Source organism: Cryptomeria japonica, chromosome 8 (assembly GCF_030272615.1).
Source record: "Cryptomeria japonica chromosome 8, Sugi_1.0, whole genome shotgun sequence".
In the NCBI taxonomy this organism is placed as follows: domain Eukaryota; kingdom Viridiplantae; phylum Streptophyta; class Pinopsida; order Cupressales; family Cupressaceae; genus Cryptomeria; species Cryptomeria japonica.
Genome location: NC_081412.1, coordinates 687825915 through 687898003, shown reverse-complemented (window position 1 = coordinate 687898003; position 72089 = coordinate 687825915). Strand labels below are relative to the sequence as shown.

General features: G+C 37.0%; 1 protein-coding gene across 2 annotated transcripts; it reads left to right on the top strand.

The window, feature by feature from the left end:
• Window positions 1–23941: 23941 nt before the first annotated feature.
• Window positions 23942–56642, top strand: LOC131053765 (uncharacterized). 2 transcript variants are annotated; one of them, XM_057988407.1, is made up of 4 exons: window positions 23942–24118; window positions 51132–51207; window positions 55181–55260; window positions 56293–56642. In XM_057988407.1, exons 1-4 carry the CDS (start codon window positions 24093–24095, stop codon window positions 56378–56380), a joined length of 270 nt encoding a protein of 89 aa, XP_057844390.1. In that variant the 5' UTR covers window positions 23942–24092; the 3' UTR covers window positions 56381–56642. The 2 variants fall into 2 exon arrangements, with proteins under 2 accessions (XP_057844390.1, XP_057844389.1); XM_057988406.2 differs by lacking the exon at window positions 51132–51207 and having other exon boundaries at window positions 23945–24118.
• The last annotated feature ends 15447 nt before the right edge of the window (window positions 56643–72089 follow it).

Below are 72089 nucleotides of genomic sequence, written 5' to 3'. Positions count from 1 at the left end.
TAAGAGTTATGGAAAAGATGATAGAAGACAAGACAAGAGAGTGTTTAGAGGAACTTTCTTTAAGTGCGGAGGAGAAGGACACCATGCTTTTGAATGTAGGAAGGTAGAGAACACCGAAAGAGAAACATTGGTAAATGAAGACCCTAACGGATCAACTAATAAACCGGAAGATGGAGAATTGTTGATGATGAGGAGATCTTTGTGTCATACCAAAGATGATGAAGAGCCCTCACGGATGAGAAATTTGTTCAAGACTAGATGTAAGGTATCTAGTAAGTGTTGTAAAGTTATAATTGATACTAGTAGCTCAGATAATATTGTTTTGGAGGAGATGGTGAATAAGCTAAATTTGGAAAGGTTGAAGCACCCTAAGCCTTATCAAATAGCATGGATTCAGGGTGATCATAAGACATTAGTAAGTGAACAATGTTTGGTGAAATTGAATATTGTATCTTATCATAGTGAAGTTTTATATGATATTATGTCTATGGATATTTGTCATATTTTGTTGGGAAGAGCTTAGAAGTATGATAGAAAAGCAATACATGATGGGAAGAAGAACATATGCACTATTGTTGCAAATGGGATGAAGTATACCTTGTTGCCTTGGAGGAGCCTTTAAAGAATGAAGTTTTTACCAGTGCTAGAATCTGTTTGGTGGATGGAAGGAAATTTCTGGATGGGATGAGACATCAGAATGTATGTTTTTATTTTTTTCCTAAGAAAACTGACAATCTGGAGCATGAAGAAGAAGAACTAAAAGAGATAAAGGAGTTGCTAACAGAATATGGAGACATCATTTCAGACAATGTACCCGATGGATTACCACATGTGAGAAGTATTAGTCATTGCATGGATCTGATTCTTGAAGCTAGTTTTCCTAATAAATAAGCACACTAGATGACACCGGCAGAGAATGAGGAGCTAAACAGACAAGTATGGGAGTAGTTGAGAAAAGGGTTGATCAGAGAACATTTCATTCCTTGTGCAGTTCCAGTAGTGTTAGCACCTAAGAAGAATGGAGAATGGAGGATGTGTACTGATTCCAGAGCAATAAACAAGATCACAGTGAAGTACCAATTTCCTTTGCCTAGAATGGATGACATAAGGGACTGTTTGAGTGGAGCCAGATACTACACAAATATAGACTTGAAGAGTGGATATCACCAGATCAAAATCAGAGAAGGAGATGAGTGGAAGACAACATTCAAGACAAATGAAGGACTATATGAATGGTTGGTGATTCCTTTTGGATTGACTAATGCACCAAGTACTTTCATGAGGTTGATGAATGGGGTATTGAATAAATTCCTGGGTAAATTTGTTATTGTGTATTTGGATGACATTTTGATTTTCAGTAAAACAAAGGAGGAACATATGTTGCATTTGAGACAAGTTTTGCAAAGGTTGAGAGAACATAAGTTGTTGATAAACATTAAGAAGTGTAGTTTCATGAAGGAAGAGTTAGTTTATTTGGGATTTGTGATATCTATGGATGGACTGAAGATGGATCCTAAAAAAGTAAGATCAATAGTTGAATGGCCTTCATCAAAAATCATTGGAGGGGTAAGATCATTACATGGATTAGCTAGTTTCTACTAGAAGTTTATCAGAAATTTCGTCAGTTTTTAGCCCTATGATAGAAGCGGTGAGAGGAGATAGGAAGGATTTCAAGTGGAAAACTGGAGCAAATAAAAGTTTTGAAATTTTGAAGCTGAAGGTGATTGAGAAACCTATGTTGTCTTTACCATATTTTAGCAAAATATTTCAAGTGGACTATGATGTAAGTGGAAATGCAATTGGAGAAATGTTAAGTCAAGAAGGAAGACCAGTAGCATATTTCAGTGAGAAGTTGAATGATGCAAGGAGGAGATATTTTATGTATGATCAGGAATTTTATGCCATAATTCAAGCCTTGAAGAAGTGGAGACATTACTTGTTTCCTAAGGATTTTGTGTTGTATACCGATCATTAAGCTTTGCAGTATTTGAACAATCAGAGTAAGTTGAATCAGAGACATATGAGATGAGTAGAGTTCTTGCAAAGTTATACATTTGTGTTGAAGCATAGAAGTGGAAAAAGGAGGAATTTACTAATAGAGATGAGAGTGAAAGTATTAGGATTTGAGAAGATGAAGAGCTTCTATGATATGATGACCTGGATTTTGTAGAACCTTGGAAATCTTATAAGGAACCGGTTACGGTAGATACAAGTAAGTGGTTGGACTATTTCATTAAAGATGAGATATTGTTTAAAGGAGTTTAGTTGTGTATACCTAGAAGTTCTATGAGAGAAAGTCCGATAAAGGAGAAGCATAGTGGAGGATTAGCCAGACACTTTGGAGTTGATAAGACAGTGGCATTGATAAGTGAGAATTAATTTTGGCCTCATATTCATAAGGATGCCAAGAAATTTGTGCATAGATGTAGGATTTGTCAACTTGCAAAAGGTAGTAGTCAGAATGTGGGATTGTATAAGCCTTTGACAGTTCTAGAGAGACCTTGGGAGGACATAAGAATAGATTGTATACTTGGATTTCCTAAGACACAGAGAGGAAATGATTCTATATTTGTGGTGGTGGATAGACTCTCACAGATGGTGCATTTCATACCTTGTAAAAAGACAACAGATGCAGTACATGTTGCAGACCTATTTATCAAGGAAGTGGTGAGATTACATGGATTACCTAAGAGCATAGTTTCAGATAGAGACACTATGTTTGTTGGTTATTTTTGGAGGACACTTGGGAAGAAGATGAAGACAAATTTGAAGTTTAGATCTAATTTTCACCCATGGACTGATGGACAAACAAAGGTAGTGAATAGGAGCTTTGGAAATTTGTTGAGATGCTTAGTAGGAGAGAAAACCAGAAGTTGGTTCTAGTTGGAACTTATAACAAGTTAAATATAAGGAGTTTGTACCTTGTAAGATCTTGTAAGTTTGGACCAATATTTTGATGTAGAAAATTCGGTTAAGGGAAAAACCATAGTGGGAACCTACCCACAATAAGATGATACTCTGCAGTAGTATGTGAAAATATTACAATGGGGAATGCACATGCATTCAAGCACACTGCCTAGAGCTCACTTCTCAAAAGATAATGACCTAGAAGGCTACAACCCTCAGGGAAGTCTCACTAACTTACAACAATATTTAGACTACAATTCAGAAGAAATGAACTGAAATAATAGTATCTCCAAATGTTTGATTACAATTCCGGTTAAGCATAATTGTCTGTTCTGCAACACCAATCTCTGCTCAATGCACTACACCAAAAGATGAATCCTTGTTCGCACATACACCACTCTTTGATAATTCAAACACAACCTTGATACCTAAATTGCATGACTATATCACCTATTTATACAATTCATCAACCTTGATGACAAGGTCGGCTAAACCCTTAACTCACAATTACAAAATTACATCACACGATACAAAGATCGACCACCAGACCAATATAATGATACACATGACATAACATGGACCTAATTCAAATTCCCAAATGCTCACCACCACCAAAAATCACACCAAGATCAACCGCAACACGCTACACCACCAAAAATACCGCATAACATGAAGAAGATCACTAGTTCCGTAAGATTACCAAAAACTCGCACAACGATCAATGTGGAACATCAGGACAAATAGGACACAATTAAGAAACACCAACAAGAATGTTAGAATCATTAGTAACAATTGCACCAACACCACTTATCAAATCTTAATCGATCAACATCTGAACCTCAAGAATACTCAAACAACAACAACAACTGTCATGAAGAAAGATAACTTGTGGAGCACCAAATCACGAACCATCTAAAATGAAGATACACAAGACCATCCTAAAATCTAAACTCAATATTTGATCACACCAGAATATACCGGAGGAAAAACTGAACTCTGCAAAGCACTGATCAGAAAAACACACTGCAAAACTACGTCATCTAGTATGGTCAATTAAGCTTCCCGGATCACCAAAACCAATACAGAAGAATATAGTGATACAAGAAATAATTCATACACCAAACCATAAAACCAATAAGCCAATATACAATCACCAGAGTAGGAATATGTTGACTTCAATGACAACAACATATCCTAGCAGCAGCAATGTCCAACAATCTCCCCTCTTGGCAACATATGAATGTGAAAAAAATCAATGCAAAGAAAGAAACATCTCCAGCAAAACTCTCCCTAAGATCGAGTAGGTAAAACAGTTTTTCACATGCATCTCTCCCCCTTTGACAACAATGCCAAAGATCTCAAAATAGATAACCAAACTCTCTCTCTCCCTTAGAATATGAAACATGAATCTCAGGAATCTCTCCCCCTAAAACATAGACTACTCCACCAAAGGAGCAACACCAACCCATCAATTCGGATAAAGAGATAAGATTGTGAAGTCCACTGGATTGATGCAACTCAATGCATCTAGTTCTCATTAGGAGGGGTGGATACCCTTAACTTGTATCTCAAGTAAAAAAATGTATCTATAGGAAAAGGCTTAGTGAAAATATCAGCAATCTATTCCTTTGTAGATACATACTCCAATTTCACTTCCCCTTCACTGACTTTTCCCTCAAGTAATGATATTTTATTGACACATGCTCAGTCTTTGAATGCTACACTAGATTCTTTGACATGTTAATAGCACTAGAATCATCATAGTATATAATATTAGGCTCATCATAGATAACTTTGATATCTTTCAACATTTTCTTCATCCAAACTACCTAAGTGCAACTACCAGCAACAACAATGTACTCAACTTCAGAAGTAGTTAAGGATATTGAATCTTGTTTCTTACTAGCCCATGAAACCAATTTCTTACCCAAAAAGAATGCAGCATCAATGTAAGCACATAGCATGAAATCATCATTCTTTGGATACCACAAACCATAATCCACAGTCCCCTTCAAGTATCTGAATATTCTCTTAACAACAGTGACATGACTCTCTTTTGGATCAGCTTGATATCTAGTAGCCAAGCACACAACATGCATAATATCTGACCTAGTCTGAGTAAGATATAGTAGTGCACCAATCATAGGCCTATACAAACTCTGATTAGCTTTCAGAGAATCATCATTCTTAGACAATTTGCAACCAGTCACCATAGGAGTTCCAACTGCTTTGGAGTCATCTAACCCAAATTTCTTCAAAAATTCCTTCATATATTTAGTTTGAGATATAAAAATACCTTTTCTAGTCTGTGAAATATGCAATCATAAGAAAAATTTCATCTCTCCTATCATAGACATCTCAAATTATTTCTACATATCACCGACAAACTTCATGCTCAAGTCATCATCACCTCCAAATATAATATCATCAACAAATACTTCAACAATCAAGATATTATCATTTTCAATATTAAAATACAGATTACTATCAGTAGTCCCTTTATTAAATCCCAATTTTAGCAAATACTTGTCCAATCTAGCATACCAGGCTCTAGGGGCTTGTTTCAATCCATAAAGAGATTTTATTCTAGAGATAAGAACAAATTCATCCCTTGAAGAGTTTGATGGTAGTGTGGTAAGATTCAGTAATAACTCACCCTGCATGGTAAAAGGTAAAGGATCTATTTCACTGAATGGTAAGAGTAATGCAGATGATGTTTATTTGGTTGAAGGTTTAAAACATAACTTGCTGAGTGTTGGACAACTAAATGATAAAGGATATCACCTTGAGTTTAAAAAAGGAATGTGCAAGATCATGGAATGTAATGGAGATTTGATAGCTACTGGTAAACAAACTAGAGGTAACCTTTTTCATCTAAATGCTAATGTGAATAGTTGTTTGATGGCTAAAATTGAAGATAGTTGGTTGTGGCACAAAAGGTTTTGTCATGTCAACTTTAATAATTTGATAAAGGTCAACAAATCAAGTATGGTGAGAGGTATGCCACAACTTGTTAAACCGGATAATGTGTTATGCAAAGATTGTCAGATGGGTAAGATGACTTCACCATCTTTTAAGAGTAAATCTTTTTCTTCAGAGCATATTCTTGATTTAGTGCATACTGATCTATGTGGTCCTGTGAGGACTAGAAGTTTTTATGGTGATAAGTATTTTATGATTTTCACTGATGATTTTTCAAGGATGATGTGGGTAACTTTCTTGAAGGAGAAATCAGAGGCATTCAACAAATTCAAGATCTTTAAAGCCCTAGTTGAAAAGGAAACCGACTAGAATCTGAAGTGCTTAAGATCTGACCGAGGTGGAGAATTTACTTCTGATGAGTTTACTAGGTATTATGAAGAACATGGAATAAAGAGACAAATGTTAGCACCTAGGACTCCACGACAGAATGGCATTGCGGAGAGGAGAAACAGAACAATAGTGGAAGCTGCTAGAACAATGTTGATACAAGGAAATGTTCCAAAAATATTTTGGAGAGAAGCAGTTAGCACTGTTGTTTATACTTTGAACCAGGTTTTTGTGAAGAAAGGTAATTTTAAAACACCTTATGAACTTTGGCATGGTAAGACTCCTAATGTCAGCTACTTTAAAGTTTTTGGTAGTAGATGTTTATTAAGAGAGATGATTTTTCTAGAAAGTTTGATGTGAAGAGTGATGAAGGGATATTTATTGGATATTCTACCAAGAGTAAAGAATTCAAATGTTATAATAAAAGGACAAAGAAAATAGTTGAGAGTGTGAATTTTAAAATTGATGAATTTTCTAACAAACTTGATGAGTCTAGCAGATCTGGGCTTGCTAATGATAAAGAAAAACTTGTGTATATTGAATCAGAAGTGCAAAAGGAAGATGAGCATAACAATGCAGAAATAGGAGCTCAATTAGTAAGCGAAGAAGAAGATGATTAACATGAAGCAAAAAGCATTGCACCAGAAATGGTAATCCCAAGATATGTAAGGCTAAATCATTCAGAAGACCAGATTATAGGTGACAAGAATGTTGGTGTGCAAACAAGAAGAAAAAACAGAGAGAATTCTTGTCTGATTTCAACTATTGAGCCGAAGACTGTTAGAGAAGCTTTGAATAATGAAGATTGGTTGAATGCAATGAATGAAGAACTTGACCAGATTGAGAAGAAAAATACATGGTCTCTTGTTCCTAGACTGGAAGACAAAAATGTTATTGGGACAAAATGGGTATTTAGAAACAAACTTAATGAGGATGGTGAAGTTGTTAGAAACAAGGTGAGGTTGGTTTGCAAAGGGTACATTACACAAGAAGAAGGTGAAGAATATGGTGAAACCTTTGCACTGGTGGCGAGACTTGAAGGTGTTAGAATGTTGCTTACCTTTGCTGCTTTTAAAGGATTTAAGGTATATCAGATGGACATTAAATCAAATTTTCTGAATGGTATCTTGAAGAAGAAGTATATATAGAACAACCAGATGGTTTTGCATTGATTGAAGATGAAAATATGGTTTACAAACTACACAAGGCATTATATGGATTGAAGCAAGCTCCCAGAGCATGGTTTGAAAGATTGCATGCACATTTGATCAAGATAGGATTCCAGAGAACCAGTGAAGACAGTAACATATATTTGAAGACCGATGGAGACAAAATGTTACTTGTTGAAGTTTTTGTAGATGATATAATATTTAGTGGAAATGATGACATGTGTATGTCTTTTGCAGATAAAATGAAGAAAGAATTTGAGATGTCTCTTATTGGTGAGATAAAATTCTTTATTGGTTTACAGGTTCACCAACTCGAGAATGGAATATTTATCTGTCAGACTAAGTATGTAAAAGAAGTCTTGAAATTTTTTTGGCATGGAATATTGTAAACCGGTTGGTACTCTGATGGTGACAGGTTGTAAATTGTCAAAACAAGATGATTCACCATATGTGGATGAGAAAGAATACATGTCTATGATTGGAAAGTTGAATTATGTTGTTCACAGTAGACCGAACATTGCACATGTTGTTGGATTGGTTGCAAGATTTCAAAAAGATCCTAAGGAGACACACATGGTAGCGGTAAAAAGGATATTCGAGTATTTGAAAGGAACGATTAGTTATGGTTTGTGGTATCCTTACAATGATAATTTTTCTTTGAAAATTTTCACAGATTCAGACTGGGCTGGAAATGTTGATGACCGAAAAAGCACAATTGGTGGAGATTTCTTTTTAGGAGAAAGATTGGTGTCTTGGATAAGCAAGAAACAAACTTGTATTTCACAATCTACAACTAAAGAAGAATATGTGGCAACATCAATGAATTGTACTCAGGCTATATGGATGAGACATATTTTGGAAGGTTTTAAGGAAGACATGTCTGAACTGGTGACTATTTATTGTGATAACACTAGTGCTATTAATATTTCAAAAAATCATGTATTACATGCAAGAACAAAGAAAATTGAGTTGAAGTATTAGTTTCTAAGGGAAAGAGTACAAGAGAAGAAATTAAAAATGGAGTCTGTGTCTAGCAAAGAGCAGTTAGCAGATATATTCACTAAACCTTTGCCTAAGACAACCTTTGAATATCTTAGAGGTAGATTAGGGGTTGTACCCCTGCACAAGATCAACTAAGATGTTGGTGATGCATCAATTCAGTGAATTCATTAAATATCTTTCAGTTTTGGATTGATGTGATGTGGGATACTCCTCAAGGGGAGCAACTACGATGAGATAAATAGAGATGGCAACATCAGAGGTATTTGCACCTTTGGCATTGTTGTCAAAGGGGGAGAAGAACTAGTTGAGAAGAAGAAGAACTAGATAATCGGTAGAAGAAATACAAAGGAGAGGAGAGAAAGTACAAAACAAATCAGTTCAATTCAACATGATGAGGTTTTTCAGTGTTGTCATCAATGCCAAAGGGGGAGAATATTCACATATTGGCATAACAGTTGATGATATTGATGAACCGGTATAAGGATTGTTGGTGATGATATAGTTCATATTTTGTTTGATGACTTGATGATCAATTTGTGTTTTCATTGATGGCAACTATGGTTACATTGTTCTACCATGTTATCTAAGTCATCTATGATTGACCAAAAATCTATGGAATGGATTTGATAGTTAACTGGCAAATAGGACTTTAACCAGCAAATGTGAAACTGTGTTATGCTTAAGTAATTGGATCTTGAGATTGATAAGGAATTTGGTGTTGCGGTTTGGAATATATGTTTGTAAAATTGTAATGAGGCTATGACCGGAAACACATCATGTTTTGACTATCAGAAGTCATGTTTATGATTGACTATTTTTTTTTTGTAGGGTTTTAGTAGGGTTTAAGAACTGATATTCAAATCTTATAACCGATAATGATTTTGATTTCGGCAGTGCATTACATTATGTTTGTAAGATGGTGATGGTGTGGTTGAATCTGCGTGAAGTGATAAGATGTTGTTTTGGCAAGATCAAAGAGCGAATTTCTTGGGAATCAATGAAGTGCTTAGTAGAATGAGCTAAGGGTTTGAAACTGTATCAGATCGATGTGCAATGATCATTCAACGACTGTAATTGATTGTAATGATCCATATGATGATTTTTAATGATTAATAAAGATTCGTGATGATCTATGATGTAAATCTTAGTATGAGGTTAGGGTTTTGTAATCGACTAAGTTGTAAAGTCTATTTAGGGTAAGTTTGTGATGGTTTACTGTGTCGGTGATCAAAGGAAGAGTGTGTGGTTGAACTAGTGTGTGTGTCTGCAAGAGAGAAGTAGATTGGAGCAAGAAAGGATTTGTACAAGCAAGCAGAGAGTGCTATTTTTAGATCATACATTTGTTGTTCCCTAACAGTTGTAGCAGACTCAAAATCCCTTAACCGGGTAGGTCCTGACAGGCCCGATTGTATAAATCCCTTCATCGGGTGACTCATTAGCTTGGGTTCTAAATCATTTCACAAGGTTACTCCTAACAGAGTAAATATCCTAGCAGAGCTAAGGTAAATCCCTTAATCGGGGGGCTCCTAACAGGGTCTGCTCCTAATCGGGCATAATTGTAAGCTCCTAACTGGGATAGGCTCCTAACAGGGTGCATTCCGAAAGAGTGCAAAAATCTTGTGGGTACCAATTCCCACTGTGGTTTTTCCCATTTTGGTTTCCACGTGAAAATCCTAGTGTTCATGTGTTGATTGATTTCTTATGTGTTGAGTTGATATCTTTCTATTACATGCATGTTGATGAACACTTAGAAGAATAGTTTGATAAATCTGATCAGCAGTAGGATTTCAGTTATTACTGGTATTGTTTATGAGTTGTTTTGAAAGAATTTTTTGTTGATTGTTAAAGTTTTAAAGTTTATTGTTATTATTGATTCACCCCCCCTCAATAATAACTGGATCCTCACAAATAACATAGGTACTGGTCCATCTTCTTTAATAGCAATAAATACAACTTCATCTCCTTCTAGTTCTTCATCTATAACACCTTCATCAACATCATAATAGCAGTTCTTTTGATTCCTATACTTTTGGTTAGACTTGTAAGGCTTATCATACTTCTCATATCTATCATTTATGTCATGCTTATAAAATTTATCATACCTGTCATATTTAGCCATTCTCTCCGAACACCTAGAAGCAAAATCTCTTACCTTATTGCAAGAGAAACATTTCAAGGGAAATTTTCCATCATACTTACCGACTCCTTTAGGCAATCTCTGAGCAATCAATGCTTCAAGCTCATCTAGTTCTCTTTCTTGCTCTTCCATCTCTCTCCTTTCTCTTTCATATCTGGATATTCTGCACTCTTCAGGTTCATACTTCTATTTACCGAATATAGATGCTCTAAATGTTGTCTCAGACTTTCCATAGACTTTCCATGGGATCCACCAAATTCTCTTAGCTCAAAAGCAACAATCTTTCCAACCAGCATATCTTGTCATTGTAGTCACACTCCGGATCTCATCAATAGAAGCTACCTTATGTTTGTAAGAAGGAGCGAAAGATCTCAACACCTTAGCAACAATTTCATCTTCTTCAAGGGTTCCACTGACACATCTTATACCCAGGACAAGATCATTCACCTTAGCCATAAAGGTATTTATGTTCTCATCTTCTTCCATCTTCACAATCTCATATTTCCCTTTCAAACTCTGCAACTTAGCAACTTTGACTTGTTTATCTCCTTCATACAGGATCTCAAGCTTCTCCCATATCTCATGTGTGGTTTGAAGTCCCATTACATTTGTCATTTCCGAATCAGTCAGGGAACTCAACAATGCTTCCTTCACTCTAATATTATGTTCAGCTTCCTTGATCTCATCAACAGTAACTGGTCCATTCGAAGGAGCAGGATAGGCATTCTTTGTAATCTTCCAGTAATCTTCTCCAAGACATCTCAAGTGCACTTCCATATAGCATAGTTACTACCATCAAATCTCAGACTCTCCTTCTTAAATATAACACCTCCAGTTCCAGTTGTCATCCTAAATCTCCTTAAGCGGTTAAGCTTCTTCTAGAGGATCTATCTCTGATACCAATTATTAGCAGCAAAAATGGAGGAAAACTGAGAGGGGAGGGGGGGGGGGGGTGAATTAGTTTTCACCGGATCTACAACCTTAACCACAACAACAAATCTGAAAAACTGCAGCAATTATAAAGATAAGCAAATTGACAGCACAACACCAAGATTTTAACGTGGAAAACCTGATTAAGGGAAAAACCATGGTGGGAACCTACCCAAAATAATATGATACTATGCAGTAGTGTGTGAAAATATTACAATGGGGAATGCACATGCATTCAAGCACACTGCCTAGAGCTCACTTCTCAAAAGATAATGGTCTGGAAGCTAGAACCCTTAGGGAAGTCTCACTGACTTACAATAATATTCATACTACAATCTGGAAGAAATGAATTGAAAGAATAGCATCTCCAAATGCCTAATTACAGTTCCGATTAAGCACAATTGTCTTCTCTGCAACACCAATCTCTGCTCAATGCACTACACCAAAAGATTAATCCTTGTTCGCACATACACCACTCTTTGATAATGCAGACACAACCTTGATACCTAAGTTACATGACTATATCACCTATTTATACAATTCATCAACCTTGATGACAAGGTCGACTAAACCCTTAACTCACAATTACAAAATTACATCACACGATACAAAGATCGACCACCAGACCAATATAATGATACACATGACATAACATGGACCTAATTCAAATTCCAAAATGCTCACCACGACCATAAATCATGCCAAGATCAATCGCAACACGCTACACCACCAAAAAACCGCATAACACAAATAACATCACCGGTTTAGCAAGATCAATAAAAACTCGCACAACGATCAATGTGGATCATCAAGTCAAATAGGATACAATTAGGAAACACGAGCAAGCACATTAGAATCATCAGTAACAACTGCACCAGCACCACTTATCAAATCTTCATCGATCAACATTTGAACCTCAAGAATACTCAAACAACAACAATTGTCATGAAAAAAGATAACTCGCAGAGCACCAAATCACGAACCATCTAAAATGAAGATGCACAAGACCATCCCAAACAATATCCCAAAATCTCAACTCAAGATCTGATCACACCAGAATATACCAGAGGAAATACTAAACTTTTCAAAGCATTGATCAGAAAAACACACTGCAAAACTAGATCATCTGATATGATCATCAATTAAGCTTCTCGGATCACCAAAACCAATATAGAAGAATATAGTGATACAATATATAATCCATACACCAAACCATAAACCCAATAAACCAACCTACAATCACCGGAGCAGGAATATGTTGACATCAATGACAACAACATATCCTAGCAGTAGCAATGTCCAACACCTCAATGGATACAAGATCAGATTGAAGAGATTTTGGATAGCGGAATTGGGTGTAGCACTCGAAGTAACAAGTACAAAGAGTATCTTGTGAAGTGGAAAAACAAACCATTTGAAGATTCATCATGGATTTATTAGGAAGAGGTAGATCGTTTTAGTTTTCCTTTGACCCCGACAAAGTGAGGGGCTCACTTTTTCAACAACCCTAGATGTCTGATGCAAGAGCATCCCCGGTTCTTGGCAATCTTGCATCAACCAAAAATATTTTCTTTCAGTTTCTTTTTATTTTCCAGTTTCAGCATTTCATTCTGCATTTATTTGCATTTCCTCATCGGATCTCGTGAATCTGGATTTTGATTGTGGACATGCTCATTTGCCTTATCCTAAGTCCATGGGACATTTGGATATTTTCCTAGCAGGTTATTGCTTCTAGAATCCAAGACAATTTATGGCTTAGAACACCGAAACCACTTAGACCTATTTTGTTATTGGTGAATCTTAAGGATTATTTCCATATCTTGCATAGCTTCAGTTTGTTGTTTGAAATGTTCCTTGGCATATGGATGACCTTCTCTTAGGTCTGCACTTCATCCTATGGAGTTTTTGAATGGATCTCTTTGGTGGAGGCCACCTTGTTGTTTTACATGTTTCACCTTGTTCTTCGGTATTTGTTCCATCTTGGGCTGGCGTAGATCATTCTTGATCATATAAATCAATGTAATTGAACATTAGAATTCAGTGATTAGAACATAGAAGAATAATCTAAAGGTTAGGAGGTCTGGAGTTGTCTCGCATTCTTGCTTGAGCCTGGATGTTGCATAACACACGTGTTTTGTACTTAGGCCTGTAAGCCAAATCTTGTGAGCCCACATGTTGCCAATAGTTTGTAACTGATTTTCATGATCTAATAAATTATGTGCTACATTGCCTCCATCACAACTGTGTTGTTTATGTTGTGTAACTCTTGTTGCATGGTCCAGACTGTTCTCTTTGAGTACTCTCCCACCATGATTACACCACACATACACACACATACACAAATATACACATACACACATACAAACACATACACACATATACACACATACACATACACATATATATACACATGCACACATACATATACACACATACACACACACACACACACACACATACACTTATACACACACACACACACATACACATACGCATACACACATACACATGTACACATGCATACATACTCACACATACTCACACATACTCACACATGAACATGAATGGTCCACTTAACTAATAATGACTCTCTTGTTAACTGATAATAAATGGTCCACTTAATTGATCTAATGAGTTCATACATTGTATGAGAACCATACATATTTCATAGACACGTATACATACATACATACATACACACATACACATATACACACATGTACACACACATACGTATAATACATACATACATACACACATACAAACACACATATGCACACACATACATATACATACATACACATACATACGCAAACATGTACACACACATATGTACACACATACATATACATACACACATACATACACACATGCACACAAACACACAAACACACACATGCATACACATACACACATACATGTATACATACACACATACATACACATGTATAACCATATGCATACATATATACATTGCATAGACACACATGCATACATGATATACATACCTACATACACACATACACAATACACACACATGCATACACATACACACATACACACACATGTAGACATACATACATACATACATATATACATACACATACACACACACACATACACACATACATACATATATACATAGAAATACATAATATATTTTTTGTAGCCAATTAGATCAAACATCACAAATAAGAAGACACAATGGTTGTTACAACTAGTGAGTCCAAAAATTAATGTCAATGTGTATGTTCATAGGCCAAATTCATCCCAATTTCCACGGGTCAAAACACAATCGAAAACACACCAAACACTTTCTTATCCTAAGGTCAATGTTCTCATGGCGGTAACTTCAACCCACAACTTGGAATCTCCATTAGCTCAAGTGTAGGGATACCTTGAGGGGTGTATTCACTAATTTTTCTTTTTTTCGTGAGAGGACAACTAGGGGCCTTTAGGATTTGAAGGATGACCCAATCACCCTCTCCCCACAAAAGCTACAAGTAGCTTATGCTAAGAGGAGGATTTTTGCCTCATCTCACGGGAGTCTTATGGTGAGTATCTTGGGGGGAAAACTAGCTATCCCCTTGCACTAAAATTATTGTGATGTTTGGTCAAAGAAAGGGTGGGCCACTACTCTAAGGTGTCTAGTGGGGGAACTTCAACGGTCCTTGGTGCCTATCAATGTGGCGATGATCCACTTAAGAATCTATCCCTGTCCTCATAAGAAGATTTTTACGCATCTCACACAAGTGTGGATATTGAGGGAACCTGTCCAATAGGCCAACTTCACCAAGTCATTGCGGCTTTCGCCTAATGTATTAATTTATATATCAAGCTAAAGAAGTAACGCTTGGGTGATTCCCCTCTCACCCAGCCTTATGGGCTTCTTGGGAGGGAAGGCCCTTCTACCTGAAAAGAAGATGATAACAATTTCTCTTACACCTAATGTCTGATGGAAGACAAGGGGAGCTCAAATACTTTTGTTATCATCTTTAGGGTTCTATCTAAACACAAAGCATGCCAAAGGAACAAGACAATTCAAGCAAGTTAATTAACCCCAAAATGAAATAAAGATATGAGCCTTATTAAACTAGAAAAGAAAAGACAAATAGACATGTAGACAAATTTTCTAATTTTTAGCATTATTTAAAAGAAAATATGGGTAAAAACCCAATGCTATGTCACTTTTATCCAATTTAATATTTTTACATCCAATTACACACATAATATAAATATTAAAACATTATTTATATTAATAAACTAAATTAACATAAAAAAATATTAAATTGAATAAAAAATACCTTTTAAAAGTCGTCCACAAAAATACTTTCAAATGACCTTCAATTTAACCCTATCGGCTTAATTAACCTAGTCAATTGACTTTGTGAAAAAGACAAAAAAAAACACAGAAAAAATGACACTTTGTCCCCTGGTTGGCTAGGGGACCGAAGCTGGTGGGAAGTAGTTCAACCAAACTAATGTTGGATATTGTTGCTGCTAGGATATGTTATTGTCATTGATTTCAACATATTCCTATGTTTTGGTGTTGTGAAGAAATGTGTTTGCAGAGAGAAATGTTTTGGTGATCCGATGATTGAAGTGAGTTGATATGGTTGGTTTATCTATTTGCTATGATGAATCAACTAGAGATATGTTATTCTTTATTGATTCCATGATATTATGTGGTAATTTGATCGAGTTGAGGATTCTGGTATGGAGAATGGTTTTCAGTGTTCAATGTTGTAGCGTTCTAGTGTTTGATCTGTTGTGCTCCAATATGATCTAATCTTTGGTTGTAGATTTGGGAGAGTGTTTGGGATGTTCATGTGTATCTTCATTTCAGATGGTTCGTTATTTGATGCTCTACGAGCTATTTTTCTTATCCAAGTTGTTGTTGATAAGTGTTCTTGAGTGTTAGCGTGATGATTTGAATAAGTGGTGTTGGTGCAGCTATTGCGGATGGTTCGAATGTTCTTGTTGGTGTTTCCTAATAATGTCCTATTTGTTCTGATGGTCTGCATTGATCAGTGTGTGTGTTCTTGATGATCATATGGTTTGGTGATATTCTTCATGTTATGCGGTATTTTTGGTGGTGTAACGTGTTGCGGTTGATCTTGGCGAGATTTTCGATGGTGGTGCATGTTTGAGGAGTTGATTTAGGTCCATGCTATGTTATGTATGACATTGTATTGGTCTGGTGGTTGATTTATGTATCGTGTGATGTAATTTTGTAATTAGGTGTTAAGGGTTTGACTAACCTTGTAGTCAAGGTTAATGATTTGTATAAATGGGTGTAATTGGTAGCTAGGTAAGGTGTTGTTGTTGAGTCTACATTATTAGAGAGTGGTGTATGTGTAATCAAGTGAATTCATCTTTCGGTGTGGTGTATTGAGAAGAGATTGGTGAAGGACAGACATATGAACTTAACCAGAACTATCATCAGGCATTAGCATATGCTATCTTTGTAGTTCATCTTTACCAGCTTGTAGTCTGAATTTCTTTGTAAGGTAGTGAACCTTCCCTGAGGGTTGTAGCCTTCTGGGTTATAGTAATTTGAGTAGTGAGCTCTAGGCAGTGTTTCTGAATACATGTGCATTCCCCATTGTAATATTTACACATACTATTGTAGAGTATCATCTTATTGTGGGTAGGTTCCCACCGTGGTTTTTCTCTTAACCGAGTTTTCCACGTCAAAATATTGGTGTTATGTGTGTTGTTATTATTGTTATCTTTCTTTTTGTTGCAGTCGATAAAATCTGAGATAGCGCTTAATTTATTTAATCTATTGAAAATTGATTAACCGCCCCCTCCCCCCTCCCCCCCCTCAGTTTTCCTTCCTTGTTGTTGCCAACAACTAAGGTAGTCTGGTCGGATTGAGTTCGGTCGAACTGAGTCCAACCAAACTCAGTTTGGCCGGACTAGCCTAGCTGTCATGTGATGTGGCACAAAAAAGGTCAAAAACTCTGCATTTTAGAAAATTTTAACTTCTGTCCTATTTTTCTTTAGGCAAAATTTTTTTTTACAAAAAAAAAAAACCCTTTTGTAAAGCTCGAAGTCACGAATTTGGTCATATAATTTTTTTAGTATTTTGATTATTTTTTAATATTTTTTATTAATTAAATATTGTAAATAGGTTTTTAAAGTTAAAAAAGAAGCTAATTAGAAATTAAAAAAAAATTAAATGATATTAAAAAAAAAAATTCAATTTTTTTTTCACTAGATGAGAGAATCTTCTCCAAAAAGGTATAATTTTTTTTTTATAATGATAAATTTAGTAGTCAAAAGGTGATGCCAAATGAAAACTACCAAATTTAGCTATGTTGGACTTCAAAATATTATTACGAGAAAAATATAAATAAAAAATTAATTTTTACTTTTTAACATTGCATATATATGTCCTCTATTTGGAAAATAAAAATCAAAAAAAAAAAAAAAAAAAGAAAAAAAAAAGTTCGTTTTCATTTTGTTTTGTGACACCGACTAAAACCCCTGATTTTCAGCAATTACAAATCTATCTTTGAATTTATTAGAAAAATGTCAAACTTTTAAAAAAAAATTTAAAAAATAATAGACATAAATTTCGTTAACATTTACACATTTTATTAGTTTACATCATTTTGAAATTCAATTTAGAAATGTCACTTTTATGCGGTCGAAGTTAAACAATTTTAGTTGTGTTGGCCACTTCCTTTATAAAAGTGTGACACAACATTGTGTTTTTACCCCTATGTAGTTGAAGCGTTGTGTGTGCCAGGGTTGTTAGTTGTTTGCAATGAGGGTGAATGATTTGGATGAGAGTGAGAGTCGTGGTGATCTCTTTCTTTGTCATCCCATCCTTTAGGAGTTTTGGGATGTATTTCCTTGTGAGATTCAAGGTATGCCACCTAAGCGTGACATCAATTTTCAAATAGACCTTGTCCTTGGAGTAGAGCCTATGTTTAAGGTACCTTATCAGATGACTACTCAAGAGTTGAGTGAGTTGTGGTTGGAGTTGGAGGAGTCTCTAGCTAATGGATTCATTCTTCTCAGTGTCTCTCCTTGGGGAGCACCCATGTTTGTTAAGAAGAAGGACATATCTCTTTGCTTGTACATAGATTATCGACATCTGAATAACGTGATGGTGAAGAATCATTATCCTTTGTTGAGTATTTATGACCTCTTTGATCATATCAAGGATGCTAAGGTCTTCTCTAAGATAGATCTTAAGTCATGGTATCACCAACTAAAGATTCATAAGGTGGATATTCATCGTACAACTTTTTGTACTCGATATGGACATTATGAGTTCACAATGGTACATTTGGGGCTTACTGATGTGCCCTTTGTTGGCACTGTGTTGTCATTGATGTCAATCGGTATAGGTGACAATCGGTATGGGATATTGAAAAGCAGTGTTGTCATTGATGCATACCGGAAGTGGTGTCTTTGATGACACCTAGTTTAGCAAGTCACCGGTAAGGAAGAGAGTGTCATCCAACATAATGGCCATTGAAGTCGCTAGTACACAGGTTAGTGTTGACTTGTGTTGAAGACATAAGGACTACAGATTAGTAAGTGACATGCTGGCAGTGCATTGTTGCCAACCAACAAGAGAGCAAGATGTTGGGTTGTTGATTGTGATGAAGAGGCGTAATGTTACAAAAATCACATCAACATCGAAGGTGAAGTATGTGTAGGCCACTAGTATGTTGTGTGGATGAGAACTAGATAAAGATGCAGTCACCATATGAAGTGATGATTGACAGTGAGTGTGCCCAACCAGATTATATGTGCCTGATTGAAGATGTATCTGCCCAATGTTAGGGAAGCCATATTGGTGCATTGCTAAATGCAGATAACAAGGATCCACTCCCACCGGTAAGTGGAGCTTATCTCCTATTATTCACATAATACATCATAGTCCTCCGAGATAAGACATAAGAGTTAAAGGCAGGTGTTTGAAGGCTCACACCGAATGAACTGGTGAAACACTAAGCTGCCTTAGGTGCATGAGATCATAGATATGCACTGCATTAGCCGGGTAGACACGATGAGTTACCCATATAGATATTGAAGGATATGTTTGTCACTTTGACAAACTAGTTGATATGAGAACCAACCAAATAATGAAGAAGGCAAGGTTGAGCAGTTGTAGACAGATGGAGATTGTTGAAGATTGATGACACGGTGTCATCAAGGTGGCTACCAATAATGCTAGAAAGGTGTAGAAGTGAAAGGCTCCCATCTGTTGAAGTTGTCCATGAGGTAGGTTGGCAAGTGTCCTGACCAGTATAGGTGTTCCACCTGAAGAGAAGCAAAGTGCAAGGTTGAAGACAGACCGGTTAGGGTATGACTGGCAGGGTTTGTGAGTCGGTAGATGAACCCGGTTGTGTAGTTGTTCGATGATCTTGTCTGGACTGACACATAAGACCCAGCAAAGGTGGATGATGACAAAGGGGCCATGTGGAGTTGAAGTGGAATGCATGCACAGGTTGGTGTGATGTGTCGGTGAGGCCGTTGGCGGTTGGTCCAACATTAAATGGTGACTGCAAAGCTTGAGGAAGGATGGCAAAGGATTGTGGCTAAGATCAAGGAAACAACAGAGATCCAGGACAGACTGATCTATTAGATCAAAGTGGGTGAAGGAAACTGCATCATACACGTGAGCGACCAGACACAAGGCCAAAAATCATGCTACAGATGGCTAAAGATAGAAGACATGAATCGCAAGGTAAACATAATGACGATGCTCATTGATGGAGCGTTGATCATCAATCAAGGACATGATATTTGATTAAAAATGATATGTCACGATGATCAGAGATTGGATTGGATGCAGATTCAGCGCATGATGGAAACCCTAGCGTGCCAATATTCGAACCAACGTTTAGGTGGGAAAATATGGCTATAAGAGTGCGAGCCACATAAGTAGTTGGTGTTGTTGCATGAGAGAGTGAAGAAGTGAAGAGAGCCAATCAGTCAAGTGCTCAACGTCAATCAGAGAAGAGACTGAGTGTGTGAGAGAGAATCGGATTGAAGAGTTCAACCGACAAGAGTGAGGCAACCGGTAGTCTGCCATTAAGTCTGACAGAAAAGTACACTAGTTGGTGAAAGAACCAACAAAGAAGAGACTTATAAGATTGCAGTGAAGAACCGACAGTAATCAGATAGTAGACATCTGACTGAGTGAATAAGACCGGTGGTGGCTATTAGCAGTGTGACAGAGAAAAGAGAATTGGTAGAGATTAGAACCAACAAAGAAGAAGAAGAGACTGAACCGATATGGTTGTAACAGAGAGTGAGTTGCAACAGGAGATAAGGTTGCAACAGTAAGAAGATGAGCAGAGAACCGACATAGGATTGGAGAGAGGAGAACTGGTGGAGAGACTTGCATGAGAGTTACAAAGTTCTTTTGTAACAAGGCTATTAATTTTGTAATTGATTATGTTTATTGTAGATCATTGAGTTAGAGCTCGGTGTAGGGATTGGTACTCCTTGGGTTGGTGCCCTAAAGCAAGAGTGGTACTCCTTGGGTTGGTTCCCTAAATGTTGTAACTGAGGTTTTCATTGTGAGGCTGGATTAAAGTAGTAGTCTCCAGCAACACTTATTGCAAAGGTTTTTCCCATCTTGGGTTTTCCTCATACATCTGGTGTTATGAGATGTCCCTTTTATGTGTGGTTGCATTTGTGTTATCCTTCCATCTAACTAGTATGTCTGCTTTATGTTAGATCAGTTAACCGGTATACACACATAGGATAGAAAAGGGTTAAGTTTGGAAACCACTGATTCACCCCCCTTCTCAGTGGCATCTTGTGTTCAACACCCTCAATGTTCATGAGTTTGATGAATGGATTTTTTAGGATTTATATTGATAGATTTGTACTTGTGTTCCTTGATGATATATTGATCTATTTGAGGACCATAGAGGAGCATGAGGAGCACATGAGGTAGGTTTTGGAGTGTCTTCGTGAGAATCAGTTGTATGCCAATATGGCTAAGTGTGAGTCCTTTTAGATTGCTTAGTTAAGTATCTTGGCCATGTTATTTCGAAAGAGGGTATTGCAGTGGATCCCTCTAAGATTTGGGCTATTGTAAATTGGCCAATGTCTACTAATGTGGGTGAAGTTCATAGTTTCATGGGTCTTGTAGGTTATTATCGTCGGTTTGTTCAGGGACTTTACCCTATCACTTCTCTTTAGATGAAAGGGAAGAAGTTTGTTTGGTTAGATCAGTGTGAGGCAACATTTTAGATCAATTCTAAAAGATTTCCACAATCCATGATAATGACAAACAACTTCTGGATTTGTTTGTGTGCCAGTTTTTGAACATCAACATTTCCAATCACACTCCGTGATCCATCATCAGGATTTTTTACATCTCCTTGATCTCCCATTCATCCTGATGATGGATCATGGAGTGTGATCTGAAATGTTGATGTTCAAAAACTGGCACACAATCAAATCCAGAAGCTGTTTGTCAACATTTTAGATCCTCAAGGAGCATTTGACTAGTGCACCTATTTTAGCGTGCCAAACCCTTTAGGTGATTTTGTGGTGTGCATGAATGCTTCTTTGGAGGGTCTGGGAATAGTTCTTATGTAGGATGGTCATGTGATAGCATATGAGTCACGTAAACTCAAAGATCATGAGTGAAATTCTCACACTCACGATTTAGAGTTAGCGATAGTAGTTCATGCTTTGATTAGATGGAGGCATTTTCTTCTTGGGCATCAGTTTGAGTTGCATAGTGATCACCGTAGTTTATAGTATATTTTCACGTAGCCAAACTTGAATGCTAGGCAACGATGTTGGATGGAGTTCTTATATGAGTATGATTTTGAGGTGAAGTATATCTAGGGTAAGAAGAATGTTGTGGCAGATGCGTTGAGTCGTAGGAGGCATGAGGTATCAATGATGACTCTTAGCTTGGATTTGAGGAGTTGGATTCTTAGTGTGCTTCCTTCAGATGCTTGGTACGAAGAGGTTAGTGTAGAGATTGCTTCAGGTAGAGCCCTTGATGGGAGATTTGTAGGTTATTCATTGGAGCCAGATGGTCTTCTTTGTCATTTGTGATGTATTTATGTTCCACCTTCAGATGGACTTTGAGCTTTGATCTTGTTAGAGGCTCATTGTGCACCTTACTCAACACATCCAGATGTCAAGAAGATGCATGCAGATCTACGACAATTGTATCATTGGGCTGGTATGAGGAGAGATATAGCAGATTTTGTGTCTTGTGGTTTGGAGTGTCAGCATGTGAAGGCAAATAATCAACTAATGTCTTAGGATTTCAAATTACCGCAGTTGCCTAAGCCTCCACCCAAATCATTGTCCTCTTGACACCTCCCGAGGGCACACTCACAACCACCTTTGCGATACAAAAATGAAATAAAAAATTACTATTGAAAACACATGGTTGACGAAGGAATCATAAAACTATCATTATCTGTTAGGGTTTGAATTTGCCGATGCCGCCATAACCCTACACAACAATCTTGAATCGTACCACCCACCTGTGTGCTACGATACCTCCTCCCTGCACATGAAAAAACTCGCATGTTAATAGGCGATAACAATATACCCAAACAACTCGCGTTATGCGTGCGGTCGGCTTTTGTCCTCCCCTTCAGAGCCACATATATTTTGACAATGCATACCTATAACTCCAATGGAAGCACAACTCCTTCGCTCAGTCATTCAACCGGGGACATTGGGATGCCACGATCGACATGAATTTACACCGTCGAATATTTTGTTTCGCCTCCACCATTGCGTTCTGCATGCAACTCCTGTACGAAATAAATTTTCAATTTTCGTGAAATCGAGTTTTCATTCAATTTTTTTTTTTTTGAAAACTGTGCCCATAACACGTGACCGCTGATGTTAGTTGACTCGTGGACGCAATAAAGCAGGTTACCCAAAAAATGTAGTCGCGTGGCTATTTAATTTTTTTTTTTTCAAAATTGGCGGTCACCAAAAATGTAAACCGCGTGGCCGACAGTATGTTTATCGCTTCGCCCATTGTAACTGTCGCATCACCGTGACATCAGTCGGGAAAAGGTTAACCACGAGCAAGCTTTTTCGTCAAATGCAAAAAGGCAACATCATCCACGTCATCACCGCGACCGATACGCCCATGTCATATGTGGATCCTAGGCACGTTGATCTCATGGACATTTCAGACATGAATGGTATGCCTTCGACATCATGTAGAAGCATGCCGTTTTGGAGCCAGAATAGCTACAACCCTATATCACTCCCTCCATCCCTAACTATATATTAAACTATCTCTCCATTTCTTGACATATAATGACATGCAACTATTTAGATTCTTCATTAAAAAAAACTGATTATTAAAAAAAAATATTAAAAACAAGCTACTTATAATCATAAGATGTGTAAGATTTATATTGTCATATAATTAATTAATTGTACAATGTTAAAGTGCATTTAAGTTGATGTGATGTACTAGTGTTTAAAATATTTTATAAGTTGTTTTTTAAATTTACAATCCCATATACTAATCTGTTTGATTGGCGACACTGAATTTTGTTCATTTTGTATATATCCAATGGCGGAAAGACCAGTGCCTCGCCGAGACAGCCCATGGGGAAATCCTAAGGAAGAAAAGCGCCAGCCTCGCGCTCACAGATGCAATGACCGTCTGGAGGACATTATACAGGCAACTAATCCAGCCTATTCATCTCTTTTAAATTTTGTCACACAATTCTGTCCAACATTTTAGATTGACTGAATCTTATAATCTTCTACTTCATCAAGTTAATAAAATACTTTAAAATGGTTTTTGGTGTGAAATCTCACTGGTTTACAGGGTTCAGGGTTGTTGGTATTTTCTTTCTTTTCCCTTTTATTCTTTATGATCTCTGTGCATACAGTGAACTGGACCCATTCTAGGGTTTCTTGGGTTTTGAAATGCAAATAAACCCCTGAATTTCCCCCCCTGAAGTTTAATCCTAAATATTTTAAAAAAAGCATTATGTTAAATTTTTTTTTCATCCTATTGTGCATTTTTCAAGCAATTAATAATATCAAAATAATCTAAGTGAAGTGCTGATATTAATTTCAAAACTGTGATGGATTTCGTGTAATACCAATATAATGAAATTATTGGGCATATCTTGTAATCAAATTTCAGTAATTGGGAGAGATAATAAATGTAATTTTGCGTTCCGCTAAAATTGGGATAGAAGAGAGGAGATCATTAAAATCATCCGCTGCCGAAGACTTCCCACGATTTTTCAGTTATATTGGACTTTTTATATATACGTACAGAGATCCAAAGGCATCGGAATAAACAAGCGTGTGCAACGTCAATCTGCAAACTTGGCTCTATATATATATACATACGAAGTTTTGCCCAGTTTTGGCTGAGATTTTCCATCGAGTAGTCTGACTCACAAAACAGCTTACTGAGTTCTGCCTGAATCTGAGTTTCAACATTGGTTTTGCATTTTTTGCCATTATAATGAAGAGATTGGGAGAGATTGGTTTGGCTGATCAACATATTATAAAGTGCCACTTTAACTTTCACAAGTCGTCTTTGTATTAGATGCAAAATGAGTCTTTGCAACCTATAATAGAAATTAAAGCCAAAATGATAAAAAATTAAAGAAAAACTTTAAAGAAGAATACACATTACACAATCAAATTATAAACATTGAAAATAAAAAAATCAGAAAATGTAAAATTAAATTACAATTTCACTTACTTTCAATAGCTCCAAACTTGGAAAAAGATTAAAAATCCCTTGAGACATCTGGTGGTTTGTGATGAACATATGGATGTCCTCAACCTCTACATGCACCTCTTTGATCCAATCAATTTTATTCCCAATCTTTTGTATCATAAGATTGAGTGAGTGGACCACACAAGGTGTCCAAAAGATATGGTGATAGCATTCCTCAACCAACGAACTAGCTGCTCTACGATTCTTTGCGTTGTTCGTTATGACTTGAACAACATTATGGGGTCTCACTATGTCAATAGCAGAGATGAGAATATTTGCAATAAATTGCCCATCTTAAATTGCCCATCTTAAATTGCCCATCTTTAACCTGGCCCTCATAGTCCACAACTTTCAGAAACATTGTCCCTTTAGGGGACACCACTATGACATTGACCAAGGGATGATTTTTGGAATCTTTCCACCCATCCAAAACAATGGATACACTTGTCTCAGTCCATGAACCCCTAATTGGCTTCAATGCATTTTCAACCCCTTTGATCTCTCTTTCCAACAAGGTGACATGTACCTTCTCATAACTTGGGCCTTTATACCCACTTGGAACTTCATGAACACTTTTCAACATCTTTTTCCAATATGGAGAGCGAACGACATTAAAAGCCAACCCATTTGTATATATGCAACTTGCTACATCTTGGTCGGCAATGTCTTGACTCTCATTTTGAAATGCACTTTCTAAGGGTCCTTTTGATCTTCTGTGTATAATGGGTGCTTCACTTTTAGACTCAATTGCGGAAAAAAAATGGGCGGTTTTCTGCTATAATTTTGGGATTAGATGGGGGTGTTGGTGTTGGAAATAAGCCACACCCGGACCGACGATGGACTGGTCCAAGAGGGGCCAGTAGCTCAGTGGTAGAGCACTCCTGCAGCATATGGAAGGTCCTAGGTTCGAGTCCTAGTTGGTCCATTTCTCAACATGGTATCAAAGCCAGGTCTAGGCTAGGAGCCCCAAGCACACAAGAGGTGTGGCTTAAGGGGGGGTGTTGGTGTTGGAAATAAGCCACACCCGAACCGACGATGGACTGGTCCAAGAGGGGCCAGCAGCTCAGTGGTAGAGCACTCCAGCAACGTATAGAAGGTCCTAGGTTCGAGTCCTAGCTGGTCCATGTCTCAATAGGGGGTTGCATTCCCTTTGATTTTTTTGAAACGGGTTGATTTAATCTATGGACTTCTCTCTCTTCTTCTTCATGCTCCATAATATATTTTAAAATTGTCTCTTGTGGTATAGGCACACCATTTTTTCTAGGGCGTTTTTTGATGCCTCTTCTGGGTATTCCACACAAATGGCCTACCATTCGATAATATGAACTATTACATTCTTTATCACATCCCTGGCATTTTTCAAACGTATCTCCCACCTCTTGGAAGCGGTCGTATAATATGAACATATTTCCATAGAGGAGAATTCGGATTTGTTTTGTGTTGTTGTTGATTTGTGCTTATGGAGGAAGAGGTAGATGCCATTCTAGTTCCTATGGCAAGAAATTTAATGAACACAATTAAAACAAAAACAAAAGAATGGGAAAAAATAGGTAAACTAAACAAATAACGTTTCATGTTTGTGAAACAACAATGGATGAAAATAATGATAAAACCTTACGTCTTTAAGCCAATGGAAGCTTGCAAATGGGTAGGAATGAGGCTGCAACACTTGATCAAGCTTAGACAATTGATCTTCAACTCCCTCTATTTGATACTCGAAGCCAAACTTTGCTCAACCTGCAAGGGAAAAACAACGATTTGCAAAACAAATGAGCAAAAATGAACTGAGTGTTTTAAAAGTCATTTTTAGGGTTTTTACTCTTTTTTTCAAGTGGTAGATGTCAAAATTTTATTAAATTTTGCAAAAAAAAAAAAAAAGTTTTGGGCGCTCAGGTGTTCGGGTTCACCCCGGATGAACCTGCTCACCCGGGTACGGAACTTGGCCGGACTTGTAGGTGTATCGGACTAGGACTCATACTTGTAACGAACTAGATCGGTATCGGGTCTTGCAATCCCCGAACCTTGCAACTTAGGCAAAAACCTTAAATGAGAGTATCGATATGGCATTTAATGAATTGGTTGTGGCTGTTCTCAGTTGCTTTTTTGTTATGAGTGGCAAGGGAGATTGTTTTATTATATTTCATTCAATTGTTAGATGACTACAACTAACAACAATAATTGCCAAATAGCAAAATCAAGATACCCTGAACTTTAGAGTTGTTTGATTGCTTCCATAGTGTACTTGAGAAATGGTTGCACACTTGGGAAAGAAAACTGAATCCATTTCTCTACCTATGCTACATCCTCTTGAGGCCACTGATAACATTGTTCCATAAGAGAATTTATCTATAGCTAGCCACAAGGAATTTAAACTATGATAAGTCAAATGCACAATTTTTATCTCTCATGTTCAACTTGACAAAATCCTTTATATTCTCATGGGACCTATTGTCATTTTATGACATCCTTGGTCCATCAGTGAGAACCTATCAGAGATATGTTCCATGGACCAGTACTGCCCCAGTTGATCAAGGACAAAGTAAATGGTCATGAAGTGTTAAGTGTTGTCTTGTCGGGAGGCAGGTTCCAAGCCTTTTCCTTCTTGACCTCAAAATCCCGGAACCCCCAGGTTCCAAGCCTTTACTTTTTTGACCCCGAAATCTCGGAACCCCCAAGTTCCAAGCCTTTTCCTTCGTGACCCCGGAATCCCAGAACCCCCAAGTTCCAAGCCTTTTCTTTCTTGACCTCGAAATCCCAAAACCCCTAGGTTCCAAGCATTTTCCTTCTTGACCTTGGAATCTCAGAACCTCTAGGTTCCCAACTCCTCTCCCCTTGTAGCGTTTTCTTGAGGGCCTGACGTCCGACTTGCGACGACTTGCGACTCTTTTAGATGACATGATCAGCACTCAGGGCTCTTAATGCTCCACCAATCCTTGCGACTTGTATACTTTCATTCATGGAGCTACAGGGGCACATTTAATGTTTTTTGTAGGATTGCCATCAGGTGGAGTCTAGGGCCGTGCTTATTTATGGCTACTTGATGGCCTTCATGTCAGGTCTGTGTGCCTTGACTTTGGAATGTCAAACAATCCACCTTCTAGAAGTACTTTTCTTCTTGGGATTGCCTTGTCAGGGTATGGCCAGGTTGCTTGCATGCACACCAGGTTAGGTTTGTGCACTTCCTTGCCTTCCCTAACTAGCATTCCTCCATGCACGCCAGGGTCAAGGCTTCCCCTCCTTGACCATTGGTCTCTCCTTTGCGACCAATTTGCTATATATAGGTTGGTAAGCCTCATTGTAAAGGGTTCTCTCCCTGTTGGCTTGAGCTACTCTTTGCTCTTCCACTTCTCTTGAAGACTTGTATATTTTCTTGCATTTATGCAATTGTAAGTTTGGCCATTGGCCTTTGGCCTGAGAATGAATTGAAATTATCATTCTTGCCTCCTTCAACTTATGCATGCTGTGTATGTTTTCTTACCTTCATTGTAAGTGTATGTTATGTGGCTTTCTCTCACATATATGTTGTGTTGACTTGTTTCTGAGTGACTTGTGGGAAACCTTTTGCCCTTTTGACATTCAACAAATTCTAACCTCCATACATGCGTTTGGGGTCATTCATGCAATTGAAGTTTGTGCATCTCCAGGGTATTTCGATTTATTCTTTGTGTCATTTCGGGGTGGGGAGAGGAACATCTCTTATATTGGTGCATCACCTCCTTTCATTTCAACATTTCTTTCTTCTTTTTTCCTCTGCAAGCTGTTAGGATAGGTTTAGAAGTAGAATTTGGAGTGTTTAGTTGGTTCAACATCTGCACTTGGATTGAGAAGGAAGCTAGCCTTCTCTGGAGTTTCAACCCCATTGCGCAAGGTCCCACACTTCGGGGTTGTTTCCATGTTTCACGAGGTTGCCGAGTTGATAGCTCAGCAGGAGTGCAAACTTTTGTGACAACAGGACCCACCATCAGCTTCTTTGAGGAGACCATTGTAAGGAACCCGCTTAGACCCAAGTTGGCCATGTCATTTTATTTGTATATTTTTTAATAAATAAATAAAACATAAAAAATAAATTATTAATAAATAACATTATTAAATAATTTGTATCGGCTATATCTTAGCCAACCTTATCTTTCTTTTAGCGGTTATTTTCCATAGGCTGACCTTGCCTAACTTGGCAGTTTAGATTGGTATTTAAGCGTATGTGTTGGAGAAGGAAAGGCATGGAAAATTAGTTTGAAGAAAAGCATTAAACGAATGTGTTTGTTACTGGGACAAAAATCTTAGTAACCCGTCAGGAGTCTGATCAGGCAGGACGCCAATCTTGCATATTCATTCTTTGTTGAAGCAATTACCATTGCCCAGTAGTATTCACTTGGATGCAAACCTGAGTAATCTGCATTTGGGTATGATTGAACAGTCTTGGGAATTAAGGGATGAAGCTACAGGCTGAAGGGAAATCGATTGTGCCTTTCTTTTGTCTTACGACGTAGCAAGCCAGTTTATCTAGCAAGGGCAAAGACATTGTGCCAGATGCGACTAGAGGAACTCTTGAGATAGACATTGTGGCTGGAAGTGGATTGCAATCCAACTCTATTCTGAAGTCATAACTGTATGTAATTTGTCTTTCTCAGAATGTCTGATTTATAAGCAATCAGTGAATAAACATTGATCAGCCAGTCTGTTATCTATGCATCCTCATCATTGGGTTGTTACTAGCAGGGTCTCCTGCCTTGATTAGAATTCTGTTCCTAAAGCTCTGATGAATTTATATGCTGAAGCTTTCTGAATTGTGCATATAAATTTGGAATTTGAGCAAGAATATTTAAGTGGTATCAGAGCCTGGCATCCTGCCAGCCTGTGGATTGATGAGTGACAGGGATCAAAGATATAAGCAAAATTAAAAGAAGGCGGCCATGGGTGATAGGGATGAGACAAACCCCCAAGAATTTATTAGGGAAATTAGAGAATTCCACACCAGCGTAAGGGATAGTATGAGGGAGATGGTTCAACTCTTAAGAGGAACGAGTCAGCAACTAAGTGCTGATAGGCCTGTTCAAAATGATGTTGAAGGCAACAAATCTGGTGGAGGAAAAGTTTCAGCTAGTGGGGAAAAAGTTTCAGCTAGTGGGGAAAAAGTTTCAGTTAATGGTGGGAGAGCTTCAATTAATACAATGATCTTTAGGGCTAAATTTATTGATAAAGAAGCAATTGTAGGTATTGTGGAAGAACAACCTGATCTGGAAGAAGAAATGGAAAGATTTCATGATGCATATTACGCCTTAAGCACCATCATATGTGCAGATCTGACTGGACTATTATGAAATGAAGAAAGCCACAGGGCATGAGAGGAAAGGGTGTAGAGGAAGGACATTCAACACCGATTAGGTAAGATCATCATCCCAACCTTTGATGGAGTTGGAAGCTCATCAGCAAGGGCTTGGTTGCAAAAAATAGATAATATTTTTTATTGAGTCCAATGCTTGAAGGGGCTATCAAATTTGCTACCTTGCGTCTGGAAGGAGTGACTCACAAATGACAGTACCATGGCATGATAACCCAAGGGCACGATTCTATCATATCACCTTGGAAGACTTTAGCCAAAGATTGGTAGAAGAATTCTGAAGGCTTGCAGTAATGATTTCCGACGTGTCAAGAAAAAAGACATAGTTTTCTTGTGGAGGACCTAGCTGAACCCCTTAGGGGGTTAGTAAGAGCATTCGATCCAAGTTTTTGCAAGAAGCCACCAAAAGGGCTTTGGGTTTTGAAGATTCAATGACTAAAGACAGGTTGGGTTCCAAGCAAGCATCTCCTATGCTATCAAAGAAATCTTTTCAGAAGAGTGTGCTGCCATGTAAGCCAAATCAAGTGGAGATGTCTAAAAATGAATTACGAAGGAAAAAAACATGCTTCACGTGTAGAGAATCATGGCAACTAGGTCATAGGTGTTTGGAAAAGGGACATATTCATTATATTGAGGTCATTTCCAATGAAAACACATATGAGAGACATTGATAGGTTTGGATTCAAATCTTAAGTTGCTTGAGGACGAGCAACATCCGGGACAGTGGATTGTAATGACCTTGGTTAGACCCAGGTCAGCCAGGTCATTTTATTTGCATATTGTTTAATAAATAAATAAAACATTAAAAATAAATAAATTATTAATAAATAACATTATTAGTAATTTGTATCAGCTATATCTTAGCCGACCTTATCTTTCTTTTAGCGGTTATTTTCCTTAGGCTGAACTTGCCTAAGTTGGCGGTTTAGATTGGTATTTAAGTGTATGCATTGGATAAGGAAAGGCATGGAAAATTAGTTTGAAGAAAAGCAGAAAATGAATGTGTTTGTTACTAGGACGGAAACCTCAGTAACCTGTCAGGAGTCTGATCAGGCAAGATGCCTATCTTGCATAATCATTCTTCATCAAAGCAGTTACCATTGCCTAGTAGTATTCACTCAGATACAACCTTGAGTAATCTGTATTTGGGTATGATTGAGCACTCGTGGGAATTAAGGGACAAAGCTACAGCCTAAAGGCAAATCCATTGTGCCTTGCTTTTGTCTTATGACATAGCAAGCAAGCTTATCCAGCAAGGGCAGAGATGCTGTGCTAGATGTGACTGGAGGAACTCCTTAGATAGATATTGTGGCTGGAAACGGATTTTGATCCAACTGGGAGGCTCCTTGCATATTGTTAATCATATTGGAAATGCATAGCGAAATCTGGTGTGTATATTTGTAGTGCTATTCTGAAGTCATTACTGTTTGTAATTGGAATTGTATGTAATTTATCTTTCTCAGAATGCCTGATTTATAAGCAGTCAGTAAATAAACATTGATCGGTCAGTCTGTTATCTATGCATCCTCATTATTGGGTTGTTACTTGTTACTAGCAGGGTCTCTTGCCTATGATTAGATTTCTGTTCCTAAAGCTCTGATGAATTTATGTGTTAAATGTAATGTCCCCTTCTCATTAGTTCGCAGATATTCACGGGATTGGCCTATCACTTGACCCTCGTAGGCCAAGGAGATTGATTAGGGGGTTGACTTGCAGTGATTTCTGGCTTCACTTTTTGTGTCTACTTAATTTTATGGCGAAATAAGGAGATTACACGTATTGTGAGACATGTGCACTTTAATTATAATATAATAATATTTTAAAATTGCAGTAAAATTAATGTGTAATAAAATAATAAAGTGTAACAAAAGGATAAGAAGAGAATCTTCTAGAAGGAACCAATTGATTGGATGAGAAAAGAATAAATAGGGGAGGTTGGTTCATTGTTGATCATCAGTTGTTTGGATATCTTCTCTTGTGTAGACTTGTGGAGCCGAAGGTTTCTGCACACAATCATTTGGGAACGAAAACACTCTATGATTAGCATAACTGAGGAGATGAGAGATCTTCCAAGGGGTTGCAGTTGAGAGTGGGAGACAAATCAGTCTTCCATAGTGTGCTCATTGAGTTTCCTACATTTCCATGGTGGATGGGATTCATGGTATTTTCAGATTTTCAGATTGAATGTCCATTGTATATCGATTTTGATTGGAGCAGTGAGGCAATCGTATTGGAGAACATTTAGAAGTGAATTTGTGAGTTTGCTGCTGGAAATTACAGGTCTGAAACAAATTTGTATTCTTTCCTCCAAACCCACGATTTGGATCATATATCATCATTAAGGCATCAAATCTTCCTTCAGAGGACAGCGATAATATTGGAGAAGAGAGGCGATGCTATTGGAGGGATTTTGAAGGTGTATTTGAGGATAGATCAGTGGCAAATCAGACTGAAGCAAAAATCGTACCAGACTCTTCAATTTTGCTCTTAGACCTCTATTTTGATCATAGATATCACTAGAAAAGGGAGCGCTATATTTGGGAAGATTGGGCGATCATTTTGGGAGAAGGATTGAAGCTAGCAGCAGGCTGCAATCAATATCAGTCCACTCTACTACAGCAAAGGGGGCGATTTCTGAGGACAAAGGTTCGAACAGCTGATTGGAGGCTTCTGAGTCAACGATATTGCTTGCTTCTTCAAGGCGCTATACTTCAGGTTCATTTGACATTGATAATTCATTGTAATCTCAGTTTGTATGCATGAGTCCATAGCTGTCACTTGTCTTCAGGAAATCTGAAAGTGGTCATTGATAATAGTCAATGTGTTTGATCATAGTGCTGTCAATGTAATGTCCTATTTGATCATCATTTGAAATAAGGAAGGAAGGAGTGATGGTTGCATCTTCATACATGATTTTTTGAGGTTGTATGTCAACTGTTTGTTATAATGTCAGCTAGCTGTAAGTTCATGATTGTGGGCCAAATCTGATATAATACATCATAAGTCAGTTGCATATGCATTCTTAGCAATCATTCAATCAATAGTAGTCATTAATAGTTGTTAAATCATGAGAAATATGTGTTGGATGACCTCCATATCAAACTGAAATGTTTTTAGACTCTCTGTCAGCATAACACGCAAACACAAAATCGCATAACACGCAGGTTGAATAGTCAGGTTATCAGTAAATATTCCTTGTATTTCTGTCAATACACTACAGGGGATATTTCATTAAATCTTTCTGAACCATGCATATAAATTTGGAATTTGAGCAAGAATATTTCAACCATGTGCAACTTAGCCAAACAATTTGTTAGTACACTGCCCTATTGCCTTTCTCAGTAATGGTGGACAGAAAGGATTTCTGAAGAAAAGTCTTTGAATTACATGCTTCCTTAGCACTCTCCATAGGTCGTTGTGTCTATTGACAGCTTTGTGTCCCTTCCATTAGCAATCTTTTCACAAAATTAGTCAGGGCTAATCTTAATCCTGCCACTAAGCTCTCCCCATCTGTGACATTGTTAGAGTTTATTCTGGTAGAAAGGTCACTGAAAGCTGGAAGTTCATCTTTAGAGTCCCAGACAATACAGCCAGTTGCTGAGGGACTTGGATTCCCATTGGAGACTCATGGCAGGCCTTACTGAAATGCAAAATCACTGTGAAGGGTACCAGTGTTCCCCATTTAATTGCAGACGAAGGTCGAGGGGCGAATTCTTGGAGTCACAGAGTCAAAGATTTTATCACTATATCCAGAGTTCCAGCCTTCATCACAACCTCTGCACTACATGCCATGCTAGTGTAGATGGTTCATGCAAACAAATATCAGACATATTCATCGGCTTTTTTTTTATGAGATGCTCCTCTACACCTTAGACAACTATATATATATAGCTTTGACAGTAGCTAGAGTAGAAGAGAGCAAACCAGAGCGGTTTGAATAACTTCCCTTTATGAAGTATATATCACTTGGCACTATGCTTCATGATTGCAGTCTGTTCCTGTAATCATCAATTCTGCACATATTCCTTGAGAAGCTTGGCTATCCTCACGACCTCCTCCATAGCATTCAAGTGCATGCATTCTAATCATAGTTATAAGCCTCAGATTCAGACTCAGACTCAGACTTAGCAAAGACTCATCAGGCTGATTTTTGATTCATACCTGGACTGGGAAAATTGAAAACAAAATGAAATATAGAAATATTTTTAATAATTGTCAAAGCTTTTACTATGTACCAAAATATGGTTTTTTGATACTTCATGAGGCTTATTGTTGCATGCTAAACCTATTCATGGGAAGATGCAAACCATTCATTGGAGGCTTAGAAAAATACAATTGCAAACCATTCATTGGAGGCTTAGAAAAATACAATTGCAAATCCTTTGGTGGTTGCAACTCGTGTTGTTTTTTTAAATGAAACAACAATAGACAAATTTTAAATAATTATTAGGTTTTTAAAAAAAATTATTAGGGTTTTTTGTAGACGCTTTTGGTTTAGAGTTTTAAAAAAGTGAAAATGTTTCGAGATGTCTCAACCACATACTTGTCTTTGGCATGAGAGATGCATGCTTGGGTGTGGGAGACACATATCCTTACTACTCTGCTAGTGATCACATTTGCAAGCTACAAGGGAACATTCAAGAAAACAAATAATCAGAGACAAAATATGAAAAGATGCAATGAAAGACATAAAGTTCACAGAAAGATTGAAATTTGTTATAAGTTCTTTACGATGATTTATTTCCCAAGCATATTGATTTTTTTATAGCTACAAGGTGGTTGTGAATTATAATAATAATTCAAAATTAATATGGGCTTTTTGGTTGTTTGAAATATTAATATTAAAAGATGACAAATGTCATGTCCCCTCTTTAGTATGACATGACACTTAACGTGGATTTGCCTATTCCAGACTCTCGTAGGCAGATGGTTGTGATGAGAGAGTCATTTTGGCGTTTATTTGGTGATTGGATGGCTCATTATGCTCTTGGAGACATTATATTTATTATTACTTTTTATTTTGGGCCAAAATGTTATTGAGGTGCACTTTTTATTTTATGAAGTAACTTTTTATCTAAAAAGTGCAATGAGGCTTCTAGAAGATTCTATTATGGATACTTCTAGAAAGTCATGGATACTTCTAGAAAGACTAAGAGGCTTCTAGAAGATTCTATTATGGATACTTCTAGAAAGTTATGGATACTTCTAGAAAGACTAAGAGGCTTCTAGAAGATTCTATTATGTGTATAAATAGACCCCATGGGTCTCTCATTTGGCATCGAAGTCTATTTTCTCTAATGCATCTACTTGAGCATTTGTGGAGCTTGAAGGTCTGCAAATATCATTGATCTTTGGGAACGATAACTCCCTTAGATTAGCATAACTGAGGAAGTGAAATATCTTCTGAAGGGTTGCGTTATTGGAGATGGTACTCAGCCATTTCATGTTGGATTTCAATTGAAGGTTGATTTGAGGGCTTGTATTTGGTAAATAAGGGTTTTGAATTCATCCCAGCTCAAAATTTGGTACTGTAGCCGCACAGTACGACCCAGGTACGGCCTGCAGCAGGGACAGTACGGTAGTGACAGCAGGGCATTCTTGGGACAGTCCAGTCCTCCTTTCATCAGCATTTCATAATCGGAGTTCAAGGAGCGATTTCCAGGTTCCATTGCATGGTTTTTGTTGTCAATTTTTATGATAGAAGTGCACGGTTGTAACAGTCATATATGTATTCAGAAAACAGTCCATTGTAATCAGACATTGCTATCTTGTAGTTGGATTGATATAGTAGAGAAGGTGCATTGCAAGGTCATTGTTCATGTGTGATAGTTTATACATTCTCTTGTCATAAATTCAGTGCTCATGTGTAAGAGTTTGTAACAGTCATACATTTTTAGAAAATTAGTCTACTGAACAATGCAATCAGAATTTGGGAAATTCATGATATATTAGCATTGAAGTCCTTGCATGAATATTTAGAGTTTCATTATTGTTTATTGTGTTACATTTCAATATTGGTATTGTTATCTCAATTGTACTTGATGCTCAAAACAACTATCATATTGAAACACTACATCACAAACAAAACAATTCAGTGCATGCCAAGTGTTTGACAAATTGTCTCAGTTCAGATTTGGGGTTTATTAGTGGCCTTTAAAGTAAGGGTCATTACAACAAAATAAGTAATATATTAAAATATTAGTTTTCAGCTACAATTTTGACATACATCTGAACATCACAATCTTTGATCAATGAGCATCCTTCCCTTCGTTATCTTTGACATTATTAGTTTTTTTCTCTAGGCCTTGCTTCTACTGTTGATACAAACTCAATTTGTCCAGTGCTATATTAATTGTGTCTTGATTTGGACTGCTAGAGTCTTTGTGGTGCATGCTGCGGGATATGTAAAAATGCTGTATCTTGTGATGCACTTCGTGACACTTATAAAGTTTCTTCTCAAAATCCTTGCATTATATTTTCAATTTTGCAAGCTTGTCAATGAACACAATTCAAATCTCAACTCTTTATATGATTTATCCTTTATAACTTTTTCCAGCCACTCTTTCAAGACATTTGTTGTGTTGATGGAATTTTTGTAATATCCCCTGTCCTACGATGACTGAAAACAAGGAATATTTTGCTGTCCCAACTGTGTTATGCGGTTTAAGAGGTTTGCGTGTTATGCTGCTTGCTGTCTCAGAAATTTATAGTTTGATGTAGAGTTCAACAAACATACATTTATCATGAAAGAACAACTACAAATGACTACCATTGATAGTACAATGTCCAAGAATGCATATACAATTGATTGATAGTGTTCTATACCAAGTTTGACACAAATCATGCATGTACAGTCAACTGTCATTATAACAAACACTTAGCATGAACCCTCAGACAACCACATATTTGGAATGCAACCTTGTTTCTTCTTATTACGAAGATAATGGCAGCATACAATATCTCCATCAATGATCAAACTCTTACATTTATTATTCAGTAATGCTGAAGACAATGGACAACCATAGGCTTTAATCAAACAACTGCAAGTACAAGAAATGATACCAAAGAAACCTGATTTGAAGTTGCCTAGCTTGGAGTCTGAAGAAGCAATTAATATCCCCAATTTTAGGTGCCTCCTCTTACCAAATCGAACCAGTAACAAAATTGCCCCTGCTGTAGCAATGGAGGTCTGAAAATATATTGTGAACAGCTTCTAAACCCTTGGCAAAACCTCTGGAAATAATCGCCTTCTCCTCCCTAGTTGAACGCTTATCTCCTATGATGAAGTTGGATGCCAAAAAGAGGAGTAATGAGCAAATTTGCAGGAAATAAAGGTCTGGTATGTTTTGTCTTCAGACCTGGTTGATCACTGATTCACACTTGAATACTCCTCCACAATGCTTCAAAAGAATCGCCAAACTTGTTTATTTGAATAAGCAAGCATTATGACCAATCTTGAGCCTCCAATGATCAAAATCGACCCTTTTTGCAAACCCCCCCTGCTGCTGTCATGAAGATCTGAGAATTATTATATTCCAGTGCCAAACTCTTCCCCTTAACTCTTAAAAGGATCGCTATCCTTCCCCAAACAAATTGCTAATGCCAAAAGTCAAATCCGATGCAAAGGTAAGAGTCTATGAACCAAATCGTGGAAAATAACGGTCTGATACAATTTGTTCTCAGATTGATTGGGACACTGAACTCTTCTTATGACTCCTTCACAATGCTCCAAAGGAATCGCCTTTCACCCCCTTTGCTAACGCTGTCCTCCAAACTTTGATGTGAGGCTCCAAAGATGGAATAAGAGCAAATCGTGGAAATGAGGGTCTGATCTGATTATGCTTCAGAACTGAGATTTACACCTGAAATCACCACAAAGCTCTTCCAAATGCTTCTACAAAATCGGCCAATTCCTCCCACAATGCTGATAAAAAATTCTATGAAGCTGAATGTGTCTTCCAAAAATATCTTCAATGTAAGCCCAAGTAAATTGGCCTTTGGCCACTAATGAAAGCTCAATTGAGATGACTGAAATATCAACTCCTCAATGCAACCCCTCGAGAGATCTTCCACTCCCTCAGTTATGCAATCTATGGGAGTTTTCGTTCCCAAAGACTATGATCTGCAGACACCTCTCGGTTCTACAAAAATCAATTTCAATTATCAACTCCAAGTATGCCTTGAAGCTTCATCTTGATTTCCTTTTATACTTTTTCACCCCAACATCTAGAAGCTTCTAGAAGTGACTTTATGAAATAATATTTAATTAGTCACTTTAATAAATTAATTAAATATAAAGTCATCTTTTAATTTTTTAATTTATTTGATAACTTTATAAATAATTAACTTAATATTATTAATTAAGCTATCCATATAAAATAATAATAATTTGGACAACTTAACTAATTAAATTAATTCTTCTCCAAAAATGGGGACATTACAATTTAATCATCTTAAAAAGTGCATGTGATCTTTCTAATGAATCCTTAAATATCCCCAAGACCTTGTGAGCCAAATTTCAATTCTCCATTGAATGACTTCCTTCCATTCAATATATAGAGAAAGATCTATTCCATCAAAAATTCATTTTGAAACAAGGACATTAGAATCAACTCCGGCCATTTCATGGATATGTGTGAAAGTAAAAAATTCCTTTTGAAATAAGGAGGATGTTAGAATCAACTACAGCCATTTCTTGGATATGTGTGAAAATCTGCTCTAGTTCATGCAACTCCTTGCTGAATTCTCCACCAAATCATTGGCGGAATTTAGTGAATCTTGGATTTTATGACATAAAACAAAACATCATCAATGAGCTTGGATCCAAGTGTAATTAAGTCTTTAGTTTAAGACTTAGTGGCCTTTTCTATATGTCCAATCTCACTAGTAGGAGGCATATCTTTATCCACAACATTAATAAATGAAGGAGTTAGTACCGAAGAGGACTAAATGGGGCTCACTAAATACTGCATGTAGTATGTTAATTGCTCTACCTTTATTTTAATTACTCTTTAGTTGCCTTGTCCTTATCCATCTTTTGGATCATTATATCAATGGTAAATTTCACATTTTCTTTGATACCTTCTCTTGTCCATTTCTTAAGTGCTTCTTTAGTAACTTAACAATCGAATATTTGGATTTCTATTTCCTCGTCACACAAAGCATTGACGGTGATGAATGATCTTGCCTTAGCCTTCTTTGGTGGAGGCAGTTGTGCAAAGAAAAATGTAAAATTTGAAAAATCTTCCACCAAAAGCTTTGTGACTCTTCCTTTTCTTATGTACATGGTTGAGCCATATTGGAGCATTAGGGATAGAAGAATCTTCTTGTGTAATAGCCTCTATTTCAATTTGTTCCTTTAGAGGACTTTGCTTTGATGAGGGCTTGGTAGATAAGGTGATTTCTGAGGAGTCATCTTTGGAGACTCTTGAGGTGGAGGAGATGGAGATCTCGTAGGAGGCGGAGGAGTTTTGGAAAGCAGTGGTGACTAGCGCAGATGGGCATGCCTCCGACTCATAATTCAATCTTGTAGCATGTACGGTCAGGAATAAATGCTGATGAAGGCCTCCTTCTCCACATCAATTCGTGGAGCCTTTTGTTGCAGTAGATTCTATTTATTTAGTGCCACTAGTCGAAGATAAATTGCTCCCTCCCACTCCCCAAGGGCTATTCCCAACCCAACAATGACATATACCTTAGCAGGTTAATTAATAAGCTTCCTAGAATAAGCATTAATAAATCCTATGAATTAATGTCCGGTTCACCCCATCCCATGTATTGTTCACCCAACCACCCAATCTCTTGATGTCACCCACCATCCTGCGTCTCGTTCACCCCACCATCCAATTCACCAACACTAAAACTAGGCAAACAACTATAATAGCTCCAGGTTTGCCCTTTAGAATAGTAGGGTTGGTTGGAGATTCTAGTTGTAGGGCCCCTTCCCACCTGTTGTGATGTTTTTACACATCGTCCCATTGCAAATGGGGACCCCCTACTTTTTAGGTCCTCTTGGTCTTTTGGCTTTGGTTTGTTGGGTCTTTTCGTGGCAATCTCGTCAATCTCCTCACTTTGCAAGTGTTTGGGGGTCAGTTTGATCAAGTCTGCAACTCGTTTGAGCAAATTTGCTTAAGTTTGGAGCCTATTTTGTTTGTTGTAAGGTTTTGACCTTCAAACTTGAATTTGAGGCATTTCTTTTACAGTTTTGGAAAAATTGAATGTTGCATGGGAATCATGGCCCTTTAAGGAACGTGCACATGAAATTTGAGCGAATTCTGAGCAACTTTCTATTTTTTAGAAAGTTCCTATTTTTTAGGGATTTCACTACCTCCCGGATTGGTCTAATTTTGCTAAAAATCAAAGTTACTATTTTTAGTAAGTTTCTATTTTTAGTAAGTGTCCCTGGGTCCTGTTTTGCCCCAACTGACATTTTGAAACACTCTATTTTTGAAAAGTCTATTTTTGGCAGGTTCCTCGCAGGCAGATACTGAAGATTGAGCATTCCTGAACACTCCTAAATCCAGAAGGTCAAAGAGCAGGCTAAATGGATCAAAAAATGGCTAAGTATGGACATCCATTCCAGAAGGGGAAAGCATGGAAAATCTTCTAAGTCTCCCATGGAAATCACTTCAATTCCCAAAATGAGTAAGGTATCGAAAATAAGAAAAATGAAGAATTCCTTGACCAAGTGAAAATAGCACCCAAGTCAGGAATAGAGCACCAAAATGACTAAGTCATGGAAAGTTTTAAAAATGCCAAATTCCTTGACCAAGTGAAAATAGTGCCCAAGTCAGGAATAGGGCACCAAAATTACTTAGGCTTGGAAAACTTCAAAAGCACGAAATTCCTTCCTCCAAGCAAATCAACGCCCATGTCAAGGAGAAGGCACCAAATTCATGTTGCCTTGGAAAGTTCAAAAAAGATGGAATTCCTCCATGGTAATTCAGCGCCCAAGGAAGAGTTACGGCGCCAAAACAAGGGTGGCAAGGAAAGATGAAAAAAGTGAAAATTCCTTGCCTTGAGTGAAATAGTGCCTATGCATAGAGAGGGGCGCCAAATTGAGATAGTCAGGGAAATTCCACATGCATTGAAAATTCCACCATGTAATGAAATTGAAAGTTCAAAAGGATGAAATCATGGAAAATTTGAAGATAGAAATTCCTCCAAGATTGTGATTCCACGCCCAAGTCAAGATGAAAATTGTGTGAGGCAAGGAAAATTGAGGGTCATGGATTGAAAAGCAAAAAATCCCCTCGGGAAAAGTTTTAAAAAATCCATTTTTACACATCAAATCTCATCCAAATTTCAAAGTTTTTACGGATTTGGATTCGTAGGAGAATTTTCTATCTCTTGGACCCAAAACCCTAATTTGTGGAAAATTCCTAAAAAATAGGAAATGTGGCAAACTGATGAAAGGGCCTCCTCGAGATAAGATGAACTCAAAAAGAACAAAAAATTCCTTCCTCAAGGAACAAATTTCCAAAATTTCTTCTCTAGTTTCGAAATGTGCCTAAGGTTTTGAACCAGAACGTGAAAATCAAGTTTCAAAAAGGAAACTTCAAGAATTCAAAAAATTCCTTTCTCAAGGAAGAAATGCGCCCAAGGTGAAGAATTCCAGAAAAGGTGAAAAATTGACGAGTGTTGGAAATTCCTTCCTTCAGGACAAAATTCCCAAAAAGGTGAAAAATTTAATAAGTGTTGGAAATTCCTTCCTTCAGGGCAGAATTCCAGGAAAGTGGAAAAGTTGACTTAGTGTTGGAAATTCCTTCCTTCATTACAAAATTCTTGGAAAAGGTGAAAATTTGGCTAAGTGTTGGAAATTTCTTCCTTCGAGACGAAATTCCAATCAAGGAAGAAATCACACTCAAGGGTTAATTGAAGATAAAATTTGTAAGGCAAGGAAGGAATCAAGGATGAACTGAACAAGAAATTTCCCCCCGGGAAAATTTTTGAAAAAACCATTTTCGAGCATCAAATCACATCCAAATTTCAAAACTCTTTGAGATTTGGATTCGAGAGATAATTTTCTTTCCTGGAACCTCGAACCCTATATTTGGAAAGCTCCTAAAAAATAGGAGATGGTGGAAATCATTAAAAAATCTCCTCTAGGGAAAGGAAAGTTCGAAAAACTTAATTTTTTTTCATGGATCTCTCCTGAAGTTTTCTCTCTCCAAGTGTTTCTCGTCAACTGGGAGTTGGGTTAGCGCATGTTGAGTCAATGGAGCATCTTTTTGCATGTAGCCGTCGCGTGAAGGCATAGTGGCACATTCATTGCCGGAATATTTGACCATGGTGGCGGCTAATTCATTGCATGGCAGTCGTCGTACTTAATGCAGTGGTGGAGCATCTTTCACATGTAACTATCGTATTCAGGAGATAATAGAGCATTTATTACACATTGGACGAATTTGAAAGAAGTGGTGCATTTAATGCACAATGGATGCCATTTTGGGCACGAAAAATTAATCGTATATGGCCATGATGGGTCATTAATTGTTGATTCCCACCTTGTTGCATCATGTGTGGGGAATCTTTTTGGGAAAACCCTAATTAGGGTTTGCATGTGTCCTCAAGGCATGGAGCCTATATAAATGGGTGACCCCCCTCATTTGTAGAGGAGGGAGATTTGTATGAAATTGTTGCGATAATTTTTTGAGATAATAACAGTGAAACTTTGTTCTTTGATGGTGTCCACTTAAGTTATTTTTTCAAAACTTGCATGGTTTCACCTTCCTCACTTAGAGTAGAATTTTATTTTCTCAGTTGTTAGATAAAGTGCTTTGATTTCAATGGAGAATGTAATGGTGTTTGATGAATTTCCATGGTTCATACTTTTTGCATCTTGCTGATTGTAAGTTGTAGTATAAAGTTAGCCTGAACCCCAAAATTTATGCTAAGTTCGATTGTGAATAGTCATTTGGATTGTTTCGTGTTGGTTATTCAAATGCACTTTCTCAATGTGAAAATCCTTCAACATCCTCAAAAGATTGCATCGATTCTTGCGGAGTTGTAGTTAAACTTGGCGAAGCAGAGCTTGGTTTATTTGGAGTTCGTCCACTAGAGCACTATCTATTGATATTGCTGCACTTAGGAGTAGATTTAGACCGTCTAACGCTTTCCCTTTTATTTTCAGTTCATTTCAATTTAAGTAGAAGCATCACAAAATTGCTATATCCGATGATGGAGTTCCAACCATAGCAAAGAGATGAAAGAACGATCCAAACGTAAGGCCCCTTGGATTACCAGTATATCACATCATCCAATTGAGTCTCGTCTGTTGCACATAGGAACCTTGGAGTCAATTGTCTAATCTTCCTGCAATCTTAGCACACAATTGCACTTTGATCAAGAGAGAGTAAGGTGACCATTGGTAACTTTATTCTGTGTTAGGCGCTGTCATAAAAAACACGTCAACACCACCCATCCCTGTTTATCTACCTACTAGAATAATGGAGGGAGCGCAAAAGTTTCCGCTCATGTGGTACATATTACCTCTCATTTTGACACATCAACTCCCTACTATTTTAAGGGCCTCCCACCCACCCCCCTTTAGAATAGTAGGGGAATTCCCGGGGACACTACCATTTGCCAGGGGCAATCTTACCACTAGATATAGGATTATGGAAAGAGGAGGTTATCTAGGTGGAGGAGTTTTTGGAAGAGAGGGAGAATTATGGACCAAGTCAGATCCTTGGCAAGTGAAGGAGGTTGCTCACTAGTAGATGAGGTTTTTTGAGGTGAAGGTGGAGGGGAAGGAGTTTTTGGTGGAGATGAGGAGGCACTAAGTTTTGAATATTGTCACTTTAGTATGTGCCACCAGAGAACATAATTTTTATTTTAGGCTTCTTTTTATTTACTGTTTTTTCTATATCATCAAAAGGCTCTTGTTCTAAATCTTCAATATTCACCACTTTGTCTAATATCACCTAAGTTTATTGAGTCGTAAATATAGAAGGAAACCTTTTTTTTCTTAAGAGTCTCCTTTACTCTCTTCTTATGCAATTCTCCTTTTGCTTCCTTTAGCTTGTTCATTTTTGTCTCTAACCATGTCAAACTTCTTTTAACCACACGTTGAGTTATATCTTCAATTGATTTATACTCCAACAATTACCAATTAATCCTTGGAATAGGTTGGTCAAATATTTGTTGTTCTTCATGTGTAGGATTTATAACATTGCCATCATCTGTTATATCATCAGGCACTTTGTTGATTCCAAAAGAGTGTACTTGGAAAGCTATTAACTTGGAATAATCCCTCCTTTAGACTTCATCATCACAATCAGCCCAAAATTGTTCAAGACTCAATTTGTATGTGCTTATGCTGAATTTAAACCTATATGTAAACCCTAATTAAGATCCAACTAAACCCTAGGTCTACAAACTAATTCAGCATCAATGAAGAATCTATCAAACATCTAAATACTAATGAAATCAAACAAAGTATACCTTAACATGTCTAGTAGGCTTGTCTCCATTGTTCTCCCATCCTCCATGATCTTGCATTGATGATTTTGCTCTTAGATTTGTATTCACTTGCACAAGAGTTCAAGGAAGAATGGATGTGGTTGTGATGATGTATGGCTAAAAGTGTCATGATGTATTGCTAGAATGAATTTGATAGAATGTCAGCATGATTGCGTGATTATGGATGACAAAATGGATGACAAAATGGATGGGATTAAAAGAGGTTTAGATTAAGAGGTGGGATTATGAATGGCCAAGATCACATAGGTGAAAGAGACTCAATAGGATTTGAGGGTAGGTAAAGATGATTAAGAGGTGGAAGGGTGAAGGATAAGAATGAATAGGATGAAGAGGTTAAATTGTAATAAAGGGCTAGATTAAGGAGTAGGTAACTTAGGGAGACGTTTTGTCACGTGGATAAGAAGAAAAAGGTAAATATATTAATTAAATAAATAAAAGTATTTAGTTAGTTAATAGAAGAAAAGCCACATAAATTAAATAAATAAAATACTTATTTAAATTTGGGAAAGAGGGATGGGATTAAATAAATAATAAATATTTATTTAAATTAGAAAGAAGAGGCTAATGAATTAATTAAATAATTAATAGTGGACATTAGGATAAAATAATTAAATAAATAATAAATGTTTATTTAATTAAAGGACAATTTTACATGTCTACAATTTGCATAGGCTAATCCTACCATCTTCTCCATAAAACCTCGTTGATCAAATGTAAGCCTTGATTTGAAAGGATGAATAGTTACCAATGCTAGTTTTGGTTTTGCACATTTTGTGTTTGCATAAGATGGATAGGTGAGTTATCAACAGTAAGAGGAAATTTGTATGCCTCGCTTATGTTTACTTGTTTAGGTTTTTTGAATAACATTTAACTATTGGAATAAATCTAATAATACCAATCTATCGATAACATTTTTGGGCAATATGTATGGGGATCCAATGAAGCCACCAATTCTAGTATATGAGAACATAGGGAATTGGATAAACCAATTTCCCCACAAGGCAATGACTGCATTTGCTTGTATTGACATATGCCAATTGAGTTTGTTTTCCAGCATCCTTATAATGAAGAACACAAAGGCATCATTTACACTTGTAAAGTATTTTTGGTATTTTTTGACTTTAATGTTCATAAACTTTCTTGTCCTACACCCATGACACTTCCTCGTTTTAGATCGAGAAGGACAATCTCCTAGCAATATAATATACAAGATATGAAATCATATAAGAGCACTTGGACCCTCTAATTTCGACTAATTGGTTATGTAAATCACTGCTAAATAGAGTTGTCCTATCAATGAATTCTTTTCCTTCTAAGATTTTGGCTCTGAACTTGAATATCCATGAATGAAATTCCTTGGCATTTGGATTTCTGAAAATTTTGTTTACCAAGTTGATCATGTTACCAATTTCCTTATATAATTCACTTCTGTAGAGCACTTTGGGTACGTTAGTTGTAGCTATTCTTGCTTTCTCTAGCCAGTTCTTGTTTATTGCATTGGTTTGAAATCTCCTAAAAGAACTTCCTAGAGCAGGCTATTTTTATCTGGGCATATCCTTCATGTGTAGGAATCTTCAACATCTTAATATATTCAGGCATAATTTGGAGGATAGTGTGATTCAAAGAATTCTTGATTTCCCTGGTGTCTAGATTGTAGAAGTTTGTATAGGTCATGACAAGCTCTGGAAAGATGAGTTTAGACAAACATAGGAAAAACTATTGCCTCTATGATGCCACAAGCAACAAGGTTTCTAGCCATAGGTCCTGTCGTCTTTGTTTATTCCATCCTCTGAAATTTTGTTAGGCTCACATGGCCTTAATCTTTATCTGAGATTTGCCCTAGGTCTGAGAGGATCGTAGAAGGGGGAACAAACCTTGTGAACTTGTATTTCATCTTTTATGAAAATTTCATGGGCCCAGAAATCCTTTGGTTTAATAGAATAGGAGAAAAGCAACTCCAATTTTCAATTAGGTGGGCTTTCAGGCTTTTGGTGTATGCTTGGTTTGAGTTGCTTGGGAAGGTCAAAAGTTTAGATTTTAGCAAATTGCAGGGTTTTGGGCTTTTGCTGCAGTTTGGCAGGATTTACAAGATTGCTTGGAAAGTTTGTGATGCAGGAGTATCTGGGTTGAAGGCAATTCTGTTCATCCAAAAAAATTCCTTCTCAATTTTGGTCGTCTTCTTTCCTTGTTTTCTATTTGTAGTTGCAAGTTAAGTTGATGGTCTCCTCTGTTCAAATTTGAAGCAACTGCTCCTTTGTTGGTCGTGGGATGGTTAAAGTTAAGCCTATTTGAGGTTGGCTTTGATTGGATTCTTTTTAACCTGAGCCCCATTTGGTAGGGAAATTATCTATTCTTGCCTCTTATCAGGCATTACTGAAATTGTGAATAATGCTCTGAACATTCCAGTGGCAGTTACCTCAGCTGATCAGTTGATTGCTAACTTCTTTTGCTTACTGTTTTTGATTTCTGATGATGGTTGGACAGTCACTACTTGTACTAAGGAGTTGTGGGCCTTTAATTTTCATGCCCTATCCTTAATTGGGCGGTCAAGTTAAAAAATAAAGCTATTTATTATGCCCATTCTTTGGCAAGTTGACAACACATGATTGCTTCATATTTATTTGATATTCATGATTTGTTCGGTGGCTTGATTCTGGCAGAGCCTATTAAGTGAGTCCAAATATGACTTGAAGGAAGACCATTCCAGATTGATGCCTAGTAAAATAAAAGAGCAACACGGCAATTTGAAATGATGATTTCAAAAGTGGAGATTATATTCTGGAGTGGGTAGAAAGATGGAGATGGCCGGTTATTTTTGGGTGTTGTGACTATTCCATAACAAAAAGAACTGGAGAAGCCAATGAGGTCTGTGATCCTTATTTGAGGGTAATTTTAAATTAGGTTGATCAATCACATGTTTTCATTGTTAAATTTTTCTTTAAGGATTTGTCTTCATAGGACTGTTAGGCTATTTATGTGTAAGAGCAAAGTTGTAATTCAAATTTGAGAAATAAGAATGTGTTTTGGTTTAGTTAGTATAGTTGCCTGAGTTGGCTACCTGTTGCAGGTACCTAATAGGAGACTGCATTAGTTGGAACTCTTGAAGGGATGGATAGGTGGGGATTTGGGCAATTGATACAGCTATGTAGCAGTTACAAATCAATTTGTAAAGATGAAAAAATTTGAATGCATGTGAAGATGTGGGGTTTTGGGGTTTGATTGCAGGCATGTAACACTTGCAAAATTCAAAAGTCTATTGTAATGGGCAAATGTGGGGTTTCAAGGGTAAACTGTAATAGAGCAAAAATCACAAGGGTGAGGATAAGGACTTCGGCAAGGTTCTGAAAACACAAAACAATTTGATAAGTATCGCAAGGCGAACACAAGAACCCTGTAATGTGAAAAACCCCAAGGAACTCAAGTGAACTCATGAAGGAAACCTTAATCATTCAAAGCAAATTTCAGTTATAAAAGCACAAGGACTATGGTTTAGTGCACCATTTGGAACCTATAGATGTTGAAACAACGCATGAGAAAAGATATAGATGGTTATAGATCCGAAAGCAAACCTTGAACAATCTTTGGAACAAGTGGAAATGCTAGTCCCACATAGGATTTTGTATTGTGGAGTGGATAGCTTTTCCATGAGATTGATTAAGAAGTGCGATCAATTTTAGCAGCTTGTAGTCTTTATAGAGAGTTTAGATAGTCATTGAATGCAAGAAGGAAATGAAAGTTCACTTTGCAAATGCTAAATGATGCCATGGGAATAAATAACTCTTTCACACACTTCTGGGAATCAATGAGCCTTTAGGGTTTGACAATTGTGAGGGGCATGAGATTTTGATGTCAGCATGCAGCTACAAGTCAAAAGAAAATCCCTGTAAGAAGTGATGTGTGTAAATGTTTGTCCAATTTACAATTCAATATGCAAGATGTATTCTAATTTTATTCTTTATATATCTATGTATTTTATCTCAATTATAATTCTGACTATCTTCTTTGTTTGGCAGTTAAGAGGAGTATTTATTGATTTCGATATCCTCTTTCTCAAATGCCATATGATATATATATATATATATATATATATATATATATGAGAGGGGAGGATCAAGCAGTGCCTTGACCGGTCATGTCTTATGGACATGACCGATCAAGACACTACTTGATCGCACCCTTTGGTATATAATATCAACTGGTGTTAAACATATTTGTCAGCCCGATATTAATCGGTGATCACATAACATATAACATATTTGCCAACCCGATATTAATCGGGACTCACGTAACATATTAACATGTTAACCGATATGCCAATCAGTATTAATGATGGCGTTTGGCATTGCAAATTAACCGAAGTGAATCGGTGTCTATGTTAACCGACACCGATCACTTAACTAAGGGTTATATTCATTAATCATTAATCGGTGCATTACTATGCCACCCCATAGTAATATATTAATCACTTGTTGATAACACATCCGATATAGATCGGGATAGATGATTAATTAGATAACTATCGTTGATTACCAATATGCCATGATTATCGATGAGGAATAATCATCAAATAAAATAGCTTGAAGTTTTTCTTAATGGTTTAATCGATAGGATAAATGATTGAATGAGAGACCTCATTTATCTCTCATTCAATCATTTATCTTACCGTAGCTACCATGCATTAACAATGTGTGCAGGTTTTTGGGAATTCCATGTAGGTTTACAAGAATTACAACACTATGGCATATGTTTGAAAATTTGAGAATTGTCAACTATGCAGATTTTCTGGGTTTAGGCATAGGTTTGTAGCAATCATGGGACTACAACAGAATTCCAGATAGCTGATACAATACAGACAGGGAGACTTTCGGGGTTTTGATGTAAGCCAACAAAAAAATACAAATACAATAATACTGAAACACACACCAATACAAAAGAAGTAATAATTTACACTTTATACACCTTTACAAGATAATCCATATAAATAAACAACAGATGATATGGAAAGGGTAGGGAGAAAGAAATATTTCGAGTTGCTTAGTATCACAAAAAGAAGGGAACAACACATTTAACAAAAAACCACTTCTAGATAGAAATGGTTGTGCTGAGAACTACCAAAAATGGGGTAATTTGTTAAAGATTTCCTAAGCGTTAAACTTAGCATCTGAGACCACACGATTTAAATCAAACTTAAGATATTTGGATAGATTAGGAAACCAAAATATCCATCAAAACAGCTGTGCTCATATTAATATATGCTCATAATCATTCTGTCAAGACATGAACTGCTTCAGAATTATTATACTTGATTTAAAACAAACTTGAAAGCCGTTGAAAGAAAGTATCAAGTTATCTTTATATTCACTTTTCATTGAAGAAACTTTCGTTATCTTTATATTCACTTTTCATCGAAGAAACTTTCTTTTTGCCACCTTCTCAATTATGAAGTGGAATTAGTGCTTTTTGATGTATATTTGATTTCACATGCTGTTCCTTTTTCATCAGTTTTAGTGTTGCATCACAAGGGCTTTGATTGACAAGTTAATGCTCATCATTGATATATTCAAAGTGATCACAATGTCCATCCATGAATGCATGGATTATATATATATATATACCAAGACTCTGCAATCTTTCTTGTAGACCGACAAGATCTGCTGGACCAAATTGCCAATAAGCTTATTTTAACCACGCGATTTGTCAAGCACCCAGAACAACTGTCACTAGTGCAAATAGTGATGATCCAAGGGATAATGTCCCCCTCAGGTCTCAAAATAAATGAGGCACATATTGATAAAGTGTGTTAGACATTGTGGTAGATTTGTATTTGTCATTGATGTTAAAGGTAGATATGCAGCAATGTGATTGACTATCAAACATGGAGAGATATCATTGACTGTCAACCAGATCATATAATTATAAGTTACTCGCAGTTTTGCTAGTCATAGCATTGATAGTCATTCTCTGTCTTTATCAGAAATTAATCTCTGTTATTACTGACTGTACAGAAAGTTATAATATACGTCCTTGTCTTCAGAGTGTGTGATAGCATCAGCAGTTGAGTCAATACATATTGTAGACTGCATATTGATCGGATTTGAGATTTCTGAAGGTTTTCTTAATTTGCAGTCTCACATTTCACGGGGATGAGTTATATTGGGCAATTCAAATGATTTATATGACTGGAGCAAGAACTGTTGTTATTGTGAGTATTGTATTTATACAAGTACCTGCCATTTTCAGAACAATGTTAATAATGAATGGTGTTTTATTTAGTCATAACAGAACAAACATTGAACATACAGTGAAAATGATGTCAATCTTACCTTCGATCTGTTCTGATTGGTTGATTTGTTTATATCAAAACATGGAGACAAATTTACCTTGTCAGGTATATATAATTTGCATAGATGAATTTCTAAAAGTCAGAAATATTCTGATCTGCATATTGATTGTCTTTTGTAAAGGAATATATCCGAAGACTTGATCAGTTATCGATTTATTTTTTAGCTGGAAGAAACCAATGCACTTATCTTATTGCAACTAATGCATTTAAACAGACCTTTGTTTTCAATGCTTATTTAGTTGGGTTGGTTATCAGTTATAAGCAGTTCAAACTACTTTCCAACTGATCACCGATAGAGTTGTCTATTTAAAAAGGTTGTAAGCCTGATGAAAGGTGATGTGTGTGTATTATTGATAAGAAGACTGAGATAGCAGAGACACATAATACACGATACAAGTTTGTGTCAAATGTTGAAGTATTGAACAGGAGAACTATATCATCTGTTAGCGTTGGGAGTGTGGTATGTTGCTAGGAATGCTGGAAATTATAAACAGAAAGTTGTAATAGAAAAATGCTGAAAGTTTGCTATTGGGAAGGCTAACAAGTGCTGTGAGTATTCATTTAATGACAGACTATAAAGTACTGTGAGTATGTGTTTAATGACAGAATATAAAGTGCTGTGTGTATCCAACTGACTTGTGATTTGAGATTTAGACAAAATTGTGATACAAAGTTTGAATTATATACAGTATGTTTGATGAATCTTTTCAAGTTTGTGAACAGGACTTTTGAAAGGTACAGATAGAGCATTGTTTGAAACAATCTGATTACAGGTTTCTGTTATCATGAGTTGAGGACAGATCAGAATATCTGAAGGGTGATAATACTTTGTTTATAACAGTTGCCTTGTATGCTTGTAATGATGAAAAGTACAGTGTTTCAGATTTGAAATCAGAGTTGGGTTATTGAAATCAGAATTAGGTTATTGTAATTGTAACATTCTAATGACATAAAGTGAAAAGTTTTCAATTCTGAAATCTGTGACAGATTATCTGTAACACCCTTATGGTTGGTGCTTCAAGGGTGCTGAGTTGGTGGTCAGACTGAGAATTTTATGTTTGTGAGAGTTGGTGCTCTTAAACAAGAAGTTTGGTGAGGGTTGGTGCCCTAAAATTTTGTATACACTATTGATTTGTGAAGCTGGATTAGGACAGTAGATCCTAGCAGCATTTCTCACCATGGTTTTTCCCATTCTGGGTTTTCCACGTATTTTCTTGTGTGTTGGATTCATTGTGTAGTTGCATTCTAAGTCACAAGGTTTGAATTCGAATTCGAATTTGACAGCCATGAAATTCGGATGAAATTCGACAAGGGAAAAATTCGAAAAAAAATTCGGATAAAATTCGCCTTCTATAATTTTGTTTATTTTTAAATATATGTATACTTCTAATAAATTATCAGAATAGCGACCCTTGTTGGAGAAAATCCAAGGGCGACCCAGCAGTTGCAGACACCCATGACCCAATAGATACAAAGCATATACAAAGAATACCCACGACCAGCTGAGTTGTGTTTAGAGGCAGATAGCAGTGCTTTATAGAGGAAATTCGATTAAATTCGATTTTTTTTTATAGAAGTTTGAAATTCGATTAAATTCGAACCTCATCCATGAAAATCACCGTATCCTGTGACTTAGGTTGCATTCATTTTAGTTGCAGTTTCAGTTTCAAGTTTCCCTAAGTGCATCAAAATCCTAATTGATTAAGGCTCTAAAATATAATCTACTACTGATTCACCCTCCCCCTCTCAGTAGTAGAATTGTGTTCTATCAAATGCTCCTTCACAATCTATCTTTAGATAAAAAAAAAATGGCAACTGCTCCACAGAACATGGTGACCTGTCTCAACTTGTAACTGTTGAGAATATGCCAGTCACTAGGCCTGTGGGATCCCCTTTTCAATGTGATCAATGTGGTTGAAGGTAGTTAAGGTGAACAATAGTGCTATCGACAATTTTGCAAGAAATGATTGACACAAAAAGTTGTCTTAGGGATTATAGAAGCTAAGGGGATGAGATGCAATTGACTTGAATATTTTTTTTATAGGTAACCTCATTGACAGCTCCGTCAATGTTCCCTTTCATGCAAAGAAGGATAAGTTGGGTGACTAAGTAGTTTCAAAAAGGAAGTTGGTCTATAGTGGCTCTATTGATTTCAGCCTTTGTGTAAAGAAGGCCAGTTGGGGTCTTCAAGGAGCATCTGAAGGGAAGGATTTGGCTTCTGCAGATGTTGATAAACTGAAAAAGCAAACCTCTATTTGAATACCAATGATGTTTTCATCAAAGGAGACTCAAGAAGGCAATCTGATCCACGGAGCAAGGAGCTTAATATGGATATCCTTTTTAGCCAAAATTGGATTATTAAGAAAATAAGCCCAAGGACACTCAAGGTGAAGAGATTTGACACCAAATTCACCTTGGACAATGCTGTGAAAGACTGTCTAGTTCACCTTGGACAATGCTATGATGGACTCTCCATTTATGATGGGTAATAGGTTGGAGCATGATAGGTTGATCATGACATCTCTTGATATGTGCTGTATAAAAAGAGGTCCTAAATTGGGTCCTTAAAACTTGTAAGTATGGGTGTAGGTGGGTTGGCAAGATTCAGTCTAGGCTTGAGGTTGGTCATGAAGTTGAAACCCAGGAGTATAAAATTTGAACAATAAATGAGGTAAATGGAAAAAGTTCCCTGAATGCTCCTTTCACAAGGAGGCCCTAAAGCATTAAATTGGTTCCTACCTTTTCTAGTTTTCTGTGAGTTAAAAGCATATTTCTCCTTTACCTTGTATGAGTAGTAAGATCACAACTTTAGTTTTACTGAGGATAAAATATGGTAATTGGTGAAGTTCACAAAAATGAGAAAGTGAACCTAATTGTGTTTGCAATCATTTGGGGATGAGCTTGGAGTAACATATCGCTGGAAAATAATAACATAGCAATCAAGAATTTTTGTAAGATACATGTGCCTTCTCCTCTACAAACTTACAAAGTTATCAAGCTCACCTTTATAGATCTCAAAGAGATATCAAGAAAGAGGGCACCTCCAACTGTACTTGTAACAAGTTCAAAGAGTTGAAAGTACGGAACCAGCTCGCTTATATATTGTAGGGCCTCTTGATGACAATATAAAGAGTTTTGAGATACCAATAGTGTGTAGGATCCTGAACAAGAAGTGCCCAAGGCAGAGAGTTATAAAGTATGGAAAGAAACAAAAGAATTCAGAAGGTTGCTGATGAGCCTCCTCATCGATAGTACAAATACTTAACTGTGATGGATGCTCTGGAAATCTCTCTTGATGTCTGTCCAATTCCTTGATATGAACTTAGTATACTTCAATAGCTTGGATAATGTCCAAAATCCTGGCATAGATATATTCAGTGTTTAAATGTTGATCTGCATATACACGCCAATTCTGTCAAATATGATTAAAAAGTTGACTAGTGGACAAAAAAGCCAAACAAAAATGAATCAGAAATGTATCGATATGGTTGCATATGGCCTACAATTAAGGTAAACGAGTTAGAACAATATTTAACTTGCCATCTGCGGGTAATTGTTCTCATCTACCTTATTACAATTAGCTCTGATTGTTCCTAGTCCATTTGTTCTGTTATTCTTTTTTTTTTAAATAGCTATAGATAGATGATTCAGTAGGGTACTTTTTCTATGATTTGTGGCAAGTAAATGCCCGAAACTTATTCTAGTTTGCATTATATTTTGCTACAGAGACACAAAGGCTTCATATTTTTTGATGAGAAATATGACATTTGTGTTTGATTATATTTTTCCTATGAAATAGTTTTGCTAATTCAGCTTTCTAATATCTTTGCAGGCTTGTTTCGAGGGAAATTTATTCAAGACTCTTCCAGGTCCTATAAGGCTTTTTAGGGAGTGCATGAAATCAAATCCAGGGTAAGTTTTCCAATCCTTACCATGGACATTATTTCCACTATTTAGTGCTGAAATATAAAGTACTGAAGAATTCAGCAAAGATATTTTCCTCTCTTTTTGTTTTGGTAATTGTATTATGGTTATTTTTGCTCTCCTAAAAAACACTTTCTTTGAACAAGATGACAGAACTCAACTCTGTTAATCTCATCTGTGACAAGGGTGGAAATATGGGAGGGACAAATGCAATTTACATAATGCACCTAATGTTCTCACTCTAGTATTCTGTTGACAAACCTTTCTTAATCATTTTATCTTTGAAAATAGTTTGTTTTGTAGTTTGTGCTGTGTATTGAATTTTCTCATGGGTATTTTGGTTTATATTCACGGGTCCTTGATTTTGAACCTGCCTTCTTTCATATCTATAAGCCATGTTATTGATTTTTCATTTTTAGTTTTGTTTAGTGAAGATATTCAGGCTTTATCTAGTAATCTGATTATGAATTTAAATTATATGAGGCACAAAAAGCTTCACCTTCTTGTACCTTTAGGATTCCTTGGTTGGCTTGGGAAACTAATGCTTAACGATTTTGGACTTGCCTTCTTTCACATCTATTGTCAATGCTATTTGCTTTTCATTGTTTAGTTTGTTTGATGAAGTCATTCAGGACTTTATCTGGTAATCAGCAGCTAAGAGTTTAACTAATGTGAGGCACAAAAAGTTTTATTCTTTTTTGACCTTTATTATTCCTTGGTTTACGTGGGGAACCAAGCTTTATGAATTATGTTTCATTTTTCCATGGGCACTGAAGGAAAATAACAATCCCATTGCCTTTCTTGCTTCCAATATTATTTAATAATGTAATAACAGACACTTTCTAGTTGTAAAACAGTAACAGTTATTTTTTATTATTTGTAAACTACAGCGTGTGGGCTTCAGAATGAAATTTTCATTCCGTAACCAGATCAATTGATATTATTATTGATAACAATAGTTTATTTTGTAAAACCACAGCAAGTATCTACTTGAAGAGAATAATTATGTGTATTTTGCAGTGAGGAGCCTACGGAGCCTTTCTTTTATCTTAAGCTTGATCCTCCAACAAGAAAAGAAAAGAAACCTGAAGGTGAATTAGGGGACTGATCCTCTTGTTCTCCATTTAACTTCTTATCATAGGTCATAATAGCATGAATTAAGTCATATCATTGGGTGTATAGGAACAGTTTAGTAAAACAAATGTAACGATGAAATAATCACCGGGTACTTGTTATGGGTATGGGCGCATTTTTCATGAGTCTGGACAAATGAATTAAATTGTTTTTGGTGCAACTACAATTCTCATTCTTTCTGAATGCTTTGTGGCATTTAAGTCTTATAATCTCAGCATGACATGTTTGGTTAGCAATTTTTCTTTTTCATGAACGAGTGTCATAGGCTGTAATTCGACTGCTGGTTATGGTTCTATTTCCTTCAACTTCTTTGTTATTGTTGATGCATGAATATGTGATCTTGGTAAATCTCAGTCTCATTGTTGTGTCTGATACTTGCTATGTCAATGATGCTCTTTTTGTCTTCTGACAGTTGCACAAATGATGCCTTAAGAGAAACAAATGGTTAGAAATGATCAACTGCCACATTTACATGTTGCTCCATGTGCACAGTACGAGTATCTGCAGCAGAATACAAATTTGATAATGATAAGTGGTGTCTAATTCTAGTAGCGCTCGAGTTATAATAAGAATGATAATGAAAGTAAGGACTCACTGCTTCCAGGCATAATAAAAATGTAGTACCTGCTCACGATAAAACAAATCATAGGGGTATGCTCGCAATAAAATAAATAATAGGGAATGATGCTAATAAGAATCAATAGACTTTACTGATAATCTAAGGAGAAGTTGATAGTAAATGAACTAACTAATTAATTATCTGTGTGGAAATCAGTTGTATATGAAAAGAGTAGGTGACATATGCATTTTTTTTCTTTCTTTGATAGATTGACGAGGTTTCTGTTGGGATCTTCATCCATAAAATAAATATAGGTGTTATCACAAATTGAAAGACTAGGATGCCGTTAAATTTTTAAACCAGGGTAAGTAGATTCTGTACTCAGAAAATTGGACCTCAACTGCAAAGTACCACTAATCTACAAACACATACTACTGAAAATATGAACAAATAGTCAAATACTCACAACTGGGAAATGATAAATGCTTCGTCCTTCTATTAAAACTGAACATAGTTACATTACACTAGCTCAACACTCAAACATGCTCTCTATCTGTTCTAGTGGTGCCCTAGGATTCTTGTACATAACAAGAGAACTTTAGGGTTTACAATGAAAAAAAAAGAGAACTTTAGAGTTTATAATGAAAAATATAGATAACCTTACGTTTTACAATAAAAAATGCCCATATTAGTGGAGCACTAGGCTAAGAACCTAATATCTTAGAACTTCCCTTGTGCAAAGGACTTTATCAAAATTTTTGCAACTTGCAAATCAAAGGGGTCATTCTTAAGAAGCATGACTTGGTTTTTGAACGCTTTGAAGAAATGGTATGGAATGACTATATGCTTGGAACAATTATTAAACACTAGATTCTTAAAGAGTTTGATTCAATTTTGGTGGCCAAGGTACACAATTGTTGGCTTCCACATTTGATTAGTATTTTTTGTTATCAACTAGCAAAAGCAGATTGCCTCACAAGTAGCGGAAGAAGTTGATATGCACTCTACATCTACTAAACTCAATGCCACGATTGCTTCCTTTCTAGTAAACTGAGATATCATAACTAACTCCAAGTTGAAACAAAACCTTGAAGTGCTCTTCCCAACACTAGCATCATTTGCCACTAGCATCATTTGCCTCTTGATCCCACAAAGCCATGCAACATCAATTCTTCATCTTCAATGTACCTCCATCCACAATAAACGATACCCTTAAGTATTAGAACACATGCTTAGCAATAGTTTAATGAGTTTTCTTTGTCTCTACCACAAATTGGCTTAATGTATTCACTACAAGGCAAATATCATTTTGGGTGTTCACTAATATATAAGGAAATCTGTCAATTGCATGTACAATAAAGGATCCATTGAATTTGATTTTTAATCTACAATCATCATTATATTTGGAATCATGGAAGTAGCTAGGGGTTTATGATTCATTATTGCAAACCCCCTTGAAATCTCTACTATTCACTTGACCTATGAAGGCCTCACCCATGTCTCACCACACCTCAAAAACCTAGAAAATAGTGCACAAGCCCAAAACCATATTAAACTTTGAGGTTGACTCTCCTTTGTACCATGCTATGAGATTCTTATTGCTACTAATAAGGATTAGGTCATTTGCATCTACATGCCCAAAACTAACAAATTGGATTTATAGAACATATAGTTGAGGCTAGGATTTGCAATAGTTTTGGTGAAGCTGATTCAACAAGTACTCATCAACTTGTGAGTGCACATGGTACTTGCTTCAAATCATACATGGCCTTAATCTACATACATGGTTGTAACTTATGCAACTTAAACCCCTTAGGATAATTGAAAAACACCTCTTCCTCTATCTTCTCATTTAGAAAAAAACTGTCCTTATATTCATTTCCTATAAAGACCAGCCAAAATTACCCTAATAGAAGTGTATCTTGTAATTGATGCCAAGGTCTCATCATAATCATTTTCATATTTGAGAGAACCATCTTGCAATGAATTTGGATTTGTACTTTATGCTCTCGTTTGTTGCATGCTTGAGCTTCTACAACCATTCATAATCAATCGTTTACTTCCTTTTTGGTTTCAACACTATCTCTCAAACATGTTCTACATAATGGAGTGAAACCCCTTAGCTATAGCATATTGCTACACCTGTTTTGAGTTTGCCTTACTAAAATTGGAAGGCTTTGGTTCAATGATAAGACATCAATGCAATATGACATACACTTTTTAGGGGCATGCTTGACCTAAAACAAAGTCTCCTATTTGTTTTTGTGCCTCTTGCAATGTTTGAGTAAGCTATCTAGGCTTCTTGGTTGTACTAGAAGGTACTATGGTATCTACTCTTGCACTGTAACTTGGTTGAATCTTCATACTATTGATTGGGACAATTTGTTCACGCCCAATAGCCTCAATAAAAGGCTCATATGACTTAGAGGACCAAGTATTCTCTCAAAATTTGTATCTCAACTCATTACAATCTTTAATTGTGACTAAACATAGAACTGGTAAGCCTTAAATGACGCATTATATCCCACAAACACAAGCTAGAGGGTTCAAATTTTGTTTTCATCTCTTCTGTAATGCCCACTATATATATATATATAGAGAGAGAGAGAGAGAGAGAGAGAGAGAGAAGAGAGGAGAGGAGAGAGAGAGAGAGAGAGAGAGAGAGAGAGAGAGAGAGAGAGAGAGAGAGAGAGAGAGAGAGAGAGAGAGAGAGAGAGAGAGAGAGAGAGAGAGAGAGAGAGAGAGAGAGAGAGAGAGAGAGAGAGAGAGAGAGAGAGAGAGAGAGAGAACTCAAGCAAATAAATAATTTAATCTCCAAAAAGAATAAAACTTTAAATAAATTCGATCGAGATTATGTTGGCACACTCAAACCTGAGAACTAGGTAACCCTGCATCACTGAGAAGAGTATATATACGAACGACATACATATAGGCAACAAGTACACACACATCGGTGAACGGATCTTGACATTCCATGTCTCTCCGAAGAAAGTGACGAAAGATCATCCCCCCGACCCCGTATAGAATCAAACACAACATAAAAATCTAATACATGATACATCTCATAAATATGTCAGTCTAAGGGTCAGTACATATAAACAAAATATAACACCTAATCATCCATAAGATTAAGTGCATAACCACATATATCAAATCGAAACATTAAAACATAGTATCATAACATAGAGTATCATCCAAACACAAGTGAAACTGAAAGAGTCAACAAAAGTCCAACCAATCAAGGAAACAATGTCTCAACAAGGGAGGGGTATTACATCTTTTGGCACATGAATGTAGAATTTTTTTGCAAAATCCTTGAAAATGAGATCTTGCGAAATCTTCCTTTAGAGTCCTGTCCTTTAATGCCTTCTGGGAACACCTATTTAGAATGTAAATAACACAATTGCATGCCTTTTCTCAAATAAACATAGACAAATCTAGGTCATTTATCATGGCCCTTTATGTCGCTATGATGGAATTTTCTTTTTTGCAACCCTATTGTGTTGAGGGTTGTTTGACACAATCTACTCCCCCTTGATTCTTGCATATCTAAATAAGGCACTAACAACCTTGGAGTTATACTTGCTTTCATTGTCAACTCTAAAAACCTTAATTCTTGTACTATGCAAGTAGTTTTAAGTCTCTTGTGCCAAACGTAGTTGGTTATTTTCATCATTAAAGCTCCATGTTTGATTGGATCAACAAATAACTTGTAAAGGTCGACATCTTACATACCTCTAGCCAAAAATTAACCATGATTTGGTTGTAGCTTTCGTAATGACTTGCACATCAAACTCAACCACACATTTAAGATTTTCCATATTTCGTAATGGAAGTAGGTTCTTGGTTAAACTTCGAAAATATAAGCGATCACCATGTTCAAAAACATTTCTTGAAAGCATGTTGAAAAAAACATATCATGTTTATTGTAATTGGATTGTATCACCAAGCTCCACTTATATACTGTAGTCACATAAATCTGTCCACTTAATTAAATGAATATTTACTATTTATTTGATTATTTAACATTTAATAATCAATTAATTAAATTAATATTTAATTAATTTCATCCTCAAACTCTTCTCCTATTAATTAAATAAATGATTCAATTTATTTAAATTAATTCATTAACCCACACTCAAAATCAATTAAATGAATAAAACACATTTATTTAATTTAACCCCTTTCCTCCTTTAAATAAATAAATAAATATTTATTTAAAAATCCCTAAACTCCCCCCCAACTTGCATTCTCCTACAAATGCAAGTTTCACTTATTTTGTTGAAATAAAGTAATTTTATTTTAATTAAAATCCTATTTTCCCTCATCCACCTAACCCACTTGTATCCTAAACCCATTCTAGATTCTTCTAAACCATTCCTAATTAACCTAAACCCATCCCCTAATTATTGTCACATTCCTAAGCAACTTGAAGTCACTTCTCAAAGCCTCCAAAATCTTTGAAAAACATTAAATGCTTTATGTCTCCAACAAGTTAACCCCTAAAATCTTTCAAACCATTAATGGTTCTTACATGACCATTTATGACTCTTACATAACCATTAATGGTTAATTCCACTTGCCCACATGGTTAGAGGCTTTCTTTCTAACTCAACCTCCATTTAACTCATGTGTCTCTTCAAACATTCATTGCTTTGATCATGGTTATCCCCACTAACTCTTGCACAAGAGTTTGTCGATTGGATAAATGCATTATTCATTGGATAAAGACTTTATTCATTCATCTCAAGCTTAACCTTACCTCCCAAACTAACCTTCATGCCATCTCAAGCATTTAATGCTTCTTCCCTCTCCTCTCAAGCCATCTTATGTTGACATTTGTCATCCTGGGATTGGGTTGAAAGCCTTCACATGGATCATAAATCTTTCAATCTTGATCCTTGTTGAGATTACTCAATCTCAACCATCCATTTCTCTATTTTTCCTATAAATAGAGCCCATTCTTTCATAATCCAAATCGAGAAATCTTGTATGCATCTAATTTATAGTGAAATTTAAGAGAGCATTTTAAGAGCAAATCATAATCTAATTTACATTGTTATTTTGGTTAAAATCAATATAGCTTAATTAGGTGCCTTCTCATATCTATTTAGCTTGCATTTTTGCATAGTCTTTTGATCATTTTTCATAAATCTTGAATCTCCATAAGACTTCCATAGCAGTGCAAAAAGTTGAGGGCTACACTCATGTGGAACTTGGAGAGGAGGGGAACAAGGGAGGAGCAACTATGAACATGTTGGCAATCATTTGGAGAAGTTTAGTGTCTTTCTTTTGTTTTTGCATGCTTTCCATTAAATGTTTGATATCTCTCTTGATATGCTTGCTTAGGATCGTATTTCATTTATGATACTAACACTAACGTTTGACTGTGCTTGTCTTGTGTTTGTGTTTCCTGACATCCTTTTTGCAGAGCATCATTTGGTGAACCCGACGTGAATCGAACACGCAACCTTTTGATTTTTGATAAAAACTACTAACTTTTTCTTGTTGAAATTGACACACAGGTTGCATTTTAGTGCTATTGAACATGCTTTAGTGCCTTCGAAAGTTGGTGTTTTAGCGCTTTTGTTCACTAATTAGCGCTTTTGCGCTCTCTGTTTGACAAAATTTTCATTTTGTCTGACGGATTAGATTAGCGCTTTTGTCCATTTCATAGTGCCTTTGGCGTTATTTTAGCGCTTCCGTCAGTAAGTTAGTGCATTTGTATAAAGTAGCGCTTCTGTGTTTACACAGAGTAGTGCTATTGTAACAGAGAGTAGTAAAAAAATTGTGTAACCGAAAAAAAAACAAAGTTTTAGGCTTGTAGAACTTCTTTGCAGGGTTCAATGAGTTAAGTTAGGAATCTAAATTTCTTTTTTTTTGCTTTCTCATTTGTTTCAAAGTTGGATTTAAAATGGATTCATTTTTCCTTTTGGATTAAAAACAACCTCACTTTTTACTTTGGGTCATAAAATCAATCACATTTTCTAGTTTGGGCTTTAAAAAGAACTTCATCTTGCAAATTAAAAAGAACCACAAAATCACACAAATAAAATTTGTTTTAGATAGGACAAATTTTCATTTGGGCTTAAAATAAATAAAACAAATTTTCATTTTCTTGCAAAAGCTAAAATTCACAATCAACACTTAATTTTTTTGCAGGTTAAAAAGAACAAACAATTTGTCCCTTTGAGTTACAAATCGATTTCCTTTAAGCAAAAACATGCTTCAATTTGGTTGACCAGGATTTTACTTTTCTAGAGTTAGACAACATTTTGCCTTGAAGTTAAAAAGAACACCATGTTTGTTGGAGCAACATCTCCAAATAGCATTTAAATCACATTGCAATAAACTAGTTAAAAAAAACAAGTGTTTTCAGTGTTTGGCACACTTGTGCAAAAGTCTGTAGAGTGGTCCTACTTTTAACACACACTATCCTCTCCCTTGACTTTTATGGTCCTAGGTGCAAGACAAAAGTGTTAGTAACGCTTGAAATTTTTATTTTTAAGAGAGGCTTGCCAAGAGACACATCACTCTTGGGAACGACCTCGCGTTGTAAATCCTTCGAGCCGCTATAGAAATCAGGTGAGAGCGAAAGATGTAGCCTTGGGTATAGCTGTTCCTACAGTGTAAGTTGCCGAAAGGACATATGTGACCCACCACAAGTTACAAGGCTCTTAAGTGAGTCACTACAGAATGAACTTATGTCCAAAAACATCAAACATTACTAGACACCTTTTATTATAGAAGCCCACCCGTTCTATTGATTGAGAATATTTGTGAAAAGTTCAATGCAAGAGCATAGATGGTTTGGCTCCCAAGATACTCACCATACATATTTCCTTGAGTAGAAACAAGGCTTTTTGAAAGACTAATTGTAGCTTGATAAAAGTGGCGACTCCCCCATCATAGGGATAATCTATCTGTTATGCTCACGCAAGACTTAGTATATTACATCCTTACTTGCCACGACGGGATTCATAAGGTATGTAGTACCAAAGTCGAAGAAATATCAAGATGTGGGTTGAAAATATCGCAACTGGCCATTGACCTTAGGGATAAAGTGTGTTTGAATTGTCTTCGTCTTGTGTCAGACTAGTAACAATTTGAGCCGACTTCAGGCTTCTGGAAAAAACATACCAAACATTTGAAAAAGGGTCAATAAAGTTCATGATTGGGTTGATCTAGACCCACACCTATTGTGCCTTTTGAGACAAGATTATTGTGCTTGTGTGCTTGCTCTGTTTTCTTGTCAAAGAAATTCAAAACAAATTTAAACCAAGTATTCATCCAACACAATTTCACATCAACATTGACCAACAAAAAGAAACATCAAAAAGTGAAACAAAGTATCAATTTGTATGACCATCACTCGAATTTTGAGAAAAAAGGAGTCTTCATCACAAGACTACATTGAACAAGAGACCATTGAGTTCAAAAGCTCTTATCAAAAGAATGAAGTTTTTCTATATCAATAGACAAATTTTTCTCTCACACAGAGCTTTCTTGTGTCATATGCATTTATATCTTCAAGGCAAATCCAACGAATTCGACGAAGAGCCTTTGAAAAATAGAGCATTTACTCAGTACAAAGCCTTGAATTATCACAAAAATAAAGGGGGCAAGATCAACCCTGCTTTCTTTCCAAAAATCTGTATCACCTACAACGTAGCTTGAGGGGAACCACCAACCCCTGAGAGAGAGGAAGAAGTAGAAACTCCCTTTGTGACATAAAGTTTTTATTAAGGTCCATATTCTATCCACTTTCACCTTCACACATCACAAAAAAACCATTCAACTCTCAAAACACAAAAAGGTCTTGTCCTAAGTTCTTTTAAATATTGCTTAAATCAAACCAACAAATCACTTTTAAGGTGTCTCTACATCTAGGATCAATCATCCTAGTTTATGAGTGCATCCTCTCACTGCTAGGTAGCTTGGTTTGTAACACATCTCAAACCTTGCTGTACCTTATCACATCCAAATTGTTGAAAACACAAGAGCAATTCACAAAGGACTTTGTTAAACATCCAACCTTCAGTGTTAGAGATCCATCTTCTAAACATTTCACAAAACACTTATCTGTCATCAAAACATTTCATCACCATCCCTCATAAATCACAAAAGCCTCAAAACTTTCAAACAAAATGGCTCACACCAGATCGAAAACTAGACAACTAGAGATTGAAGAGGAGGAAGAAAACCTCAATGATTTCCATGAGGCCATTGGAGGAGGCACAAATGATGAAGATCCTAACACTCCAACTCCCGAAGCTATATAAAGAGCACAACACAATCCCAGGTTCAATAGAATTTTTGACGAAATCCTTAGAAACAACGCAGATGCTCATTTTCTGAGACTTGCTCCAGAGGGTGCTAAACTACCCTCTGATTTTGATACCGCACAAATACAACAGACATTCGAACAACATAGCCGTAACGATGGTGGAAGAGGTAGAGATTACTTCCGATATGACCTTAATCATCAAGGGAATCCCCCACCTCCTCCTCCTACAAAAATAGACATGTTGAGACAACAAGTCGAGAATCTTGCTCAACAACTCAATAGTGGTGTGAAGACTACCCGGTTTTCACTTAATGATATTTGTCCTTATCCTTTTGATAGGAACATACATATGCCACCTTTTCCGCGAGGGTTTGAAACACCTAAGTTTGAAAAGTATAGGGGCAAAGGAGACCCTAGAGATCATGTCCGAGAATTTCACTCAACTTGTTTAGAGGTGGCTTATGAGGACACCTATCTAATGTGCCTTTTTCCTCAGAGTTTGGGAGGTACAACCATGCAATGGTTTTCCCGATTACCAGGTGACATTAGAACATTCGAGGAACTAGCCCAAAAGTTCATCGCTCATTATTCACATAACATAGAACGAGATGTTACCATGGCAGATCTATGCAACACCAAACAAAAAACCAGGGGAGTTGTTCTCAGCTTTCCTACAACGGTGGAGGCAACTGTCTAGCAAACGTTCTCTTCATTTACCTGAACAAGACTTAGTGGAAATATTCATTTCCAACTTGAACGATGAGATGGAATTCCATTTAGACATGAAGGGTACTGAATCTTTTGAAGAGATGATCACTCAGGGATTAAAATGTGAACAAACCCTTATCAAAAAGGGGCTTATCAAAATCTACAATGAACCAAAACATGGCCCTCACCCATGTTTTAACAGTGATAAACCCAATTTATGGAACAAGAACAAGAACGTTGTAAACGACGAGGTAGTGGATGCACGGACAGTAAAAATTGCACAACCTGTGGTCAGGTTTGTAGGGCAAAATCCCCCTCCTAAAAACAACCCCATTGCTCATCCACAAAATCAAGGTCGCAATGCGCCACAAGAGGAACCAAGACAACGACAACAAAACTATAAACCAAAATGCACATACACACCCTTAGGGGAACCCATTGAAACAATATTGTGCCAATTGGTTTCTTCCAATCTTGTAACCTTACCGAAAACGTCTAACTATGAACCTCAGGTCAAACTTCCATGGTGGAGAGATAATGAACATTGTGAATTCCACCAAGCGAAAGGACATAAGACAAGCAATTGCCATCGACTAAAAGATCTTGTCGAATATCTTATTAACAATAGAGAAATTGAAATAGGACACAACCCTAAAACATCAAATGACGATCATCTAATGTTCAAGAATCTGCTTCCATCACATGATCAAAGGGGTCCTTCCACCTCAGAGCGAAACACAGATACTACAACTAATTATACAAAAGCTTCCTATAATTATACTATGAATCACCTCTATGATGCTAATGAACAAGTTGCAACCCTCACCATCAAAGATCCAAATCCTGCATGCAATGTTGTTACACGTCGTAGCAAAATTACCATTCGGGCGACACCACAAGGAACAACACCCCTGCCCAAGCAATATAATCTTGTGGAACAATTGGATAAAACACTTGCACTCATATCCATATTAGAGCTTTTGTGCTTATCTCCTTCACACAAAACAATCTTGGATCAAGCTCTCCAAGAAGCGTCAGTCCCCGCCAACCTTAACACAGATCAATTCCAAGCCATGGTTGGTAGTCTCAGGTCATCACGATGCCTCACTTTTTCCGAAAGTGACAACGCTTCATTCCAACAACCACATAACGCATTCCTTCACATTGAAGGATATGTAAACCAACACAAAATCAAGCGAGTCTTGATTGACAATGGATCCGGCCTAAATATATGCACCTTGTAGTTGGTCCCAACATTGGGATATGCGGTAGAATCAGTGGACCCCAGCAAAAAGATAACCACTAAGGCCTATGATGATGCAAAGCGTTCTTCCAAAGGAGCTATTGTATTACCTATCAGAGTGGGCCCAGTGGTAAAGCATATCATCTACCAAGTTCTGGATCTTCCTCTGCCATATAATCTCTTGTTAGGAAGACCTTGGATACATGCCATGCAAGCTGTTCCATCCACCTATCATTAGTGTATCAAGTTTCCCCATAACGGTGTCAAAATCACAATCCTTGGCGATGCAAATCCATTTGCATATTGTAATAATATTAACCATCAGCTAGAGATCACTGTTCCTAACAATTGAGAAGCTATCCCTTCCACATCCTATGTTATTCCAGCCTCTCTTTCTAGTTCAATCACCCCTATACTAAAGCAAGAGAAGTTGAAAATGAAAATGGCTGAGGAAGGTCCTGGGGAATATAATCTAAGCCAACTCTTTTGTGTTGGGCAATTACCCACTTCCCCTAGAACTTATGGCAAGCCTCAAAAGTTGCTTCAACCACCACTAGCCAAGCTAGCATGCACTTTGGCACATTTCATCCCTAGTAAAAGTCAGGAAGAGGAAACCAGAGACGAGGACCTAGCAGAATGGATCTACAAAGACCCTATCACCACAGAAATCCCACAGGCTAAGCTTCCTACTGATAAATATGGCAAAGGCTTCACTATCATGCAAAGAATGGGCTATGATGGCCAGAGTGCTTTGGAACATTGCAAACAAGGATGACATGAGCCCTTGCAGCTCGAGTTGAAACCCAAAGATAACACTGGATTAGGTTTTCAAAAGGAATCTCTTTCTAAACTCAGATTCAAAGGTAAGCCCAACAATCCCATGTATCAAACAATTACTCCAAGGAGGCCCTCCTTGATTATCTCTGTGGCACCAACAAACCCCACTAGACCAACAAAACTGATCATCAAATCAGCAACATCACCAACAAAAATAATCCCAACAACATTACCAACAACAATAATCCTAACAGCAATGCCCACAACAATGATAATCCCATCAGTAACAATAGTCATTCCAACTATATCCACAACACCAATACTCCCAGCAGTAGCGACATCAACAAAATTGATACTCCCAGCAGTTGTACCAACCACACCTACCAAACTAAGAATAGCAACAGTAGCACCAATAGCATCAACAACTCCTATAATCCTACCAGCAACACCAACAACATCAACAACATCAACAACTTCTATAATCCTGCTAGTAGCACCAACAATCCCACCTATAAAAGTGCACAAACCTGTGACAAATACACTCTTCAATATAAAAGACATCCCAGACTGGTACAGTAATAGGATGTTAGAGAGTGATTCAGATATTGACTTGCATGAGTGGGAATTTGATACAGTGAATCTAAATACTTCAGACGAGGAAGACACATCACCTCCATCGCCTCGTAAAGATATCCTAGTTTATGGAGAGGCTTGGATTAAAACCTTTTGGGGTCGTGAGCAAGAAGCACCTTCCACAGGCCCTACATCAAATCCGACACCAGAATCTGACAAGGAGAGTACCATTGACGAACTTCACTCATCAATATTAACCCTCACTAACGCCTCCTTTGAACTCAACTTAATCGATGAGGTCATGCCTATCATCCACCCCGAACTCATTGACTGGAACCAACCAAATCCCCCATGTCTTGATCACTTCCAAAAAGATGAGGCGCTCATCGACTTTTTAGAAATATGGGATCACATACCAAGCGAGGATCACAAGGCTGGATTTTCCATCGAACTTAATAGCGCAACGTACTTTGGGGCAAATGCCAAACCTTTCAGTTGCAAAAACATCACAATAAAACATGTATCTTCTAGTGAAAACCACACAGTGGCACTTGTTGATCCCAAAAAAGTAAAAATAAAGAGCGTATCCAAAGGTGAAAATCTCTCTGAGTTGCTTGAGGATGAAAGGTTTGACATCCTACCCTCTAGTACAAATCAGGAGAGATCGACAATCCTAATCGAATAAACAAAAGAATTCAATATGGGGACCCTTAAGACTCCTCACCAAATACATTTGGCATCTCTACTAACTCCAGAGGAACAACCAAAATTTGTGGAATTCTTCTAAAAGCGTCAAATCAACTTTGCATGGTCTTATGCGGACATGCCTGGCTTAGATCCTGATTTAGTCATGCATCACCTCACCGTGGTAGAAGGAGCTAAACCGGTAAAAAAAAAGCTTAGAAAGATGCACCCACAGATTGCTGTGCTTGTCAAGGTAGAACTCAAAAAGCTCTTAGATGTTGGTTTCATCCGACTAATCGATTATGCCGATTGGATCTCCAACATTGTACCTGTCGGCAAGCCTAATGGGGGCATCTGTATCTATACAGACTTCTAAGATTTGAACAAGGCATTCCCTAAGGATGAATTCACCTTACCAAACATCGACATGATCGTTGATCTCACAGCAGGTCATGCAATGCTTTCTCTTATGGATGACTTTTCAGGGTACAACCATATCAAGAGTGCTCCAGAGGATCAACATAAAACTGCTTTCACATGCCCATGGGGAACCTACTGTTGGAACGTGATGCCATTTGGTTTGAAAAATGCACGGGCAACCTATCAAAGAGCTATGACTACCATCTTTCATGACCTGATGCACACTATAATGGAAGATTATGTTGATGATTTACTAGCTAAATCATTAACAAGAGAAGGTCATTTGGAAATACTGGGTCAAATCTTCGACAAATTAGAGCAATATAAGGTACGACTTAATCCAAAGAAATGTGTCTTTGGAGTGACCTCCGGGAAGCTCCTAGGATACATTGTTTGAAGCAAGGGCATTGAAGTAGATCAGGCGAAAGTCAAAGCAATCATGGACATGCCACCTCCCAAGAACATTAGTCAGTTAAGGACACTTCAAGGGCGGATACAATCAATTCGGAGATTCATTGCGCAATTGGATGATAAGTGTCATCCCTTCACACATTTGTTACACAAGAATATCCGCTTTCAATGGGATACAAAGTGCCAACAAGCATTCCAAATGCTTAAAGATTACCTGATGAATACACCGTTGTTGATCCCACCAGATCCAAGTAGACCTCTATTGCTATATATTTCAGCTACAAATATGACATTAGGAGTACTACTGGCACAACACAATGAAGAAGGAAAAGAATGTGTTGTATACTATATCTCTCGCACATTGGTAGGCCATGAACTCAATTACACACCTATTGAGCGAGCTTGCCTAGCAGTTATCTTGGCAGCCACCAAACTGAGACACTACATGTTGACACACAAGGCACAACTCATTTCTAAAATCGATCCACTCAAATACCTACTCAGCAAGGCAACATTAACATGCCACTTGGCCAAATGGGTTATGGTCTTGAGTGAATTTGATATAGAGTATGTGGACCGCAAGGCTATCAAGGGGCAAGTTATTGCAGATCAGTTTGCTGATGCACCCCTCGCAGGTGACCATCCTCTTGTTTCCAATTTTCTAGATGAAGAGATCTTCATGATCACAACAACAAAACCATGGAAGCTCTACTTTGATGGCTCATTTACTAGACATGGCTCAGGGGCGGGTATTATTTTCATTACACCTCAAGGTGACAACATCCCGAAGTCATACAGGCTCACTTTCCCATGCACCAATGATATAGCAGAATATGAGGCCTTGATCACAGGACTCAGATTGGCTACACAATGGCATCTAAAAGAGCTACAGGTATATGGAGATTCATAGCTAGTCATCCGACAAGTCACCGATGAGTATCAAACTAAGGATGATAAGCTCATGCCATATAAAAGGATGGTGGATAGTTACAAAGAATCATTTACAACTATCACCTTTGAGCAAGTACCTAGAGATCAGAATCGAGCTGCTGACGCAATGGCTACAATTGCATCTCTCCTGGATCTTCTGCAAAATTCCACACGCTACGAGTTCTTGGTAGAACAACTTTGGATCCCCGCTTATAATATCCCTGAAACTGAAATGATATGTCGCCTAGTCAGTTCTGAATCCCCATGGTATGGCGAGTTCTTCACTTACCTCCGCGATCACACACTTCCTCCCAACCAATCCAATAACCAACACAAAACCTTCATCCGCCAAACCGCTCGATACACCATCATTGCCAAAACCCTATACCGACGAAGTCTTGATGGTACTCTCCTTCGATGTTTGGAACAAGACGAGATAACAAAGGCCTTGGAAGAGGTACATGAAGGCATTTGTGGGTCTCACTCAAACGGTCCTTCCTTATCAAAGAAGATCATGCCTGTTGGATACTATTGGCCATCCATGGAAAAAGACTCCTACTATTTTGTCAGAAAATGCAAGAAGTGCCAAGTTCACGGAGACCTGATACATGCACTAGCATAGGAATTGCAACCAATCATAACACCATGGCCCTTTTGTCAATGGGGACTGGACCTTGTGGGTAAAATTCATCCATCTTCATCCAATGGCCACAAATTTATCATTACCACCACCGAATACTTCAAAAAGTGGATCGAAGCCATTCCACTTACCCAAGTCATCGACAAGCAGATCGCCTCATTCATCCTTAATTACATCCTCTATCGGTATGGTGTACCCATGTCCATCATCACAGATAACAAGATTCCCTTAAAAAATCAGGATGTCTGTGATCTCTGTGAGAAGTTTCACATCCAACACCGCTTTTCCACTCCCTATTACTCACAAGGCAATAGTCAGGCCGAAGCATCAAACAAGAACATATTGAGAATCCTCAAGAAGACGGTCAATGATGTTGGTCGTGATTGGCACATTCAATTAAATCCAACACTATGGGCATATCAAACTAGCATTTGAACCCCTACAGGCGCAA

Bases quoted from the DNA above. Each gene is read 5' to 3' on its own strand.
- LOC131053765 (XM_057988406.2), top strand. From the start codon at position 24,008: ATGGCGGAAAGACCAGTGCCTCGCCGAGACAGCCCATGGGGAAATCCT. The intron at 24,119-55,180 runs GCAACTAATCCA...ATATCTTTGCAG, and splicing joins GTCTGGAGGACATTATACAG to GCTTGTTTCGAGGGAAATTT. The intron at 55,261-56,292 runs GTAAGTTTTCCA...TGTATTTTGCAG, and splicing joins TGCATGAAATCAAATCCAGG to TGAGGAGCCTACGGAGCCTT.